Genomic DNA, 70,845 nt, shown 5'->3' on the forward strand with positions numbered 1-70,845 from the left:
ACTATCACAGTGCAGGTGCATTTATACGGAGACTTGATTACACACAGGTGGATTGTATTTATCATCATTAGTCATTTAGGTCAACATTGGATCATTCAGAGATCCTCACTGAACTTCTGGAGAGAGTTTGCTGCACTGAAAGTAAAGGGGCTGAATAATTTTGCACGCCCAATTTTTCAGTTTTTGATTTGTTAAAAAAAGTTTGAAATATCCAATAAATGTCGTTCCACTTCATGATTGTGTCCCACTTGTTGTTGATTCTTCACAAAAAAAATACAGTTTTATATATTTATGTTTGAAGCCTGAAATGTGGCAAAAGGTCGCAAAGTTCAAGGGGGCCGAATACTTTCGCAACGCACTATATATATATACACAAACATATACATAAACACACACATATATACAGTGGGGAGAACAAGTATTTGATACACTGCCGATTTTGCAGATTTTCCTACTTACAAAGCATGTAGAGGTCTGTAATTTTTTATCATAGGTACACTTCAACTGTGAGAGATGGAATCTAATACGAAAATCCCATTGTATGATTAAGTAATTAATTTGCATTTTATTGCATGACATAAGTATTTGATACATCAGAAAAGCAGAACTTAATATTTGATACAGAAACCTTTGTTTCCAACGTTCTTTGGTACGAAAAGTGCCAATAAATCCAAGAACAACAGAAAATGACCTTGCGAAGATGCTGGGGGAAACAGGTACATAAGTATCTATATCCACAGTAAAACAAGTCCTATCGACATAAACTTAAAGGCCGCTCAGCAAGGAAGAAGCCACTGCTCCAAACCCACCTTTAAAAAAAGCCAGACTATGGTTTTCAACTGCACGTGGGGACAAAGACCGTACTTTTTGGCGAAATGTCCTCTGGTCTGATGAAACAAAAATAACTGTTTGGCCATAACGACCATTGTTATGTTTGGAGGAAAAAGGGGGAGGCTTGCAAGACGAAAAACATCATCCCAACTGTGAAGCACGGGGGTGGCAGCATCATGTTGTGGGGGTGATTTGCTGCAGGAAGGACTGGTGCACTTCACAAAATAGATGGCATCATGAGGTAGGAAAATGATGTGGATATTTTGTAGCAACATCAAGACATCAGTCAGGAAGTTAAAGCTTGGTCGCAAATGGGTATTCCAAATGGACAATGACCCCAAGCATACTTCCAAAAATGTGGCAAAGTGGCTTAAGGACAAAGTCAAGGTATTGGAGTGGCCATCACAAAGCCCTGACCTCAATCCTATAGAACATTTGTGGGCAGAACTGAAAAAGCGTGTGCGAGCCAGGAGGCCTACAAACCTGACTCAGTTACACCAGCTCTGTCAGGGGGAATGGGCCAAAATTCACCAAACTTATTGTGGGAAGCTTGTGGAAGGCTATCCAAAACATTTGACCCAAGTTAAAATTTAAAGGCAATGCTACCAATTACTAATTGAGTGTATGTAAACTTCTGATCCACTGGGAATGTGATGAAAGAAATAAATAAAAGCTGAAATAAATCATTCTTTACAATTATTCTGACCTTTCACATTCTTAAAATAAAGTGGTGATCCTAACTGACCTAAGACAGGGAATTTTTACTAAGATGAAATGTCAGGAATAATGAAAAACAGTTAAAAAATATTTGGCTTAGGCGTTTGTAAACTTCAAAATGTACACTTTTACATTTAAAATAAAGTTATCAGCAAACTTTAGGTGGCCAAATAAAATCAGCCACGGGTCGCCAGTTGATGACCCCTGTAGTGGAATAGGCTTACCAATGGACTTTCACAACATGAATGAATACTGTTAATAAAACTATGGTTTGCGTTACATTTTTATTCAAATAATGAGCATACTGAAAGCATAACATGAAAGTATGCAGCCGCTACAAAAAAAAAGATTTACAATACTTCTTACAGTCATACTTTTGCATAGAATAACTTTTTTTAAACGATACACGTGGAGCAGTCTGACAAGTCTCGATGAGAAGGATGGGATAGGTTATATCTCTCCAAGTGCTCACTTAGGCTTTCAGGCATTAAACATTATAAAACACTGTATGAAAACTATTCAATACAAACATTGATGTAATAATAATAATAATAATAATCTTAGCAATAAAACATGAACAAATGATACTGAAGGACATTTGTACAGGTGACAAAACATGCAGAACTGAGCTGACATTGACAGTGATACTGAAGGACATTTGTACAGGTGACAAAACATGCAGAACTGAGCTGACATTGACAGTGGGACCTGAACACAACAGTGTGTTCCAGTATGCTGCTATCCATCATGACTAGAGAGAACACACTGCTGAGACAGGCCCATTTTGGTTAAGGGGCAAAGGAGGATTCATCACTGCACATGATTTCTTTATACATCCTGGGTCTACTTTGCCCAACTGACCGTTTCAGAGTGACACTTTAAAGCCACAGGCTGATTTTTTTTTCTTGAGTGTCTGGTTGGGGGGCCTGAACTTACTTACAAATAATGTTTAGACTGCAAGTTGACCGCAAGAAGCTCAAACAGATATAATATTTGACTAAAACATAATTTAAAACCTTACATTTGTATACGATCACAGGTCTCTATTATGCGTGAGAATACTTGGGAACAGATATGTGAAATGTTTATCAATTGGTGCTGATTTCATGCTGTTTTTACAGTCTTATGTCCAACAACAAAAATTATAATAATAACAAATAAAAAAATACTTGGGGGGCCAAAATAACCGCCAGTTGGGGAACCCTGCTGTAACGTAAAACAGTCAAACTGAAGCAGTCACTTAGTGCAAGCATTTTACTGTTACTATTGCTCTGCAGTGCAGTAGGAGGTTGGCATCAGGTGTTACAGTGTATGCACTACATATAATCCTGGGATGAAGTGCTGTGATTGCAATGAATCATTTCTCACCTAAGGCCTTGACATAAGGCAGGGATTCCCAAACTCGGTCCTCGGTCCTGGGCCCGTTTCGGTTTTTGCCCTAGCACTACACAGCGGATTCAAATAATCAAATGGTTATTTGAATTAGCTGCGTCGTGCTCGGGTAAAAAAAAAAAAACGTGCACCCGGGGGGGGGCCTAGGACAGAGTTTGGGAGTTTGGAAATCCCTGACATAAGGCACCAAAGCCCGAATCCACACTGAATTGTTATAATACCCTTACCTCTCCCCATGAACATCTAACCAGTGCCATCAAACGCACTGAAATGTGAAAACATGACAAAAACCAACCTGGCCAATTTGCTAGAAAACCCATTTAATCCCTGTCACTTAATTTATCCCTCCTCGTAAAGTGGATCAGGAGGCACTTGCTCACTTCTTCTCCTACACTACTCACACTGACTCACTCTATACACTCTCCAACAACACAATCAAAGTGGGGAGATCTTTCCCTCTGCCTGGATTAGTTCCAATATGGGAAGGAAGCATAATAATGACTATGAGACGAGGGACGGTATTCCTAAAGGGTCTGAGAATAGAAGTGCTGATCTAGGATCCTTTATTCCTTTTTAGACCATAATTAAAAGTGATCATATGGACAGGAGGGGCTTGATTATAGATCAGCACTCCTACTCTATGATGCTTTGTGAATACAGGCCCAGAACACTGATGTTAAATGTAATGACACTTTCTTGGAATTTATACCAAACTCAAAATGTGGGACATAGCCTACTACATACAAATAAGAATGTTTCTGTTGTACCAAATACTAAAAATTAAACTGAGTTGTTTTGTCTTCCCCAATGGACAATGTCCAATAAATAAGACCACTTAAAAACTTTTCCCCCTTAGCACCAGAACAAGATTAACATTCTGTAGAGGTGGTTTCCTGCAGTGCGGGTTGGATTGAATTCCAGCCCAGTTTAAAAAAAGGCAGAAACCCATAACGACCGCCCCAAGTGGGTTCCCAGTACCATATACATACACTTTTCTACACAATTAAATGTTTTAATGGAAAATAAATAAGCAATATATATTATTTAACCCCAGAATAAAGCAAAGCTATGAATTATTAGTACATGTATTGAATTGTTATTTGTATATTGTCTCGGTAAGAAAGTATGTGTGTATTCTATACACAATACACTTTTAAGAAATAAGGCACGAGGGGATGGGGTGTATGGCCAATATACCATGGCTAATAGCTGTTCTTAGCTACGACGCAATGCGGAGTGCCTGGATACAGCCCTTAGCCGTTGTATATTGGCCATATACCACAAACCCCAAATGTGCCTTATTGCTATTATAAACTGACTACCAACGTAATTAGAGCAGTAAAAATAAATGTTCTCATACCCGTGATATACGGTCTGATATACCACGGCTGTCAGCCAATCAGCACTTCAGGGCTCGGACCACCCAGTTTATAAATATCTATATCCCTGATAGCTTTGGACTATATATTGATTAGCATGTCTAATGCGTAATACTATCTTAGAAACACTGTACACCCATGCAGATTGTAAGGTACACAGTCAAGGACCTTTTTCGATAAAATTAATACCAGCTCGGAACAGTATTGAAATCCACTCTCCATGAGCTAGAAGACCGTTTTGATAGTCTATGGAAAGGTCTCACCTATCTGAAATGAAAAGCTAAAGCCTACAAAATATCTTGGAGATGCAGAGTCTCACGTCTAGAATGTGCAATCGCAAAATGCCAATCGTGTTCACTGAAGCTCGATGCAAGCTTCTCTCTTCCCCGACAAGGCCGCGGGGGTGTCCTCAACACCAAACAAACGCCAAACAATGCTGTAACAGATGTAGAGTGGGACAGATGAGCCCTAGTTATGGTGGAAGGAGTCACTCTCCCGCTGAAACAAGTGCATGCAAGAAAACACCCATTGTACCTAAAGAAGGCTTCTCGCACCCATTAGATTTCCTATTGAAATGTAGACACAGTAGTCCAGAGTGGCGATGCAGCTGGTGACACTGCAGTACTAGTTATTTATCCTTTGTCCAAAATGGTTCCATCAGAGTTGACCAATTACAGTGGCAGCAGAAGGGATGCAACCAATCAGAATTTTCGATTCTGGTTAATTCCCCTCCCATTGGTCTCAGTTAGCTTTTCCGGGTGCTTGAGTAAGACCCATGGTTATGACTTGAAAATCCTCCAACAGGGTTGGATCAGGAAGACAGATAATGAATAGTTCAGCATGTGAGGCCAAGCATCAGAACAGAGAGTTGTTCAAACCAGAGTCCAGCTAAATTAATCCAACCCTTCTGGGTTGTAGAGATGGAAGCATGGACACACTGCACACAGTCACACACTGCTCACTTACTCACTCACACACACATATGCGGGATAGGTAAATGGATAGGTGTGTGGGGTTGTTCAGTGGTCTCCATCCTCCCAGGCACAGTCGTTCTTCTGCTTGGCCAGCTTCCTGACCACTCTCTCCAGCTCCTTACGAGACTTCTGCTCATCCTCCAGACATTGCTTGATCCACTTACTCTCCTGGCGAGACACATACACAAATATCCATTGAAACTCAGCAAAGACGTGAGAACACACCTACAAGCAGAAACCCACAATCACAAAACATGTACCTGCAGATAGACAAGCACGCACCCACATAAACCACAACACCGACACTCCTGAACAAAACGGCTTGTCAGACTTTAAATGTGTCAGAGTGAGTTTTAGATCAACAGTTATTTTACCTTCTTTAATTCATGGACCTCATCCTTTAAAGCGTACACCGCATCAACCAGACTCCTGCAAGTCAAGAAACAAAAGGTTATCAGAAAAGCCGGACAATAGCATATTGTTGTCATGTTACAATATGTATAATATGATAAAGGCTTTGGAATGAGTGGTCGAAGTAGTTGAACATAACAATTTCACAAATATTAAAGTCCCAATTTTACGCTTTTCAATGTTGACCCCAATTTCTTGCTATTCAACGTTCAAGACAAAACCCCTGTTTTGCCAACGCTTCAAGGTCATCATGTAAAGACATGAACTGATAAATAAAATACTAGTGTCCTACAGTATCCGTGAAAAAGCTTCGGATTAGACGTGTTGAAACGTCCGGCTGAACGATAACTAACTGCAGATGCATGTGTATACACAGTAATGTAATGGCCTAATGAAAGTCTATTCTCCTGAGTGATGGCAGTCTTACTTCTCCTCTATGATGGTCTGACCGTTGTTCTTCATCTCTTCCACCATCATCTTCTCTTCCTCCGGCAGCAGGACCTGAGGGACAGAATCTTTCCTCACCGCTGCAGATACACACAATAACACACACGCGAGTAAGCCTTTGTTATTGCCGTGTCTATCTATGGGCCATTAAAAGGTGTGGTACACACACACATCTTGGACGTGTTGAAGAAAACAATTTGTCTATATAACACACACACACACACACACATTTATTACGCAAGCCTACCAAACTAGCTAAATGCCTTTTATGCTCGCTTCGAGGCAAGTTACTGAAACACTGAAGCATGCATGAGTGCACCAGCTGTTCTGGACGACTGTGTGATCATGCTCTACGTAGCCGATGTGAGCAAGACCTTTAAACAGGTCAACATTCACAAGGCCGCGAGGCCAGACGGATTACCAGGATGTGTAATCAGAGCATGCGCAGACCAACTGGGAAGTGTCTTCACTGACGTTTTCAACCTCTCCCTGACAGAGTCTGTAATACCTACATGTTTCAAGCAGACCTCCATAGTCCATGTGCCCAAGAAAGCGAAGGTAACCTGCCTAAATGACTAACGCCATATAGCACTCACGTCGGTAGTCATGAAGTGCTTTGAAAGGCTGGTTATGGCTCACATTAACACCATCATTCCGGAAACCCTGGACCCACTCCAATTCACATACCACCCCAACAGATCCACAGATGAAGCAATTTAAATCGCACTCCACACTGGCCTTTCCCACCTGGACAAAAGGAACACCAGGGTTGAAGAGTAACTGATTACACAATCTGTAATCTGTTACATGTAAGGGATTACAAAAAAAAAAAAAAACAGAAACCGTTACATTACCAGAAAAAAAGTTGTAATCAGATTAGATACTTTTGAAAAACTAGATTACTTTGAGGATTACTTTTAAATTCAGAAAGGATGTTTGAAAAAAAAAAATTTGACACTTCTCTGTTTTCTCAATTATATTAAAATCCTGTCTCAGCCTCCAGTATTTATGCTGCAGTAGTTTATGTGTCGGGGGGCTAGGGTCAGTTTGTTATATCTGGAGTACTTCTCCTGTCCTATTCAGTGTCCTGTGTGAATCTAAGTGTGCGCTCTCTAATTCTCTCCTTCTCTCTTTCTTTCTCTCTCTCGGAGGACCTGAGCCCTAGGACCATGCCCCAGGACTACCTGACATGATGACTCCTTGCTGTCCCCAGTCCACCTGGCCGTGCTGCTGCTCCAGTTTCAACTGTTCTGCCTTATTATTATTCGACCATGCTGGTCATTTATGAACATTTGAACATCGTGGCCATGTTCTGTTATAATCTCCACCCGGCACAGCCAGAAGAGGACTGGCCACCCCACATAGCCTGGTTCCTCTAGGTTTCTTCCTAGGTTTTGGCCTTTCTAGGGAGTTTTTCCTAGCCACCGTGCTTCTACACCTGCATTGCTTGCTGTTTGGGGTTTTAGGCTGGGTTTCTGTACAGCACTTTGAGATATCAGCTGATGTACGAAGGGCTATATAAATAATTTGATTTGATTTGATATCAACATTGAAAAAAGGCGCAAGTTTAAGTTTGTTGCACCTGAGCGTGTCTGACCACAAGTCAGAGACCACTATGATGACACACCAAATGTGTTTGATAGATCGAACTCCTTATCGTTTTACCTCAGCATAACCCAAAAACTTTGGGTAATCTATATTTCCATATTTCCAAGTTCTATTCATGAAGATCAAGGGGTATAACATTTATTGGAATGACTGGAATTCTGATAGATCTTTACATTAAAAATCAAAGTCTAACTTAATCGTATTACTATATGTAGTAGAAGGCGAAGGGTTAGAAGAAGCCTACATAACCAACCCATAAAGTAAAATTTAACATCCATATCAAATCAAATTTATTTATATAGCCCTTCGTACATCAGCTGATATCTCAAAGTGCTGTACAGAAACCCAGCCTAAAACCCCAAACAGCAAGCAATGCAGGTATAGAAGCACATATATGGCCAGCTATGTAAACTTTAACATTGTTTTATCCTGCAATAGATGTTGTTCAATTGGTAACATACATTGTCTTCTAATGCCTCAAGGGGAAAGTAAAGTAACTGAACGTAATCAGATTACGTTACTGAGTTCGGGTAATCCAAAAGTTACGTTACTGATTACAATTTTGGACAGGTAACTAGTAACGGATTACATTTAGAAAGTAACCTACCTAAACCTGAGGAACACCTATGTGAGAATGCTGTTCATTGACTACAGCTCAGTGTCCAACACCATAGTTCCCACAAAGCTCATCACTAAACTAAGGACGCTGGGACTAAACACCTCCCTCTGCAACTGGATCCTGAACTTCCATGATGGGCCGCCCCCCAGGTGACAAGGGTAGGCAACAACACATCTGCCACGCTGATCTTTAACACAGGGGCCACTTAGGGGTGCGTGCTTAGTCCCCGCCTGTACATCTATGACTGCGTGGCCAAGCACGACTCCAACACCATCATTAAGTTTGCTGACGACAGTGGTAGGCCTGATCACCGACAACGATGAAACAGCCTATAGGGAAGAGGTCAGAGACCTGGCAGTGTGGTACCAGGACAACAACCTCTCCCTCAACATGAGCAAGACAAAGGAGCTGATCGTGAAACACAGGAAAAGGAGGGCCAAACACACGCCCATTCACGTCGACGGGGCTGTAGTGGAGCAGGTCCTGTAGTGGAGCAGGTCCTTGGTGTCCATATCACCAACAAACTATCACGGTCCAAACACATCAAGACAGTCGTGAAGAGGGCCCGACAACGCCTTTTCTCCCTCAAGAGGTGATTTGGCATGGGTCCCCAGATCCTCAAAAAATGATACAGCTGCACCATCGAGAGCATTCTGACCGGTTGTATCACCGCCTGGTATGGCAACTGCTCGGCATCCAACCGTAAGGTGCTAGAGGGTAGTTCAAACGGCCCAATACATCACTGGGGCCAATCTTCCTACCATCCAGGACCTATAAACTATTGTCAAAAACTCCAGTCACCCAGGTCATAGACTTCTCTGCTACTTTACGGCAAGCGGTACCAGAGCACCAAGTCTATGTCCAAAATGCTCCTTAACAGCTTCTACCCCCAAGCTATAATACTGCTGAACAATTAATCAAATGGACCCCCAGACTATTTACATTAACGCGCCATTTGTTTTTACACAGCTGCTGCTCGCTGTTTATTATCTATGCATAGTCACGTTACCCCCTTACCTACATGTACAAATTACCTCGACTAACCTGTACCCCCAACACGTCGACTCGGTACCAAATACATTTAAATTCAGTTTAACAAATCCTGACATTTAATCGAAGTAAAAATTCCCCGTCTTAGGTCAGTTAGGATGATCACTTCATTTTAAGAATGTGAAATGTCAGAATAACAGTAGAGAGAATGATTTAATTCAGCTTTTATTTATTTCATGACATTCCCAGTGGATCAGAAGTTTACATACACTCAATTAGTAATTGGTAGCATTGTCTTCAAATTGTTTAACTTGGGTCAAATGTTTTGGGTAGCCTTCCACAAGAAGAATTTTGGCCCATTCCTCCTGACAGAGCTGGTGTAACTGTGTCAGGTTTGTTGGCCTCCTGGCTCACACAAGCTTTTTAAGTTCTGCCCACAAAATTTCTTTAGGATTGAGGTCAGGGAATTGTGATGGCCACTTCAATACCTTGACTTTGTCCATAAGCCATTTTGCCACAACTTTGGAAGTATGCTTGGGGTCATTGTCCATTTGGAAGACCCATTTGCGACCAAGCTTTAACTTACTGACTGATGTCTAGAGATGTTGCTACAATATATCCACATACATTTCCTACCTCATGATGACATCTATTTTGTGATGTGCACCAGTCCCTCCTGCAGCAAAGCACTCCGACCTAATGATGCTGCCACCCCTGTGCTTCATGGTTGGGATGGTGTTCTTTGGCTTGCAAGCCTCCCCCTTTTTCCTCCAAACATAACAATGGTCATTATGGCCAAACAGTTCTATTTGTTTCATCAGACCAGAGGACATTTCTACAAAAAGTACAATCTTTGTCCCCATGTGCAGTTTCAAACCATAGTCTGGCTTTTTTATTGCGGATTTGGAGCAGTGGCTTCTTCCTTGCTGAGCGGCCTTTCAGGTTATGTCGATATAGGACTCGTTTTACTGTGGATATAGATACTGTTGTTCTGGGATTGATTTGCACTTTTCGCACCAAAGTACGTTCATCTCTTGGAGACCGAATGAGTCTCCTTCCGGAGCGGTATGACAGCTCCATGGTCCCATGGTGTCCCATGGCCTTCATCCTTGGGAGCAATTTCCAAACGCCTGAACCAGACTTGTGGAGGTCTACAATTATTTTGGCTGATTTCTTTTGATTTTCCCATGATGTCAAGCAAAGAGGCACTGAGTTTGAAGGTAGGCCTTGAAATACATCTGCAGGTACACCTCCAATTGACTCAAATGATGTCAATTAGCCTATCAGAAGCTTCTAAAGCCATGACATCATTTTCTGGAATTTTCCAAGCTGTATAAAAGGCAGTCAACTTAGTGCATTTAAACTTCTGACCCACTGGAATTGTGATTCAGTGAATTATAAGTGAAATAATCTGTCTGTTAACAAATGTTAGAAAAATGACTTGTGTCACGCACAAAGTAGATGTCCTAACAGACTTTCCAAAACTATAGTTTGTTAACAAGAAATTTGTGGAGTGGTTGAAAAACGAGTTTTAATGACTCCAACCGAAGTGTATGTAATCTTCCAACTTCAACTATACATTTTTTTGATTGACAGGTTGAAAACAGACAATCACACATACAAACGCGGTGGCGTGTGCGCACACACACACACACACACACACACACACACACACACAATCCTTCGCCTCACCCGTGTTGTTCTGATGCAGGCTGGCCCCTGTGCAGTAGGACTCGATCACCTTCAGAATCTGTGCATCCTCCTCCAGAGCAGCTGTACCTGTCAATCAAAGGCACGCAGGGGAAAAACAATGGGTCAGGCGGCTTCTGATCCACAACAACTAACTTTATATTCAAACCTTCAACATTCCACTGACAGTCAGGTCCAACAGATTTAGCTGCAGCATCACTATGGGTTTATGCTACCGATGGTCCATTTCCCTCTCATCGTTCCATGCAATTTAAAGTAACAGTCCAGTGTTTCCAGATGTCTATGAAATATGACCTTTATTTCATTATAACATGAGCAAAATAGTTTTCCTTCCAAGAAATGGCAATTAAGAATATTATAAAGCAGCTTTTCTGTGTTGGAACGGTGTGGGCGTACCCCAACAACAGTTTTGTTAATGCCGGTCATAAAAAATATATTAATGACAACAAGTAAACAGCTGATTGGCCAGCTCAGCCAACGAACCAATGTTACGTCATGTTAAACGAGGAAAGAGAAAGCATTTTTGAAACAGTCTGTTTGAGATACAAGGTGGTGTCCCCTCCCCCCCCCCCTCTAATTTACACTTTGGCCACAAATACGAGTATAGGACGAGTCAACAACATTATTTGGGTACGAGTTCAACTTTAAACACTAATAAGATGCAGCGGGATGTGTTTGATGAGTAACTGACTCACTCTCACCTTGAGAAGGCGCACAGACTGCGAGTTACCGTCAACCACGTGAGATACACGTTTGAGCTAATATGCAGAGAATTACATTGTGTTGATTCACAGAGCTAGAAATTGGTCATTGGTTAGGCGGCGGGTGGAATTTGTCACACAGAGTGTGAATCTGTGCTTTCCTTGGTGGCAACACATTTGGACACTAGGAAATTCTACATAATAGTGTGTAATGATCAAACCTACTTTTCCGCAGGAGGAACTCATCGTCAGAAGGTTTTCGTTCCGTTTTGCGTTTCGGGAGGAACTTCTTAATGGGCCTCGGACTTTTACCGGAGTCCTGTAGGAGTCGGGGAGAAGTGTTAGCAGGGTAGAGTACACAGTGACAAACGTCGTCAAGCCAAAAAAAAACACGGTAACTGCAGGCCTACAGTAACACACATCGCCACCATGGACAAAAACAAACAAGGTCGACAAAGTCTTACAAAGTCTTGCATAAGCATGAGACGGTAATAACCAAAGAAACCTGGGTCATGTTCAGTAGGACACGCAACATGAAAAGAAAATTGTTGTTTCTTATTGAACAGGTCTAAGTAGTCACTCCCTCTCTGTCAGGTTTCTTCCCTTTGGTGGCTAATGAACATGACCCTGGTATCATTTTAAACAGTTTACTTTAAAATAAACTAAATTGTCTTCTGAGTCATAAATTATGTGATTTCCAGCACACACGTCACACACTTGGAGCAAACTGTGTGGCCTATGATGTCATCATGTCAGCTAAAATGGATATCCTTCACCATTCATGAGCCAAAGATGAAGATCCTAATTGAAACAATGAATAATTCAATGTCATCCTTTCATTTGTATTCTATTTGTAAATGATTCTATTTTAAAACCTGGAAAGGGAATGAGTGTTTCTGCACCAAATTCCACTTGTACAAGTATGGCTTTCTGTTATCTAGAAATCGGGCTTTGTTGTTACCTAGAAAACAGATAGAGATCTCAGGTAGACCGTCTGCCAGAGGTTTTGGGTGACTACGGGGGATAAAAGACAGACAAGGCAGCAGAGAACACAGGAAACCGACAGCTTACAGCAGAGGAAAACAGAGCAATGGGTTGCCACTTCAGCACAAGGGCGCACACAAGCACACACACACATATCCACACAGTAAGAGAGAGATAGATCTAGCCTTACCTTCAATATATAAGACATTCTCTATAGAAGCCAGTTTGGAGAGAGAGAGAGAGAGAGAGAATTTTCTTTGAGAATTTTGATAGAAGTAGATTAACAGTGAACATTTCAGTGCCCCCCCCCCCCCCATCCTGTAGTGTGAAGAAAACAGTGATGAAAATATAACATGGTAGGGGAGAGAGTTAAAGGGGGAGATGGATGCATTATACAAAAGGGTAGAGAAGGAGTCCCAGTTATTAGCTGCTTTAACTCTGGTGGCAGAGAGAATGGTGCGTAATTCTCAGTGATGAACTACCACACATAACCCATTTTTGGTTATTGCATGTATGTAACGTCGTTTGTCTGCTTTTTTTTAAATGGATTTCAGGACTCGCAAAACTATAGCCATTTTTAAAAAGGACTATTCTGGCAAAAAAAACAAATGGAAATGGAATGAACTAGAGAGAACATTAACACCTGATAATTCTAGCTCACCCTAATCACAATGACCACAGCTGTATCTAGTGCAGCCGACCACCAGGTCAAACACAAGTCTTTACCAGAACTAACGTGGTTACTTAACAGGAACTACATGGTCATCCTATAGCTTCCGGGAGCACCGTTTGCCTACTCATCTGCTAAGCGCTCTGCCCACACAAACAGAACTATATCCCAGAGGGTTTTTCCATAGTCCTATTAGAGTCAAGTTACTGTGAGACGTAAAGCAGTGTAAAGCAGTGTTCTGTACCCCAGCTCCTGAAGAAACTTAGCGCATGCAGGCGTTTGTCCTAGCCCAGCACAACATCCTGATTCAAGTAATCAACTATTCTTCCAGACCTTGATAAGAACAATCTAGAGGGTTAGTGCTGGGCTAGAGAGCTGCGCACGCTGCAGCTCTCCAGAATCAAGAGTGAAGAAACCAGAGATAGATGGACTATAAATCTGGGTTGGCCTACCTCCTTGTAGCCCAGTGCAGCAGAGGGCTTGAGGGGCGGGGCAGGACGCAGGCAGCTCAGGGACCAGGGTTTGGTGGTCTTGGGGGGCTCCAGTGGTCCCCGGTTGGCCTGGCTGGGGGTGATGAAGATGGGCAGGTGGGACTGGTGAGTGGGAGTGCCCACCATACTGAGCGGTTTCCCCCCCTCGTTCTATATCATCCATACACAGAGGTAAGCCACAGTCAGAAAGAGGGGATGTGTGAGGTTCAATGGAAGTTTAATGCAAGTGCCAGGCATGTGTGAAGTTCAGTGGTAGTTCATAGTTCAGTGCAATGCGAGTTCTAGCTACGTGTGGAGTGGTGTGCACGTTGTCACATCACTGGCCATGTCTAAAGGGAAATACACCATTTTGTTGAGTGCACATTCTCTACACACAACAGCACTTCCTGTAGCTTTGAAACAATAAATAATGCAGTGTATGAACGTGTGTGTGTGTGTGTGTGTGTCATGTCTTTACCCTGATTATGGTGCCCACAGGGCTTCCACCTTTGGTGTAGGTATTGAGATGGTCCAGCCAGTCCTGCAGTTCCTGGGGGTTACTGCAGATCACTGTGACACGATCAAACATGCTCCCTGCAACACACACACACACACACTTCAGTGGGTTGCACTTTGCTGGGAAGTTCCAGGCTAAGCTACCTAAAGTTAGGTACGGGTAACACTTTGTTAGTGAGCTGTTTCGTTAAAGCCCACAAGTCTGACATGAATCATAAACGCCCACCATGGCACAGTGTCGTGACTGGATGACAAACTGGATCATGGCGTCATGGTTACAAAACAAGTAAGCCTCAGTACAAAACCACTGGCAACTGAAAAATACGAGGTCAAATCATGACGTCAGCGATCTTCAGGTCGGAAAGTTAGAGCTCTTAGAAAAAGGCCCGAGTTCCAGAGTTGGAATTCCGAGTTGGAAGACCGTTCAAATCAAATTTTCCCCAGTCTGAGCTTGTTTATTTCAGAGTTCCCAGTTGTTTTGAACTCGGCATATATCATAGCATGTGTCAAGTGGCAAGTAAATAAGACAACTCTGATGAGTGGTTCTCCCAGCAGTCTTGTCATGTTAAATGATAGCATTACATAAACACTATGATTCATAGTTCACATAACTCACTTAGTATCGCTTCCTTTCCCCCCTCAGTGAATATCATAAGTCTTAAATCATTTAACCAGACATTAATCACGGTTTACACAGCCAGAGTTTGTACTGAAGGGACTGGAATAAGAATGACTGCCAAAGCAGCTTGATATTATTTTATCAAAGGAATGCTATATAAAAAAAAAAACTCCATTGGTTCACTTAAATGAGACGCAAATGGCCATTAATAGCCTACAACCCACTGATGTAACAGGAATATGATAACGGACCAGTGACCTCCAATCTACTCAACAGGACCTGTGTATGACACGGCCCTTTCAATAATTGTGCCGCAGATTATAGAGTATTCCGGTCTTTCTCCATCTCCTCTGAGATGAATTTACTGTACCTGTGATATCAAAGGCATAGTGGCCGTTCTCTGTGTCATCTGTCTGTCTGGAGACCGTGGAGCCCGTCAGTGGCAGCCTTCCCTGTTGGAAAGGAGAGAGGGGGGGGGGGGGGGTGACACACTGCCACAGATACTTGGGAAACACCTGGGACACATCTGGTGCTTGTTGGTTACCTGGTATATGAAGCCGCTCATCCGCGGACTAGCAGACAGCATGACGAGCACACTGGGAAACATCATGAGATAGCGCTCCTCTTTCTCCTATGGAGAACACACATTAACACAGATGCAGCATGAACGAATCCGACATGGCTGTGTGTCAAATACACACATTGACACCCACAGACAGAGATGAGTGTCTGAAAACTCTGGCAACGGGACGTGAAAATCAGTTGCGTCGATGATATTTGGGGAGCAATATCGTAGATTATGAATCCACAAATCATAATATTTCAGCTAAGTTAAAGATGCACTATAAAGAAATTGCTCTGCCATTTCCCGGTTGCTAAAATTCTAAATAATTCGCCAAATTTCAGTTTATGTGACAGAGCAAGTGAATATAGTGTAGAAAATCATTGTACCATCTAAACCGCTGTGAAATACAGTATTTTGCCCACAATCAAAAATATTGTATTTTCAGCTGTTTGAAGCTAGTTTACAAAACCGAAAGTAAGATACAAAAACTAAACATTAAAAAAGGGAAGCCTATAAAAAGCGCACATAGAACAGATCTACCACTTCTTAGAATTGCTTTCAATGAGAATGAAAGATTTGTAACTCACATTTCTATGTGAATATTGTCAGGTCTCCCAAAAAGTTACATATTGCAGCTTTAAAAAGGTAAAGAAAACAGGTTCTGTTTGAAAGGTGTTAGATAGATGTTGGTTGGTGCTTCAATAAGACCAAAACAAAGCCAGACATTTGTTCCCCTCAGCCCTCAGATCCTCATATTCGACCCCTACACAGAAACCACACTACAGGGGGGGGATGACTTTTCACTCTACAGTCTGTGGTTTCTGATTCATAATGAATTCAAATATTTGAATAACATTGGCTTAATGTGGGAGAGGCGGTGGCGATCACAATACAGGACTCATATTCAGAACGTGTTGGACGGAAACAAACTGATCTGCTCTGAATAAAGTCGTCAGGTGCTGAAATATTACAATTCTGAAAGGGGAAATAAGTCCTTGGATCGATTCGAAGCCTGTGAGTGAACAAACAAGCAACAATTTTACTTCCTGTTTGTCAAGCATAAAAAGTAACTGGTCCACCTCACTTTTCCCGTTATTTGCTTTGCCTAAGCACACATGCATGCTGCTCAAAACATTAATATCCATTCAACCACATGGCTGTGAAAGGAGCCATTGGAGTCGTTCATTTGAACTTTGACCTTCTCGGAGGTTACCTGTAGCGCTCCGTCTGGATAGTTGCCGATACACACAGATCTATGATTAGGTTACCGCCCCAATCCTAACATTAACCATTGGTAGACTCATCTTAGTTCAGCATATAAGGACACCCGTATCTGTTGCTCTCACCTCATTGGTCCCATTCTGCATGTGCACCTGAGACATGTAGGCCACGTGACCCAGAGACTTAATTCCGTCTCCCTCCCAGCCTCTCACTGGCTCTGACAGGATCTGTAGTTCCAGGTTCTTACGCTTCCGCAGGTCCTGACACTGGGTCTGAAATGAGAGGGAGAGGTGCCAATTAATGTATAGTGCATATGAGACACTGTTAGTGTGTGGTGGAAACAGACAGACAATAAGACAGCCATTTTAAGCCTGGGTTAATATAATATAAAATGTCCATGATACGGCATTACTGCAACAGGTATAACGAGTTACAGAGAACAGTTTACGGGACCAGAAGGGTGATTCCCCCTCTCACAAAGACAAAATGACAAAGCAACATCCACCAAGTTCTGACTCAGAAATAAAGAGCAGGAGCGTATGTAAATAGGCCTGGCGGACCCAAAAGAACAAGTTAACCTTTGGGAAGCACAAACACACGCCCTCAGCACACATCTCACACACAGACACCTCAAGAGACTACAGTACTCTCAGCCACAGTGGAAACTGCCTCTCAAACCATTTCTCCAACAGACACCTTGTATTGACTCTCATCTAACGCTCGTCTTCAAAATCTGTGCTGCTATTTCAGTAGCAACCCACCGTAGGAAAAAACTTTTCACTGAGGACATATTACACAGGAAGCAATATATTTTATCTATTAAAAAACTGCTGAGATGGGCGTATCAATGCCCTTTCACACAGGTTAATATAAGCACCCCCTATTTGACCTTTTTTATGTGATGCTCCTCCCGCTCAGTTTGGCAACATAAGAACTAGATACAGAAAACATTGACCCATCTTCAGATAAGCCTTTATTAATTTCATACAATGAAAATGTGCTTTCATGAAGACACTGAGCGCGGTTATTTGCACACAATAATGCGATTATTGTGGATAGTAAGGTTAATATAATAGTTTGTTTAAAACTTGCACATGCTTGGGAAGAAGAACGATTTCCATAATAATCCTGTTTACATGGACACATCTGAAATCAGGCTACCTGATGGGACTTTTGGTAAATGCAGAAAATCGCCAATCAAAATAAAACCTGCCACAGTGACCATGTTATTTTTACGAAAGCTTTTTGATTTGGAGTTCAGACATATAACGTTTGTATGTGAAAACTATTTATAAGAAGCATATTTTCAGAACTCACTTCACTCGCGCGCGTTAGAGGAAGGCTCTGACCTACTGGTCCTGGCACATGCACAGATCAAATACACCGCTGGAGTGCTGATCAAGCTGTTTACATGTCCTAATCATTCAAAAGATTGCGCAGAAACCCAGGCGTTTTAAATCGGCATGTGCTTTATTCGATTTTGACCTTACGCCGATTAGGATAAACATTGTACCCTGTTTACATGACTATTTCATAATTTGCCTACAGCCATAATCAGTTTAATATTAAAGGACTATTGTATGTAAATGTACTCACTGATAGTTTTCAGTGACTTGTCTTTCTCTCTGTAGTGTGTTAGTAATATAGAATAGATGACGCTACTATAGACTAGTAAGATTCTACAATGCACAGGGGTTCTGTACCTACCACCAAGCTCTTGAAGGCCACCGTTGCCTTCAAGATGTCACTGTAGTCCGGGTGGGCCTCCTGCAAGACAGTCAACAACAACACCAAAAACCTGTTAAATAACTTAGATTTTATACACACCACCTTATAAAAAGGCAGGGTTGAAAGTAAGCCGGTAGAGTCAATGGAAAATAATAAGTGGGTTACATAGTGGTTTGATGAGAACACTTCCAGTTTGCCAAGGCGGAGACGAGTTGCCGAGGCGGAGACGAGTGGCCGAGGCGGAGACGAGTGGCCGAGGCGGAGACGAGTGGCCGAGGCGGAGACGAGTGGCCGAGGCGGAGACGAGTGGCCGAGGCGGAGACGAGTGGCCAAGGCGGAGACGAGTGGCCAAGGCGGAGACGAGTGGCCAAGGCGGAGACGAGTGGCCAAGGCGGAGACGAGTGGCCAAGGCGGAGACGAGTGGCCAAGGCGGAGACGAGTGGCCGAGGCGGAGACGAGTGGCCGAGACAGAGACGAGTGGCCGAGACAGAGACGAGTGGCCGAAACAGAGACGAGTGGCCGAGACAGAGACGAGTGGCCGAGACAGAGACGAGTGGCCGAGACAGAGACGAGTGGCCGAGACAGAGACGAGTGGCCGAGACAGAGACGAGTGGCCGAGACAGAGACGAGTGGCCGAGACAGAGACGAGTGGCCGAGACAGAGACGAGTGGCCGAGACAGAGACGAGTGGCCGAGACAGAGACGAGTGGCCGAGACAGAGACGAGTGGCCGAGACAGAGACGAGTGGCCGAGACAGAGACGAGTGGCCGAGACAGAGACGAGTGGCCGAGACAGAGACGAGTGGCCGAGACAGAGACGAGTGGCCGAGACAGAGACGAGTGGCCGAGACAGAGACGAGTGGCCGAGAGAGAGACGAGTGGCCGAGACAGAGACGAGTGGCAGAGACAGAGACGTGCGCAGACAGCAGTGGACGCATCCATCGTGTGGTCTAATGACCATCGCAGAATGTAGTTACAATACACGTTTAGGGGTTTCGTAACTGAAGGCCGTTTCCATTCATCAAATGGTGGGCGCACAGAGCAATGTTCGGACGCTGGAATTATTTTGTGAGTGGACGAACGTGCACACACGGGTAGCTTACAGGAGAACCTTTTTCAAGTGATTGTTCGACAATCAGATGAAGACATCATGACTGGTTGTGTTAATGCCACATTGAAATGTAATACATGCCAAATGTTGTGACAATTCATTACTAAGCCTACAGAGATCATAAGAAATTAATAGGGATTCTATATGTAATTCTATGATTACACCTAGGCTATTACACGCACACACGGAGTACCGTACCAGTAAGAAATTAAATATACTTTCACCCCTGAATAAAGGTGGACGTAAAAAAAATAAAATGTAAATAATCCAACTACATTAAGATGTTTGGGAGGGATATCAAAACATGGTATAGCAATGGTATTTGAGCATTGAAGCGGAGTGCCATCTGGGACAGCAGAGGCGAGTTAAATTTCAGTTGCATATGGTTCTATAGATGGGCCTATAGAGAGTTAAGCAACTGCCCTCCATGTTGGCTCTAGATGAGGCCTACTGTACCTCCACGTGTCTCTCCAGCTCCTGCAGCAGGACAGGGTACTTGTCCAGCCTCATGAAGGGTTTACTCAGGCTGGTGGTCAGGGTCAGGATGCCTGGCGTACTGGCCCCCTGGCTCTCCATAAACGTACCCAGCTCCTCACTACAAAACAAACACACCCCCACACACACACACACACACACACACACCAGGCTTACGATGTAAAGAGATAAAGGGGAAAGATTCTACCAAGATTCCCCCCAAAAAAGACTTTGATTTTGGAGTGAACAATCAATTAAGTCAATGTTGAATTTGTTTGATAGTGAAAGGACAAAACTTAAAAAGATCCCACAGTATGAAAGATGCTAATTAGTTTAGTGTGAAATCGAAAGTGCCTCATCTGTCTCGAACAACAACCACAACTATAGATATCCTGTGTGCAGCTTCCTGTACGTGTGTGTTCTTTTCTCTGCAGTGCATCTTTTCACATTAACTGTGCAGCAAGAGACGAGGGAAATAAACAATTGTTGCAAAATAGCATACATGATTAATTTGCTAAACTAACATAATAATTACACAACCGCTTGATTCATTTCTTGGTTTTAATTACCACTACCGTGTGTGAAGGACCGCAGAGGATCCATTAAGAGGTGCACAGAGGCTCCGGGCTGATTGCAGTGAATGACACAGTGAGGATATGATGACGGTTGGCTACACACTGAAGGTCACTCATTCATAGTTACAACTGATAAGCGAGAAACCCCTCTGTCGTGTCCAATAATGTATATAAACCCTGGATTTGTAACGATATGCATTGGCCATTGAGAGGCATTGAAGCCACTGGTCGGCCATTTTGGCACTCCCAAGTAGGAGTCCTCCATAGGAATGAATGAAATTCTACAGTATTTAAATTAAAATGTTTCAAGGACAAAATATAAGTATTTTTTGTTGTTGTACTGGGGACAGTAACATTAGCACGCACAAAAAAATACTTTAAAAGGAAAATGTTTATATATATTTTTTTTCTTCTTTTTATGTTTAGCTCAGATATAATTTAAAGTATGCATTAAGGAGTCTGTAATAGAAAAACAAATGCAGACGCATTTATTAGTATCTCCATAACTTCCAAAATCTTTTTTTTTTTTTTTTACAACACAGGAGGAGTACCAAGATGGCTGCGAGGTGGCTTCAACACAAGCCCCCTCCCTCCCTGTCAGTCATCCAGGGTTTATATATACACATCATTGGTTACACCTCTACATTTAGAGAGAGAAAGTATGACACCTAGTGGGTGAAAGAGAAACACCAACTAATTCCAAAGTTATCCACAAAAACATGCCATTTTCCTTGCATTGTTATACTGACTGTTGAATTCAATGAAATGTGAATAAAATTTAGATTAATGTAATGCAGAACTGAGACGCCAATAAGGCCTGACCTGTGGTCAGTGAGTACGCAGACAGCTGAAGGGTGACTGGAGCAGTAGGACAGGTACAGCATCCTGATCTGGCCAATCAGGTTGAGGTAGCAGGCAGCCACTCGCTGCTGGCTCTCTGGAACCCTGCAACACACACAGAGAGAAGTGGGTGAGTTAGTTGGTAGGACAACAGTTGGGTTGTTCCTGTATCTTTGGTTTCAGATATCGGTCACTAGGGGGTGCACGTCGTCCGAGGCCATCCAATCTAGATCAACATCTCAACAGAATAGCTGGTAGAAACAGTCCGGCATGTAAAAAGTCTAGTGGCAGATTTGACATGCGGTTAGGGTAATGTGGTTTGATTCAGTTGCCTCAAATTAGCAGTGCCTCCACCACAGCCATTAACACTCTCAGACGCTTACTTGGTACACTCCTCCAGAGCCAGAACCAGGCCCTGCTGGAAGGTGAGGATCTCCTCCAGGTTAGCACCCAGAATGCCACTGTCTGTAACACTCAGCCTGGACACCACACAACAGAGAACATAGAATTATAATGAGTAGAATGAATACTCATTAACAAAATATGTTAAACAAGGTACATACAGTGGGACAAAAAAGTATTTAGTCAGCCACCAATTGTGCAAGTTCTCCCACTTAAAAAGATGAGAGGCCTGTAATTTTCATCATAGGTACACTTCAACTATGACAGACAAAATGAGGAAAAAAAATCCAGAAAATCACATTGTAGGATTTTTTATGAATTTTTTTATATATATATATTTTGTCTGTCTTAGTTGAAGTGTACCTATGATGAAAATTACAGGCCTCTCATCATTTTAAGTGGGAGAACTTGCACAATTGGTGGCTGACTAAATACTTTTTTGCCCCACTCTAGGTCATTCTAAGAGAGATTCACAATGACAAAGTTCTTAAGTAATTGGTATTTTAAGATGAATAAACATCTGAATGAATCCTCCATCCTTGTTCTTGAAGCTTACTTGTCGCTTGCCAGTAGAGGTCGTAGGTAAGAGCTCAAGACTGTCTGCAGCTCCTTGACAAACTCCCGCTCATGCTCCTGGATGTCTTGCACCACCTGAGAAAGATAATTGAAATAAGCCACATCCCACATCCATGGTGTTACAGCCTATACAGTTCCCCTAAGCAAAGCTGTCATGGCCCAGCGCATACGGAGCTGTAGAAAAGGGAGATCCAATGGGAGAGGGCCCACTCACCACACTGTAGTAGTTCTTGGTAAGTTGAGTGGCTTTAGGAGACACAGGCTTATCTGCAGGGCATAAAGGAATTAGAACCCGAGTTTTGGAGCAGCAAGTGACATGCAAAATTATCTAGTCTAAATCCATTCCAGGTACTACATAGACTCGTCCCCAACCCGACCCACCGCAGGGCTTGACCTCGCGGACATAGTTGCTGGGGAACCAGCCCGTCTTGCCGTTGAGCGTGCCCTCCCACCAGCCGCCCTCCTCCTGGCGCGACACACCGATCAGGTCTCCCTTGTTGAAGGACAGCTCATCCTCGTTATTCTGCTTGAATTGGAAGCGCGCCTTCACCAGCAGCAGCCCGCCCCCGCCGTTCTCCGACATCTCCTGGTTGGGTAGAATGCGTGTCAGTTTACTGAGTGGTAAACAACCGCAACGACCAGTATTGGGGTCCATTCCATTTCAATGCAGCCAATTCAGGACATAAAAAAAGACATTCTTGAGATGGAATTGACATGAACTCTGTGAGCTGTGCGTGTGTTTGTGTGACCCTACCACTGGTTTGGATGGTCTGCGCAGGGACTTGGATGAGGATAGTGTGTGGGAAGAGGTGGACTGACTAGGAGCGGATGTGCCGGACTGGGGACATGACCTCTCAGTGCCACAGTCTGTGGAGCAAAAACACAGACCGAGACTTTTGAATATTTCATTATGATCCACAAAAAAAAAAGACATTGTGAGTGCAAGGACTCAAATAACTTAGGTTATATAGATGTTTGTCAGTCAGTCGTGAATACAACAACTTACATCATTCTTATAATCAAGTACAAAAATCCCTGTCACATTTATACAATTACTCATAACAGATGAGATGACACAAACATCTCGCTCTCTCATACACGTCAGTGCTGCTTCAGTAGTTAGGTTAAACAGCATTGGGCTGTGTACTGCACAGTGGTAGCAGCTTGTTGATGAGAAGGTGTTTCAGTGCAGGCTGTTGGCTCTGCTGCGCTTGACAGAATCACCTCAACTCTGCTAGCTAGAATTGATCCCCGGCCAGCTCAGAGCAGCCATCTAACACAGACAAGCCCAGAGACCTTGTTGTACATTATCAATGACAAACATCAGAGGGCAAAGGCCTAATGATTCATACCTCTAATGTGCTTACACTCATATTTATTTGGATGTTGAAGCTAAAACATTTATTTCGGTTCTACAACATTTTGGATTAGTTGTGTTTTATATGACGCGACAGTACAGAATGTACTTATTTGAGGGTATTTTCATACATACAGTATCAGTCAAACGTTTGGACACACCTACTCAATCAAGGGTTTTTCTTTATTTTTACTATTTTCTACATTGTAGAATAATAGTGAAGACATCAAAACTATAATATAAACACATATAGAATCGTGTAGTAACCCCCAAAAAGTGTTAAACAAAATCTAAATGTATTTGAGATTCTTCAGAAGCCAACCTTTGCCTTGATGAGAGCTTTGCACACTCTTGGCATTCTCTCATCCAGCTTGATGAGGTACCTGGAATGTATTTCAATTAACAGGTGTGCCTTGCTAAAAGTTAATCTGTGGAATTTCTTTCCTTCTTAGTGTGTTTGTGCCAATCACTTGTGTTGTGTGACAAGGTAGGGGTGGTATACAGAAGATAGCCCTATTTGGTAAAAGACCAAGTCCATATTATTATGGCAAGAACATATCAAATAAGCAAAGAGAAACGACAGTCCATCATTACTTTAACACATGGTCAGTCAATCCGACAAATGTCAAGAACTTTGAAAGTCTCTTCAAGTACAGTAGCAAAAACCATCAAGAGCTATGATGAAACTGGCTCTCATGAGAACCGCCACAGGAAAGGAAGACCCAGAGTTACCTCTGCTGCGGAGGATAAGTTCATTAGAGTTAACTGCACCTCAGATTGCAACCCAAATAAATGCTTCAGAGAAAGCTACAAAGAAACCACTAAAGGACACAAACAAGAAGAAGAGGAGGAGACTTGCTTGGGCCAAGAAACACGAGCAATGGACATTAGACTGGTGGAAATCTATCCTTTGGTCTGATTAGTCCAAATTTGACATTTTTGGTTCCAATCGGCATGTCTGTGAGACGCAGAGTAGGTGAACGGATTATCTCTGCATATGTGGTTCCCACCGTGAAGCATGGAGGAGGTGTGATGGTGCTTTGCTGGTGACACGGTCTGTGATATATTTAGAATTCAAAGCACACTTAACCAGCATGGCTACCTCAGCATTCTGCAGCAATACGGCATCCCATCTGGTTTGTGATTAGTGGGACTATCAGTTGTTTTTCCACAGGACAATGACCCAAAACACATCTCCAGGCTGTGTAAGTGCTATTTGACAAAGAAGGAGAGTGATGGAGTGCTGCATCAGATGACCTGGCCTCCACAATCACCCAACCTCAACCCAACTGAGATGGTTTGCAATGAGTTGGACCGCAGAGTGAAGGAAAAGCAGCCAACAAGTGTTCAGTATTAGAGGTCAACCGATTATGATTTTTCAACACCGACCAAAAAAAGCCGATACCGATTAAATAATGACAATTATAACAATACTGAATAAACACTTATTTTAACTTAATAAAATACATTTAGTCTCACATAAATAATGAAACATGTTCAATTTGGTTGAAATATTACAAAAACAAACTGTTGGAGAAGAAAGTAAAAGTGCAATATTTGCCATGTAAAAAAGCTAACTTAATATGAAAGCTGGTGGTTCCTTTTAACATGAGTCTTCAATGTTCCCAGGTATGACGTTTTAGGTTGTAGTTATCCTGTTGGAACTAGGGGGCAGTATTATCATTTTTGGAAAAAAAACGTTCCCGTTTTAAACGGGATATTTTGTCAGGACAAGATGCTAGAATATGCATATAATTGACAGCTTTGGATAGAAAACACTAACGTTTCCAAAACTGTAAAGATATTGTCTGTGAGTATTACAGAACTGATGTTGCAGGCGAAAGCCTGAGAAAAATCCAATCCGGAAGTGCCCCAGGTTTTGGAAAGTGCTGCGTTCCAATGAGTCCCTATTGAGCTGTGAATGTGCCATCAACGAGCTTACGCTTTCTACTTATTCCCCAAGGTGTCTACAGCCTTGTGACGTAGTTTTACGCATTTATGTTGAAGAATAGCCGTAGGCGGCCACATTGCGTAAGTGGTCACATGATGGCTCCGAGAGAGATTATTGCGTAAAATACAGAGGTAGCCATTACTCCAATCGGTCCTACTGAAAAACGAATTGTCCCGATGGATATATTATCGAATAGATATTAGAAAAAAACCTTGAGGATTGATTATAAACAACGTTAGCCATGTTTCTGTCAATATTATGGAGCTAATTTGGAATATTTTTCGCAGTTTTCATGACTGCAATTTCCGGGCGATTTCTCAGCCAAACGTGAAGAACAAACAGAGCTATTTCGCCTACAAAAATAATATTTTGGGAAAAAAATTAACTTTGGCTATTTACCTGGGAGTCTCGTGAGTGAAAACATCCGAAGTTCAAAGGTAAACGATTTAATTTGATGGCTTTTCTGATTTGTGACAAGGTTGCCTGCTGCTAGCAAGACATAATGCTATGCTAGGCTATCGATAAACTTACACAAATGCTTGTCTAGCTTTGGCTGTAAAGCATTTTTTGAAAATCTGAGATGACAGGGTGATTAACAAAAGGCTAAGCTGTGTCTCAATATATTTCATTTGTGATTTTCATGAATAGGATTTTTTTCTAGGGATATTTATGTCCGTTGCGTTATGCTAATTAGTTTCAGCCGATGATTACGCTCCCGCATGCGGGTTTGGGAGTCACAAGAAGATAAGGAATTATAGGACTATTTCTCTATACATTTGTATTTCATATACCTTTGACTATTGGATGTTCTTATAGGCACTATAGTATTTACAGCCTAATCTCTTTCAGTGAAATACGGAACCGTTCCGTATTTTATCTAATGGGTGGCATCACTAAGTGTAAATATTGCTGTTACATTGCACAACCTTCAATGTTATGTCATAATTATGTACAATTCTGGCAAATTAATTACGGTCTTTGTTAGGAAGAAATGGTCTTCACACAGTTCACAACGAGCCAGGCAGCCTAACTGCTGCATATTTCCTGACTCATCTTGCATAGAACGCAAGAGAACTTACACAATTTCCCTAGTTAAAAGAAATTCATGTTAGCAGGCAATTTTAACTAAATATGCAGGTTTAAAAATATATACTTGTGTATTGATTTTAAGAAAGGCATTGATGTTTATGGTTAGGTACACATTGGTGCAACGACAGTGCTTTTTTCACGAATGCGCTTGTTAAATCACACGTTTGGCGAAGTAGGCTGTGATTCGGTGATAAATTAACAGGCACCGCATCGATTATATGCAATACAGGACAAGCTAGATAAACTAGCAATATCATCAACCATGTGTAGTTAACTAGTGATTATGTTAAGATTTATTATTTTTCATAAGTTTAATGCTAGCTAGCAACTTACCGTGGCTCCTTGCTGCACTCACATAACAGGTAGTCAAGCCTGCCACGGTGTCCTCGTGGAGTGCAATGTAATCAGCCATAATTGATGTCCAAAAATGCAGATTTTCAAGTTTTCATAACAATCGGCACTAATTAATCGGTCGACCTCTACTCATTATATGTGGGAACTCCTTCAAGACTGTTGGAAAAGCATTCCAGATGACTACCCCATGAAGCTGGTTGAGAAAATGCAAAGCTGTCATCAAGGCAAAGGGTGGCTGCTGTAGTAGGATGTCCCTTGGGGGCATCCGTACCTAGGTAGGACATGCAAGGGTTAGGTTAATAAACAGGCTGAAGCTAGAACCTCGTTGTCGCGCAGTATCGTCTGCTGTCTTTTTACTGTCCCACTCTGCCTAACCTGGTTTACAGCTTTGGACAAGGTAAGCTGGGAATCCAACTGTAATTTTTCAGAAAGTGATATATTCCTTATTCCGACTACAATCCGATCTCGGATCAGCTCTTCCCTGAGCGCGCCAAACTGACAATGTTCTGCTAGTTTGTGAACAGCTGTGATAAAACTGTCGGTGGTTTCACCCTGCTCCTGTTTGCGCATATTAAACCTAGCTCTCTCAAAAATAATGTTAAAAATATGTGTTATTTCATAATTTCAATGTCGTCACTATTATTTTACAATGTAGAAAAATTGTAAAAATAAACTTGACTGGTACTCTCTGTTTAGAAATTAAAGCACTTTATGCATCTAGTACCTCCATTTGAAGGCATCATCATTATTTGAACAAATTCACTTATAGTGTATTAAAGTAGTCAAAAGTATCATATTTGGTCCCATATTCCTACAAACTTGTTGGATGCATTTGCAGTTTGTTTTGGTTGCGTTTCAGATTATGTTGTGCCCAATAGAAATGAATAGTAAATCATGTATTGTAGGTTGATTTGGACATTAACAAAATCATCTTCAAAGAGCTGACTAACAAACTCTCCGCATTCTCAGACAGGAGGAAAACCTTGTAGGACTACCAGACTAATACTGGAAAACACCTGGCAGCCATCATGTGAGAGGATTCCCTTGAAGGAGCAGTGATGCATCAGCTCTTTATGATTCACATAGAGATAAGACAAACAGCCATCCAGCCGCAGCAGTACCAACAGACCTGGGCATGTCTCTGCCACAGCCACACTCTTTCCCAATGCAAGCTGCTAAAACAAAGCCAAATATAGACCCATAGCCATCCTTTACAACTTAGCCAACACAGTATTATATCTATACTTGTATCGGTGTCGGGAAGTGACAGCAAATCCTCTTTTAATGAGCTAACACATGACTTTACATGATACATGTGCATCCTTGTTGGCTGGTAAGGAGTCTAAATCCACTTTCCAAGGAGGGACAGTGTCCCGGAGTAACACCTTTGTCTAATCTCCTTTCATTATAGGAGTGTATCATCGCTAAGCTATTTAGACATGTTTTGATAGAGAGCCAACCATCTGGAAGACAGGATTAGCCAGATATCCTCTTAGCTATACAGACGGAGACCATTGTAATGAGAATTTATAAAGAGAGATTGGCAAAGCCGGTATCTCTGACACTGATCAGTGAGTCATGTTATTTACCATATTGCTACAGTCTGGACATGACTCTGGAGGGAAAAACAGCCCGATCATGTTTTTATTCAACCTTTTGGACCTGATAAAAACAAATCCATTGGAGACCTGGCCATGTATGCTACAGGAAAGACCCATCCAGGTATCAAACTACAAAAGGTGCCTCCGGGGTTCTGAGTTCCCCTTTTACAATTGAGGGCACTCCCATCAGCATTAGGCCTACGTACTGTATATCCATGTTGGTTCAGCCAACAATTTCTAGGGCACCGCCAAGAGTCAAAGCCAATCTTGACCTCACTCCCATTCCTCATCATTTTGCAGCTGCAGATGGGCCAAAAGAGCAAAAACAACAGGCCAGTATAGTAGAAGTTGTTGTGTTTCTCTTAGTGCTGTGTGTGTGTGTGTGTGTGTGTGTGTGTGTGTGTGTGTGTGTGTGTGTGTGTGTGTGGGGAGGGGGGTTATCACACGGATTCCACATGCCTCAGCACATGCAGTGAGACGCCCAGACAAGCCCTGTAGTCAGCAGCCCCCTCCTTGTGGCCTGGCAACCACTGCTTCTTGCAGCTGCACTGTCAGATTGTGCACACAAGCACACAGAGAGACAGCGACAGAGAGAGGACACTGTGCGGAGGGAGGCTTGCCAGAAAATCACAGGCAGCAGAAACACAGAGAGATGCCTCTTCTTGATCACATTAAAGCGCATGTGACTAATTCAGCCCAAATGAACAGCACTAGATGTTTTGAAGATTGGCAAATAGCTTCTGGTCCTCTCAGACGCCATTAGATGATTTGCATATCAAGCTGATCACATCACTGAGAGGAGAGAGGGCAGAGCGAGAGCTTTTGGTCCAGTTTTCATGCTGTGGCCTGTACTATCCATGCTCTCTGATGAGGACTGGCGCTAAGACAACTTCAAACTGATAACGAGACTGTAACAGATACAGTGAACTGATGGCTTTGAAGACATTGAAAGCTTTTAGACTTCGCAGCAATAGCTTCGCACTAGCAAAAAAGACAAACACTGGTTCGATTGGAGTGACAGTATCGGGCTGCACCGTTGCTTTGACTTAAAATACAATTTCCTCATATTGACAATGAAACACTGTATCCACCAAGTAAATTCCACTCATACCACTGAACTTGCTGCAACGAATAAAGCCTTATTCAAGCTCAGCCAGGTGTCTTACGAATGCAATGTGACAGAAAAGAGCCAGGCGTGTTCAGTAGGACGAGAGCCAAAGACACGGTAGTCATCATAGTAAATATGGTACTCTGCAGGAGGCCCATAAAAACAGCGAGACACAGCGATGCTAGCTGCCTGTGAACAAGACACCTTTCATGATTCACCAGGCCTTCTGGGACCAATCCAGGCAACAAAACAAAAACATGACAAGCATGTTTACACCCTCACAGACATGGCAGAGTGCGTTAGAAACGACAACGCTACACGTGGTCATTAGGAGTCTCGGCAGTGCACACGCTAACAAGTAGCTGTAAAATGATTCACTCCACTTGGCTCCTCTTTTAGAGAGGGCAGATTAGTCATGTGGCATACATGTGTATTATCTTTAGTAGCATACACATCAATGATTACAACGTTACTTTGCATGACAATGAAGGCGAGTATATATTATTTCAGTCTCAGCCTTAAAAAAAAAACATTATGGTCTTTATTCAGTGGGGTGCAAAGTTTACAACCTTGAAGATAGAAGTATAAGCTAGTTGTATAGAGTGAGAATCATGCCCGTTTTACACAGTGCATTTCTATCTGAATGTGTTGTAGCTTTGCATCCTCCCGAATAAGGCCCAGAGCAGATCAATACAGTCATCAGACTGACCTTGGGTGGCAAAGTTGACTCCCAGCAGAGTGGTCAGCACTTTGTTAAAGTTCTCCCCAGTGTACAGGCACTCTGGTTCAAATCCCTGGCAGGAGAGGAGAAAAGACACAAAGAAGACACTTTCAATTCAGAAGCAAAATGCCTAGCTGCTCATATGACGGACTAAAAACAGCAGAGGAAGAGAAGTAGGTCAAAAATCATTAGCATCAGAGAGGCTTTTCACTGATAACAAAGAAGTAGGAGATGCTGCCTTGCTAACTATCACACTGAGAAGCCTGACTGCAGCCCAGCAACAACACACAATGGAATACGACTTGCACACAACAAGACAGAGACATGTTGAATGTGAACCATATTTTTAGTGGCATAGCGGTTTTGGTAACGAAACAGGCGGTTCCCTCCTCATTTGCCATTCGATGCACACTAAGCACTTGCTCGCTCTCTGTCTCCCGGCCTCACAGACAGTCAGCTATCCACTTTCCTCTAGCAGCTATAGTTTCACATTTTAAATAAAACATCTTAGATATAGAGTTTGGGTAGCAGGGCATGAGGAATCGGTTGACTATCTAGCCCTTCAGAGCCAAAGCTACTGTGACTCAGTGGTAGTGCATAAGCCACGCTTCAGCTTTGGTAAGACTATCACAACACATTTGGCTCACTGTTAACCATGTCAAGGTGAAAGACTACTGGGGCAGCTTGTAATACTGACATATGTTAATCTGTTGCTTGTTCATTTTTGACAACATCCACAGAGAACCGAAGCATGGATCAAAACACAGTTACTTAAAAGCTAAACAATCTGGCATCGGAGGCTAAAATATGACATATGAAACTCACTTGTCCGTCTTTGTCAAAAAGCCTTGAGCAGGGGCTGGGTAGTATGTGACTCACATATGTTATAACTGTATATTACTGTAGATGTCTATGAAAAAAAAGATACTGCAGGCTCAGGCTGTATATATATATATTCAACTATACTGTAGTCGACTAGAACTGGTCAAGTTGGCCCTCAATCCGTTGCTGCTGCTTCCCCTTTCTGCATCTCTGCGCAGAAAGGAAAAGTTGAGAGAGTGACTGCTCGCTTTCTCTCGTCACATGACAGCCCCACGTGCCTAGTTTGTCTGTGGTTAAGAAAAAGAGAGAGGGTTTCAGCATCACATCACTGACCAGAGCAAGGGAAGGGCCGAACTGCAATGGTCCGAAAAAAAAAAAAAAGTCAAGATGACATTTTACTGGGACTCTCCAAATCCTTACGGTTGTGAGCTACTGCACTGCCGCAAAGGCTCTAATTATGGAGGAGAAGTGGGATCGCTGCATGAAAGCAGAAGGGACCTCCCAAAACAAAAACAGGCCAGCCAGCATTTCTCTTCCTCAACCACTTGACTTGCAGCAGCGAGCCTGGCTGATTCAATTACTTTTTTTTTAACAAACCAACTTATGTGGTTCAAGACCAGAAAGGACTATTTATAAAAGGTTGAGGAGTGAGAGGCACGACTGTCCAACACGGCAGTCCCTATACTGCATAGGGAAGGAAAGGACTTCCACCACCCTCATATTATCTGCATCACCATTCATTGTGCTGGAAATATGTTAGGCCTGAGGGAGAGACTAGTTTAGTGCGGATTCTGCTGAATATGCTACATGCAGACATAAATATCAATGTGACTTCTTATTGTGGCTAAAGGGGGGGAGGGTGGGGGGTCATTTTCACTTGAAAGGTAGAGAGTACAGCTAGATTTCTGTTGAATTGCATTGTTGCTCAATGTACACTGCTCAAACAGTGGACAGTGGAGCCTTATTCAAGACAGAAGTAGTCTCAGTTGAGACCCATCAACAAGCCGCTGTCTGTCTGTTCTGTGGGAGTGACTGAAAGCATGCCTACTTAAGAGGGTAGCCCCATTCCACAAGGCAAGCAAGAGACATGTGCCAAAAACATTCTACATGCAGAAGAAAACAACCTGTGCTGAAATAACAGAAAACCAGTTCTAGGCAAGTTAAGACTGTAACCTGTGTTGAATATATTGCCACAGTCATGCAGTATTCTTTTCTAACCATGGCTTCACATTTCTCAGCTATGACACCAATCCTCAAATAAGTTTGTAGTTAACCATTTACTGGAGAATAGAAACAAGAATTCGGCAACCAACTCAAGTCAAAATGTCCAACAAAAACAAACACATTATCATATAAGATGTGTTCGAAAAGCATTTCACTACACCCCCGCGAAATATGTGTATGCGACCATTAAAATGTGATAGAAGAAAGCAAAACATTGCAACATAAAATAGATTAAACAACCACCACAAACAAAAGATATTTGAAATGACTTACCTCTACTTTCAAGGATGTACATCCTCTCAAAAACTCCTTGATATTAGCGATGCAGTCGGCTTCGTTTCTCGGATCCTGACAGTACTAAAAAGAGACACGAAACAAATATATAAAAACATAGCCTACCTTGGAGATAAAGATAACGGGTTAATTTGGTTTAATTATAGGCGTTGACGCAAATGACAACTCAAGATGGGAAAAGAAACAAAGTAACAATCCACTGTATCCTTTAGAATGTTGGTATATCTTACAGTTTACAAAGTAACTGTGGATTCTTCCTACGCCTGTCTCATTCATGTATACATAAACCCACCAGGTCATAAACCCACCTCTCGCTCAAACTCGCTCAAGGGGGCAGTCGCATCAGGAAGCGAGCCTTTGAGGAGGAAGTGACGTGCAGATGACCTCTCACTTCTCCGCTGCGTTGCGTCTTATTTTTTTGTCTAGTCAGTGACAATCATCCGTTTAAATAGGATGAAATTAATTTATTAGAGTGCCTACAGCCGATGTATGCTAAATGAATCATGTATGTTTTCCTTTGTTTTACGGACTGCATTCAGTTGGCCTGTACAAAATACATTACAGTGAATGTCTGGTACCCCATAAAATCAACCTGCTAAAAGTGCAACGCTGCATATCGATATGCGTGCATGTTGATTGTTTGTCATTCTGTCTCGGAGCCTACTTTTTGTATCACAAAATGCACGTGGAACTACTATACATTCATAAGACCACAATTAATAAAAGTGATATATTCTAAGTTTAACTTGTAGCCATCACATCATTCTAAAATTGTACCCTAGATAGTCTTTCATGTGATATGACTTCAACATAAACAACAGATGCAAATGCATCTAGCACAGGTGGGAAAAAGCATTGGATAGCAGAATGTGCATCAGTTTGAATATATAAGGATATTTGGTGACTTAATGTGTTTTGGAACGTTATAGTTACTTTTAAGACTAAACCACAGAACAATAACTAAACTCTTTCCGAGTCGTTAGTGAACTTCAGAATGCGGAACACTTTTTTCACTTCACAGGAAGTCAGCAAGTTATCCTATACAAATGTAACAATATTTTACATTATTGATATATGGCTCATCGTAAAGTTGCATGTGGCACATTCATTTATTCCAAATGTTTTAACTAAGACATGTTACATTACATTTCTCGAATGGAGATGAGCAATTTGATCATTCTACCCCTCCCTTCCTCTCCAGAGACGCTGCCAGTGTTTTTTTCCCCTCGCATTTGAAAAGCGTTATGACTTTGTAAATGACTTTTCCCGTTATCACTCACTGTTATGTTGCACTTATAACAGTGCATTTACAATGCTGCGCTTACCTTTGGAACAGAGCCGGGCACGAGCCGCTCGATAAGTTTGCACAGGACGACCCCATCTTTCAGAGATGTTTTCAGAAATTCCTCTGGGTCAGCTATGTTCTTCTTGGGTGAATTAAGTACCCCTAAAGATATCAGCCACGTAACCGTCTGCTCTTCTGGGTTCATATCTCCAATTTACCCTCCTTATTATGCATCCCCAACGAAGGCGCAAAGTTCCAGAACTCTGTATCAAAATGTTGTTACCCACATCCGTATCACACTTCTGCTTGTAAAAACTCCGTTAGCACTAGTATGGGGGTAGCCCTACTGGTTAATAACAAGCACTGTACAAAGACATATAGCCATTAACCCTTGTGTGGCGTTTGGGTCTAAGGGATCCATTTTCAATGTTTACCTTAAAAAAAATGATACAATTAATTATTTTTTCAACTTTTTTTTAACTTATTGGCCTTGGCTAATTTTCTGTGAAAAACATGTAAAAGAACACATTTTCATTTATATTATGTACAGTACCAGTCAAAAGTTTGGACACACCTACTCAATCAAGGGGTTTTCTTATTTTAAAAAAAACGCATTTCTACATTGTAGTGAAGACATCAAAACTATGAAATAACACATGTAGTAACCAAAAAAGTGTTTTATATTTTACATTTGAGATTCTTCAAAGGAGCCACCCTTTGCCTTGATGACAGCTTTGCACACTCGTGGCATTCTTTCAACCAGATTCATGAGGTAGTCACCTGGAATGCATTTCAATTAACAGGTGTGCCTTGTTAAAAGTTTATTTTTTGGAATTTCTCTCTCCTTCTTCACACGTTTGAGCCAATCAGTTGTGTTGTGACAAGATGTGTGTCGGGGGGTAATCTGGAAAATGTCTAGAACTTTGAAAGTTTCTTCATGTTCAGTCGCACAAACCATCAACATCAAAACTAGCTCTCATGGGGACCGCCACAGGAAAGGAAGACCCAGAGTTACCACTGCTGCAGAGGATAAGTTCATTAGAGTTAACTGCACCTTAGATTGCAACCCAAATACATGCTTCACAGAGTTAAAGTAACAGACACATCTCAACATCAACTGTTCAGAGGATACTGTGTGAATCAGGCCTTCATGGTCAAATTTCTGCAAAGAAACCACTACTAAAGGACATCACAAGAAGAAGGGACTTGCTTGGGCCAAGAAACATGAGCAATGGACATTAAACAAGTGGAAATCTGTCCTTTGGTTTGATGAGTCCAAATTTCAGATTTTTGGTTCCAACCGCCGTGTCTTTGTGAGACACAGAGCAGGTGAACGGATGATCTCCGCATGTGTGGTTCCCACCGTGAAGCATGGAGTAGGAGGTGTGATGGTGTTTTGCTCGTGACACTGTCTGTGATTGATTTAGAATTCAAGGCACACTTAACCAGCATGGCTAACACACCATTCTGCAGTGATAGACCATCCCATCTGGTTTGCACTTAGTGAGACAATCACTTGTTTTTCATCAGCACAATGACCCAACACACCTCCAGGCTGTGTAAGGGCTATTTGACCAAGAAGGAGTGTTGGAGTGCTGCATCAAATTAAATGGCCTCCACAAACACCCAACCTCAACCCAATTGAGGTGGTTTGGAATGAGTTGGACCGCAGAGTGAAGGAAAAGCAGCAGACAAGTGCTCAGAAAATGTGGGAACTCCTTCAAGACTGTTGGAAAAGCATTCCAAGTGAAGCTGGTTGAGATAATGCCAAGAGTGTGCAAAGCTGGCATCAAGGCAAAGGGTGGCTACTTTGAAGAATTTCAAATATAAAATATATTTTGATTTAACACTTTTTCGTTACTACATGATTCCACGTGTTATTTAAGTTTTGAAGTCTTCACTATTATTCTACAATGTAGAAAATAGTAAAAATTAAGAAAAACCCTTGAATGAGTAGGTGTGTCCAAACTTTTGACTTGTCCTGCTGTTCCAACATAGCACCAAGAACCTCCCTGTTTCCCGGTTTTCTTGCACTCTTTAGCCTTTATATTGTGTGAAACTACACAATGTCTTGTGGGAACCTGCACAATGCTATTACAATACATTACTTTAATACATCAGTATTTTCCCACACTCTACCCCAGCCAGGTGCAAATTGGGGGAGGGACACAACAAATAAATAGCTTTGCATGTGTGGCTCCTTACCACAATCAATCAATATGACAAAAATAATCTCTGCTCAGAGGGCCTTAGAAATTATTTTTGTCTCTGTCAATTCGGAGTCTGACAGTGAGTTGGAAGAAGAGGATAAGTTTGACCCTCAGCCAGCCACAGGAAAAGCCCGTCAGCAACCAGCTCATCAGCAACCTGCAAGAGGAGAAATATGGATGTCCAATTTTTGTTGGGATTGAATGGTCTTCTTGCCCTAGGAATGAGCCACCTCGCTTGGATCCCAATGTGATAAGGATGCAACCAGGGCCGACTTGGATGGCGGTTACTCATGTGCAGGACATAAAGTCTTCTTTTGAACTGTTCCTCCCAGACACCACCCAGAAAATCATTCTGGACTGCACTAATTTGTAGGGTGTTTTGGGAGAGAGATGGAAGTAGATGGACCAAACTAATTTACATGCATACTTTGGTGTTCTTATCCTTGCTGGTGTTTTCAGATCCAATGGGGAGTCCACAGAATTCCTGTAGGATACAGAAACTGGCAGAGAACTTTTCTGTGTACCAATGTCTCTGGAAATCTTCCACATTCTTTCCAGTATTATCTGCCTCGGTAACCGAGACACCAGACCAGCTCTGCAGCAGAGTCAAGCTAGCTGCAATCAGGTCAGTGTGGGACTAATGGGTGGACCGCCTTCCCGTTTTCCAACCCTGGGCCCAATGTTACTGTTGATGAGCAGCTTATGCCATTTAGGGGCCGCTGCCCCTTCAGGCAGTACATACCGTTTAAACCCGCAAAATATGGAATCAAGATCTGGGCTACCTATGACACTGCTTCATCATATGCGTGGAACTTACAAGGGGAAGCCAGAAGAAGCCCCTGAGAAGAACCAAGGGAGGCAGGTCGTCCTGGACAAGACACAGGGACTCCTTGGCCACATCACATGCAATAACTTTTTTTTTTTACTTCGGACAAGCTCAAGACAAAGCTGACAATGGTAGGAACAGTACAAAAAAAAAAAAACAAGCCAGAGCTCCCACCTCAGCTTTTGACTACACAGAACAGACCAATAGATTCTGCTAAGTTTGTGTTCATGGCCAACACATCCCTAGTCTCCTAAGTGCCAAAGAAAGGCAAAAATGTGTCCAGGAACATCAAAAAAACAATTAATAATGGATTACAATGCCACAAAAGGAGGGGTGGATAATTTAAACAAGCTGGTGCATGGCTCCAGCTGTAAAATAACCCTACACTGGCCACTTGTGACATTCTTCAACATTTTGGCATACAACGCATTTGTCATCTGGAGCAGAGGGAAGCTCCAGAAGAGATGGCTCTTTCTCAAGGAGCTGGGTAAGACCTTAAATCCAGAGGCAAGATATCCCAAGGTCCCCAGGTTCTGTAGCCATCATGAGGATTCAGGAGGATGCTGGCACCAACAACTCCACTACCAGAAGAGTAAGTGATGTTGTAACTAACTATATGTTATAACTATAGCACTAAGAATCTGCGCTGCGGTGTGTGTGGACACAAGGACAGGAAGACACAGTACAGATGCATCAAGTGCAAGAAATACATTTGCAACACACACACAGTAAAATTGTCCCTCTTGGTGTGCAGACCAGCTTTAATTACTTATGTTCAGTGGGGCTCATTTATCATTTCTGTAAAATACTGTATGTAAAATGTGTCCTTCCAATTTGTTCAGGTCAAAGCAATAAACATCAATAGTGATAAAAACCTTGTTTCACTTATATTTGTTCAAGATAAACATGATTTATTCCACCAATGTCTTGGTTATAGATTTTTGGTTTGCAAAAAAATCACAGAAAACAAATAGCGGTTTTATTGATAAATGTGATGTAGCAGAGGTAAATAACAATTATTAACCATGTATGCCGTCTATATTTTGTGTAATTGATTCAACATCTATTGTTATGGCTGTATTGTTTTAACCCAACAATGTTGTGAGTCCATCAGACCCACGGACATTGGGTGAATAACAAGAACACTACACAGGGGTTAATTGGGCTTTCGATTCTTTGTAATAACTGTTCTTCTGTCCACACCTGGGAGAGACTGGAGAATTCTAAGCAATGGTTGTGTGCTTCCAATTCCACTGCAATATCAGGAAACAGACAATTGTGTTATCTGATGGGCTCCACCATAACTGGCAAGGAAACATTCTATAATCTAGATGTCTGTAAGAGATGCCTATCACAAATGTGGCTCAGCAAACCAAACAATCTGCATTCCAATTCTAGTGTACCATCATAATGAAGTTGCTTAACTCCAGCAATGAATGGTTGTGCTTTTGGGAACAGTATAATTTTCGCTGTTCGAAGGTTATTTTTTGAGACCAGGCATTAGAATGACCTTCCTTTTGGAGTCTCATTTCTCTACCTGGTTTGGGTAAATGATGTTGGTTGTTTCCATGCAGGCACCTGCCACTATTAGATGTAATTGGGAGCAGTGCCAGCACAGGTACCTGAAACAGTGAAGAAAAGATGGTCTTTCACAAAGTTAACATGGGGCATGTAGCTGTCCACAGGTATTCTTCAAATGTGTTTAAGGGTTATTAAAACTGTTCTTTGATCACTGAATTGGCGCTGAACATACCTGTTCGGTTCTCTGTGCGATGGTCCAACATCAACCAACAGGAAGGCTTGAATCAGCAATAGTTCCAGAAGATTGCTCCATTAGAGCTCACCCTGAAACAAGAAAATATAAATGAGTGTCCTGCCATTTCTTTGATTTTGTATTACAGAAAGTTGATAACCCAACCCGCCAGTTTCCCTTGAAAATAAGTCAATGGTCCGATGTGATTTTCTCGCTCCCATTCACTTCCCAGTTTGGTTGTTAGGACATGGCTGGTCTTCCGAGTTGTCTCCATTTGTGAGTTGGCATGCTTGTGACAAGATGAGCTGACTACACCACTTACTAAAAAAAGAAAATTAAATCCACGGTACACAAAAACAAAGACACCTTATGAATATTGCACCTTAGTAAAATAAACTAATTTGCCATACTTAAGTTGGAGAGAAAAAAAAAAAAAAGTCTCCGGCAAATGTGATCTCGTGATTCTGCACATTGTTGACAAGTTACATGTTGAACCATAACCTAGGTTTAGTGGCAAAGTCATCATTTATCAAGCGAAATATAACTCCTTGTTGCTGATATCAATTTGGTTGACGAAATATGACAATTTAAATTGAACGCCATTGTTTAATTTCATTTCCTGGTGCACCCAGTGGCTCGCACACCAACCATTTGAGCAGACTAATTTACGGGCATGAAATTAATTTCACAGACGAGAAACAAAAATGTTTGCTTTGCTTACCAGCTGTTGACACTATCAGTCGTGTTGAAAAGACTCTTGCGTTTGGTTGTTGGGGTCTTTCTTTGGTTAGGTCGTTGCAAGCCACCATTGTTTGGCTCTATGGTGAAGGAGCCATATCCAGAGAAAACTACACCGATGAAGAGTTTGGAAAGTGACATTTGCTTTGTCCTCAGACAACCGGTTGGTTGACTGAAAGTACAGGACTGTTAAGTGTAATCTACAAGCTTCAGTTACCTGCATCTCAACTGATCTCTAGTGGACAGAACTTGTAGATGTGCGCTGGGATATGGGTGTACATTCATGTCAGTTTCTGGTCTCTTTCTGAACATCCATTTGCGTTGCGAAAGTTCTTTGGTTAAAAACTTTATTAGTGTATGAAAGCCATATCCAAGACTATAGCAGGACATAACAGCACTAAATGTACAAAAAATAAACACTCATCACTTGGCAATGGTATCACATGGGCCGGGGAAATATAAAACAAGTAATTTTAACACTTAAAACAAAAAGAAATTGACAGGCTGAGGATAAACAGCTCAAAACCTAAGCTTGTCCATGGAATTTGACATCCCTAGTTTTTTCCCCTCACTATACAAGTAGTGAATGAGCAGGCATTGTGTAACGATCGCTCTGATGTCATATCCATCTCAGTATCTGCTGCGGGCAATTCCTCTATCGACTCTGCTGCCTCCGCGGCCACCACGGGGCGCCCCGCGACTTGAGCCACTGTATGCTTCACGGGGATAGCCTCTCTCGATTGGGGGTGCTGGCCCCCGCTCCTGCTTGCCCATTCGCTCACCACGGCTAGGAGGGTATGGTTCACTCCGACTGCTGGGGTAACTTTCACGACTGCCATAGCCATCCCGGGAACTGCTTCCATAGTCGTCATAGCGACTGCTTCCGCCACTGCCATTGTAGGATGGTTGGGGGCCCCTTGAGGGTGGGGCGCTGCGTGAGTTACCTGCAGGGTCAATGGGTCAGGTAATTGGCAAGTTTCACTTCACACACTTTGTTGAATTGTTATGAGCCAATCTTTTCCGTGAGTATTTCTTAATGACAATCAATAGCAACTACACGTTTAAATCTCCAATATGCTAGGGATCTGAACAAAAATGTACACTGAACATTTAGGTGCTTTGGCAGATTATTTATCCAAGCTTGGCAGAACATAAAATACGCAATGAAACCCCTTTCAGCATGCCATGTTTTGTTGAGTAGCTGTTTTTTTCCTTTTAGAATTCCAGTTGTTCGAGTTGCACATTGGTCACACGTTTTTTTTCAGTGAGGTCTTGGTGGTTTTGTGAGGGTCGTTTTACCCCCAAAAAACAGACTTGTGTGCATGACTCCTTGAGGGATTACTTTGCGACACTGTTGAACGAACAACGATTGGTCAAGAAGCTTTGTTGGGCGTTTCCATGGACTCGTGATGCGTATACGGTCACCACATCCCAGGGCCACATTGAGCAGGTTGCGAGACTAGAGCAACTTGTTGCCATTACACTTAAGTGGTCAATCTTACCGTAACCATCGTAGGGCTCTCGATAAGAGGCTGCACTAGGGCGCTCCATATAGCTTTTGGGTTCCCGGCCTCCACCATAACCATCACTGGTGAAAGAAATGGTGTAACATTACTTCACTTTGATGCCAACGGAAACCTACACAATCTTTAGACTCACAAGTCAACCATACCTGTAGCCCCTTGACATTGACCCATATTCTTCGCGGGAACTGGATTGGGGATAATCCCTTGGCGGATAGTCCCGTGGCGTTGGTGCGTAGTCCCGTGTATCCCTGGAACTCACATATTCCCGGCTAGAATAGCTGTCAAATGGGAAAACATGCCAGATGTGTAAATAAGCAATGTGAAATTTCTAAAGAAGTTTCATTCAGAATGTGGAACCAACCACAAATGGGTAGTGAGAGATTTTTTGCACGGGAACACCCACCTGTCCTTTGTGCTGTAATATTCATCTCTTGGTGATGGGTAATCATCCCTTCTGGACATTGAGTCCCTGCGGGGAGGGGGTGGGCCATAGGGGTCCCTGTCCCTAGACATGGAAGCTAAAGAAAACAAGATCCCATGTAATCATCATGTCTTTGTGGCACTACATGCTTAGTCAGTCCTCATAGTGATAAAGTCGAGAGGTCCTCACACGTACGTCTGCCCATCGGAGAAGGAGCATGTCTCTTGGGTGGGGGGCCTCCATTACGAATCGGAGGTCCCCTTTTCAGTGGTGGAGGGCCTCTGGACGAAATCCCTTTGAAAAAGGGTTCTACAATCCCTACGTTATCATAGTAGTCTTTCGGCAGACAAGAAATGCAAATATTAATGGCAAGCTCAGAACTTATACTTTGCATAAATGCCCAATACCACAACCCATGTGAGTACTTCTGTAAAGGTACCTCTGGATGGTGGACCCCTCATTGGTGCTCCTCTAGATCCTCTAGGACCTCTAGGGGGACCGCGGCCACGCATGGGGGGTGGGCCACGTCTGCCCGCTGACTCAAACTGAGGTTTTGTTGCTTGTTCAACCTTTATTGGCTTACCATCAAGTGACTGAGAAGTAAATAGATTCTAACGTTAAAATGATAAATGTATACAATCTACATAAGTTAGGGGTCATTTAAAAAATTTAAATAAAAAAACAATGCAATTGTTTACCTTCCCATTCATCTCGCGCGCAGCATCCTTTGCATCTGCCGGACTCTCAAAGGTCACAAAAGCAAAACCTCTTGATTTGTTTGTTTCACGGTCTTTCATCAACAGAACTGGAAAGGAAAAATATCTACTTAGTGCTCACACAGGAACTGTACTAGGTTACAAAATATTAATCCGAACTGATACTCAGAACTTTTTAGGGGTATTGTGCGTTTCTTTCAAAACTATTGCTGATCAAAACAATTTGGTTATTAACTTACTTTCTCACACTTTGCTTAATCATACGTTTATCCATTAAAGGAATCAAGACTGCAGCTTGGTACTGCTGAATCTGTCCACATACATAAGTATTAGCCATGCATGGGCAATCCATTTTAAATGATTGAGTTAAAGCATTTATTTTTACCTTCTACTATTCTGCCATATTTGCTGAAGTACTTCTCAAGGGCCTTCTCGTTAGTTTCAGTGTCCAGGCCACCGATGAAGAGCTTCCCTGGTCGGTCAGCCTCTGCCATATTTGGGTCGGTTTAAGCTATTAAGAGAATAGTCGTTATTTCATGGAGACACCAGATCAACGTTTGAGAAAAACAAAATGAGCATGTTTGGACTAGGGCATATTTGATTAAACAACTTGTCCCGAACTCGGTTTCGAAACATGCAGCTAGCTAGCCATCCTGGCTAGCATAATATTAGATTCAAATATACGGTGGCTAACGTTAGTTGTTGGAAGTATGCCACGTTTACCAACAACAGCATTGTCCACTAGAATGGTACGTTTTAACAGCACAAAATGGCGTCAAAGGGGGAATGAATGACAAGCTAACTAGCATTTCCAAACATTTGTGGCTACTCCTTCCAGTTAAAATAGCTTCCAAACAAGTAAGCCACGTTACAAACTAGCTAGTTAGTTTACAATAAAATAACCACGTGGGGGCATTGTCAGTTCAAATGCATTATTAGTAAATTAACAAGAAAATAAAAAGAGGACGAAACTGTGGATTCATTCAACAAAGCTCAAAATGGCGACTGGTTGGCTAGCTGTTGGTCGATAAAACAAACGTGCGTGCATAAATGTATCGTTCAACGGATTTTTATAAAACATTAAAGTGTGTTGGCCGTTTAATATCTGTAAAACAGACAAGGCATTGTGCACAAATGTGAGCAGTGTCTAACCTACCTTTTAAAATTTCACGACACGCTCGAAGCCTCCTCCAGGAAAATACGAAACGACGAAGGTAAACGTATACTGATCACGTGGTATCACGCACCCGGAAGTAGTTGCCAACCTTTTCATTTGTTAAATTATTCTAAAATATTAAAAAATGTTCACAATCAAATTGGCACTTTTTACATACAAAAAACACTTGTTCTAATTACCAGACCGAGCAACTAGAAAAAATCACGAATAAATAATACAACATAAAATGAAACAAAGAAGTAAACAAAACAAAGACCAAGTTTTCTAATCAGGGATCATATTAAATTGTATTTGTCACATGCGCCGAATAGAACAGATGTGGAGGCTTTCTTAAGCCCTTACCAGCAATGCTTTAATACGTTTAAGAAAAAAAAGTGTTAAGTAAAAAATAGAAAATAAAAGGAAACAAATAATTAAACAGCAGCAGTCAAATAACAACAGCGAGGCTATATACAGGGGGCACCGGTATAGAGTCAATGTGCGTGGGCACCGGTTAGTTGAGGTAAGTGAGGTAATTATGTACATGTAGGTAGAGTTAAAGTGGCTATGCGTAGATTACAAACAGAGAGTAGCAGCAGCGTAAAATAGGGGTCTGGGTAGCCCTTTGATTAGCTGCTCAGGGGTCTTATGGCTTGGGGTTAGAGCTGTTAAGATGGCTTGGGGGTAGATCTGTTAAGAAGTCTCACTCTGGTACCGCTTGCCGTGCGGCAGCATCAGAATACAAAAGTTACTATAAAGACATAGGGCTTGTTTAGAATGGACTAAATTCAAAGACTTCATGTAACCTCATTTAAAAATACTACAAACTGAGGGGTAGATTTTAAGAAACAACATTTGTGTTTGAAATATGTTTCCATAATAATAAAATTATTGTAAATAAATGCATAATTTCTATCCTACATTAGGAAACCAAATCTGGCACTGTTATAAATTAAAGTGGGTTTAATAAGATTATTATATGTAAACCATATTGAAATGCATCCCAAAAGGTTTTAGTGAGTTGACATGTGAAGAAAACATGTTCTGATGTTTTTCGTGTGGCTCAGTTGGCATGTCGCTTGCCAAAATTCGCTTGCAACGCCAGAATTGTGGATTCGAGTCCCACGGGGGTCTACTACAGAGAAGAAGAAAAAAGTATGACATGTATGCGCTCACTACTGCAAGTCAATCTGGATAAGAGCGTCTGCTGAATGACGACAATGTAGAATAGCAGAGTTACAAAAAAAGACAGTGGTCAAGTTTAAATATGTGTCTTAAGAAATCATTACATGGGCAAATGTCATTCACTGTTTTGAGATTAACATAATTGATTTAGCTTTAGGTGATAAAGGAAAAGAAAGGTATCTGGTTCTTATTATTGTGAAATCTTGTCGTATATATTTCCGTTTCAAAGTTGAAGAGAAACACTCAGAAGTAAGAGTAGTTCTTAAGAATTTGCTATTGCATTTTATCTAAGAATTGACATCCATCTATAATTTGTGGAATTGCCTTAACTTCACCCCACTTCGATACAGTTCAGACCAGAAGTGATTTTCGTAGCAGGCTAGGATAGCATTTTCGATAACCTCCTAGCCCTTTTCCTAACGATAACAATTTTAAATGTCAACTTCAATGTGGTAATACCGCCCCAAGGACCCCAGATAGTAAGGATCCAGATGGTTTTGTGTTTTTCTTATGTACATGTCATGTTTTCCTAATGTAATGGGATATTCAGCATACTTTCTAAATAAGACATACAAATATAGAACATTGAAAGCATGGAAGAATAAGAATTTAGGTAGTTTGCTAAATTTCAAATTACATGATGTTACCGAGAAGACCAATGATGTATAAAATAACAGAGAAGACAAGAGTCTGGAAGAACATGCACTGAGGGCTGAGTGTCATCAGCAGGATCCAGGCATGCTACATGTGAAGAAAGTGGACTGTGTTACTTTTATAGCAATGATGGTAAACAGCACAGCGCAAAATGTAAAATATGTCAAGAAAGATTGACATCATTGTTTCTGCAGCTGAGGTATTTCTATGATTAGAAGATGTAACATCTGAGGCGCTACATGGATTAATGAATCGTGCGGTCCCACCCTCTCAGGTCCCACCCTGTACATTTTCTCTTCCCTGTAGTGGAATTAACTTTTCTAGTGATTTTTTTTCTTCACCGCCGTCCAGTTGGTGACGATAATACACGTTTTGCGTGTAGTTCGCCAATAAAACCAAAGAAGAAGATTCTGACAGACCGACCAATCAAACGTATCGCCCCTCCCTCTTCCTCACGACAATCACACAAACGACGTGTTGGACGCTAACTAGCTACCCATCTAAACTCAACTGGCCGTCTTCGTAGTGGCTGACAAGTTGGCTAGCTAACGTTACTTCTCCTTGCATAATTAAAAACGTAACTACACATCGAGTGAATTTAAGTTAGCAACAAAACCGGGACAATGAAGACGCGGATAGACATGGATTTTGTACTTGTGTTCACGTTAGTTGCCTTCAGTACTTGTTCAGGATTCTACCTTCCGGGTTTAGCACCAGTGAGCTTTTGTGAAGAAGGTAAAGGAGGTGATGATTGTCAGGTAAATTAACACGGATGGTGGTGTTCTTTGAAATATTCATGTTTTCAGATTGAAGTTTATAAATGTTCCATTTGTGCTTTATCTCCTTCCTGCTAGCTAGCTCGTTGCTGACGTTAGCTACATGTTAACTAGTCAAGTGACACCAGGAGTAAGTTATTATTGTAACTAACGTTAGCTGAGAATTCAACTCCACGATACAATGGAGTTAAGTGGTGATGAGTTGGAAGTACTACGGAGAGCAGCATCCCAAAAAATAACGCATTTGCACAGGACAAACATAGTTAGGTACAACAAGGAATGCATTAAAGAATGTACATGTTTACCGTCTCGATGTAAGTTAGTCGGAGGTACACTCGGACAAAACGCATCGCCACACAGATGTGGCGTTATCAGCTATTATTATTGCTTTTCACAAGCTAAACTATCAAAACGTTGACGTAACAAGTGGGGTACGTGCTCAACCCACTTCTGTACTCCCTGTGCACCCATGAATGCGTGGCCATTCACGTCGCCAACTCGATCAAGTTTGCGGATGACACAGTGCTAGGCCTGATTACCACCACCAGAGTGGTGCCAGGAAAATAACCTCTCCCTAAACATCAACCAAATGAAGGTGCTGATAGTGAACTACAGTAGACAGCAAAGAGCGCACGCCCCCATCCACAAAGAGAGCATGGAGAGGGTCAACCGCCTCAAGTTCCTCATTATGCACATCACTTACAATGATGTTCCCTTCACACAGACAGCGTGGTGAAGGTGCAACAGCTCCTTTTCAACCTTAGAAGGCTGAAGAAATATGGCTTGGCCCTTAAAGACCCTCTGAACTTCTACAGATGCACCATTGAGGGCATCCTGTCGGACTGTATCGCCGCCTGGCATGGCAATTGCACCGCCCACAACTGCAGGGCTCTCCAGAGGGTGGTGCGGTCACACATCACCGGGGGCAAACTGCCTGCCCTTTAGGACATCTACAGCACCCAGTGTCACAGGAAGATCAAGAAGATCATCAAGGACCTCAGCCACCCAAGCCACTGCCTGTTCATCCCGCTACCATCTAGGAGATGATACAGTTGCATCTAAGCTGGGAGAGACTGAGAAACCGCTTCAATCTCCAGGCCATCAGACGGTCACCACTAGCCGGCCTCAGCCCAGTAGCCTGCCCTGAACCTCAGTCACTGTTCTAGCCGGCTAACACCCGGTACTCTACCCTGCTGCCCTATGTACATAGTAATAACACTGGTCACTTTAATAGTTTTTACATGCCGGTTTAACCACTTTATATGTATATACTGTATTCTAGTCATGGCTCATCCTATATAACTACTGCTGTACACACCTTTTCTATTCATGTATCTTTACACACCCAATTATTGTTCACTAGTTAGAGAACTAGACTTGATTTTTAGTTAGCCAAGATCATTAACTCGTTAACTCTCTAGCAGCTTATGCCCCACGGCTGGCTGGCTGCTCAGTGGCTGGCTACCTAGCTAGAAAAACATGAGTCATGCAATGCTTATCTTTTCATAAGGTTGACGAACAAGTCTGTTCAGATTGGTAATCCGTGCCTGGTTGTAAGTTACGCTATAGCTAACTAGTAAAGTTTGTAGCTAGAATAAGGATTGGAAAACATATTGTAATTTCTTTAAGTAGAAATGTTAGGCCCCTGTGTGTGTAAAGATACAGATTGAAATGGCTAGAAACAATACCAATACTGACAACCCAATAATTATCCATGTCTTCCCTTTACATTGTACTGTCGCCTGCCTATTTACAGACCCTCTCTCCTTCCTTACAGACTCTCATCCAGCTATTTGTGAATCGCTTGGACTCAGTGGAATCAGTTCTGCCATATGAATATGATGTGTAAGTAGTTGCTCTGACTGGCACATACGTCTTTACTTTCTCTTATTTTTGTTGGATCATTGCTCAGTCATTGTCATCTCTTTTTTTCACAGCTTTGATTTCTGCAAAGATGATAACGAGAGGAGACCGTCTGAGAACCTGGGCCAAGTGCTATTTGGCGAGAGAATTGAGACGTCACCATACAAGGTGGAACTCAATCATAATATGTCTTCCTTTGGGGGGGGGGGGTGTAGTAGATCACTTTTAAATATTGCAGATATATTTTGGGTTCTATTAATTGTTTGAGTACGTTCTAATCCCCGCTTGATTGAAGTCAACTAACAGCACCTCCCGAGTGGCGCAGCGGTCTAAGGCACTGCATCACTGTGCTTGGGGCGTCACTACAGACCTGGGTTCGATCCCGAGCTGTGTGTGGGAGACGCATGAGGCGGTGCACAATTGCCTAAGCGTCGTCCGGGTTAGGGGAGGGTTTAGCCGGCCGGGATTTCATTTCCCATTGCGCTCTGGCAACTCCTCGTGGAGGGCTGGGTGCCTGCAAGCTGACTTCAATCGCCAGCTGGACGGTGTTTCCTCTGTCACATTGGCTTCCGGGTTAATTGAGCAGTGTGTCAAGAAGCAGTGCGACTTGGCAGGGTCGTGTTTCGGAGGTCACATGGCTCTCAACCTTCGCCTCTCCTGAGTCCGTAGGGGAGTTGCAGGAATGGGGAGAAAACGTGGTTAAAATAATACTTACAGCAATACTGCTACTTGGAGCTATTTTCACTCACATGTAGTTAACTAATTAGGCTACACATATATTCCTAATTTCCTCTTTCTGCAATTGCTGGATTTCCACCCACAGGCAGCCAATCCACCATTTTCATTCTAACCTTATCTCCATTGTGCCGATGTCCACAGATCCATCTTTCCCAGTATTATACAATTTTGCTATTTCCTTTTGCAATACAAAGGATGTATGTTCACTACAGTGAACCTCCCTATTTGTAGCATTTCTACTGATAGTGCTCTAAAAATAAACAATTTACCTAAGAGTATAATGATATTTCCCGTCATTGATTTGTGGTTTTTCAGATCCCCTAACAATGCAGTTTGCAGGTCCATCTGCAAACAGCGACTCTTCCTTGCAGGTTTCATTCATAGTCTGATCTACCACTGGGCTTTAATTACCCTAAAGGTCTTCTGGGCTCAGCTTTCAGGTATTGGATTGCATTGTTTTGTGTTGTCAAATCACTCCTGGAAAGACCGGCTATTCACGCTATCTTGTCTGCCCTGTTCTTCCTGTTATACCCAGTAGGTCTTACAAAGTTATTTTTTTTTCTCTCTTCTCCATTTTCCCTCAGTTCTCATTCAAAAAAGATGTGAAATGCCAGGAATTGTGCACCAAAGTCTATACGAAGGGAAAACCCGAGGATAAGAACATGCTGGACTTCCTTAAGCGAGGAATGCAGTTGAACTACCAGCACCATTGGTGAGCTAATCTTTCTCATGAATAAGTTGAGATAATTGTACGTAATTTTACAGAAAGCATTCCACTTACCCCAAGCATAGTAGGGCCTCTTAGCATGACACTAATCCTATACAACGGGTTAAGACTGTGTTTTTTTGCACAGCTTTTGGTTAGACCGAGATCGATGAACAGGAGACAGATTTGTTTAAACTAAAAACCCTGCAAGTGACCCCCCCCCCCAGTGTATTTAGAGTATTTTAATTGGATTTAACAAAAAATGTGTGTGTTTTCAGGATTGTTGACAACATGCCAGTCACCTGGTGCTATGATGTGGAAGACAGCCAGAAATACTGCAATCCTGGATTCCCCATTGGCTGCCTCGTCACCACCGATGGCCGGGCTAAAGATGCCTGTGTCATCAATGTGAGCCATACTGTTACGTTGTCTCGCATACAGGATGGTTGCCCAATATCAATCTGATAATGCCAGAGATTTGAAGCTATGGCAATTGTAGTTCAAGCCAGGCTGTGTTGTTATAGTAATATAATAACACCATCATACGTTTGGACCTTGACTGAGACATGCTGTTTTTTGAATAGCTCTAATGATGACCTGTTTTGTACGTGGTTGTGTTTAGTATACGTATGCACTATGGAATCTGGTGGTAATTGACTGGCATCTTTATCGCTTTCAGTCGGAGTTCAACAAGAAGAATACGTTTTACATCTTCAACCACGTGGCCATCAAAATCACCTACCACAATGGGGAGGGGGAGGGGTGGAGAGGAGCTCGTCTGGTGGCTGCCACACTGGAGCCCAAGAGGTAAGAACTTCAGAAAGACCCAGACAGAGGAAATTGTGTGTGTGTGTAAGCAGATGTATTCATTTTTCAATAGCAGCTCTTGAACTTATTGTCTCCGACGCTTCAGTAGGTGTCTATGAATATGCACTGTCCTATACTCATTGAAAAACTGTTTGCCACACGTTTGTTTGATTTGATTGTTGATCAGTGTCATTTCCACATATCACAAGAGGAGGCCGAAACACCTACTTTAAATAAAAATAAATAAAATCTATATATTTTTTCCACTGCTGTATCTGGCAGGCGTAAATTCACCATGTATCATTAGGTAAATTAATTGGCAGTTCTATTGTTATGGCATGATTTCCAAATGTCCAAACCTAATTATATAAACCATTAAACCATATTCATGAATATGTGTGCTTGAATTAAGTTTTAGCAATCGTCTGTATACACATGAAACTCTGCATATGAAGCACTGAAAGCACCCTCCTTTTATAATACTTTTTAAAGGGTTTTGTCTTGTAGCTGGTTATAAATACAATGCACTAGGTTACAACAGTGCCGGCCCCAAATAAATAAATAAAAAGGGTCAGGGGTCAGGGCCGGGTGATTCGGCTATGCATACTGTAGGCCTGTCGTATGGACTGGAATTATGTGCCTCTGTTAAACCATGAAGCTGGGAGAGAGAACACAACAATGACGGTTCCTTGATTTGTGTAGGACATGTATTTTAATAGGCTAAGTATAGAAACCGTACTAAAATAGATGAATGCGGCTGTCAACTGAGCCGCAAATTCACATGCAAATATTTGCCTCTAAAAAGGAAACCCCTATCATGTGCAGTGCGCATTAGAATGGTGTTTTCCGCTAGGCCTACTTGCATTATGGAACATTTGCGCGTATTGCCATGTGTGCATTGCTGCGCATTAGCCTACAATGTGCAGAAATAATAATGTATCAACATTTTAACAAGCACAATGTCTGTTCCATCAGTCTTGTCGTTTTTAAACTTTTGGGATTTGCAGTGGTTGTATGAACTTTGCATCTATCGTCCCAGAACTGTCCTGAAGTCTGTTTTTGATGTATAGAAGAAGAAGAATTGTGACGCCCTTAATTTCGAGCCCTGGCTAGGCATACTTGTCACAAAAGCAACTGCGACGTTGCATATCTCAGAACAACAGGACACTTTTATATAGGCCTAAGCAAAACGTTTTACAGATGTTGTAAGCCTATTCAAATGATTTAAAATAAAATATGCCGTATAAAAACTTGGATATGGCATCAATCTGTATGCCAGGTTATAACAATAGGCTATAACCACTTGATCAATCGATTCAAATTGGTATTTCAGGAAAACGGACTGCTGCCCACAAAGGTAGGACATCTGACATCTAGGTCATTAATATAAACCTTGAACATGAATTGAATGGAATTGAGACTGTGACCGCGTGCGCAACAATAAAAACAATTTAAAGCGACAATATTCGAATGATAGGCCTTTAAAAAAAAAAAAGCTGCAGCTGCAATTAAAAAAAACAACAATATTATTTAGTCTACATAATAAAAAATAGGTGACCCCCGGGAACTACCGGCTGTAGAACTAGCCATAATACGCAGTGGTCGATGGAGATGAATATACATTTATCATTCAGATATAGTAGGCCTATTACTGTAGCATATAAAGGCTATGTACCTGTCACTGAGATGGTTCATGCTTTATGAACTACGCTCCAGCCATACTGAGATGTGCTATTTTTCCCCACGTGGGATTAAGGATATGCTTTGGGAACACCTGTGCGCTCTGGTGATTTGGCTCGTGATTTTCTAGTGTCAAAGTAGGGCAAACTGATAAATATCAGATTCTTCAGAAGAATTCCAACCTACGGCCTCAAACACACACCGACATGCTCTGAATTGAATTCAAAAATAAGCGACGGCACTTAACTGTTCCGCTTGCCCAGATATACGTTTTTTTTTTATGTTTGTTTGATTGACAGTATCAAAAATGCTGATGCTGAAAAACCGACATGTGAAGGCCTTCCTATGGAGGTTCCTGGAGAGTTTGACAGTGACTTGAAGATCACATACACCTACTCTGTCACCTTCGAGGTATGTTAGACCCATAGAACGATTAACCACAGTGATTTGTTTTGCACATATAAGTACACCATTTTTGAATTTGTGTGGTCCTCAGCATAGTTAATTGAAGTATTCTCTTTTACGAATAATACTTTCTCCATTCACAGGAAAACAATGACATCAAGTGGGCCTCCAGATGGGACTACATTTTGGTCTCAATGCCTCACACCAACATCCAGTGGTTCAGGTCCGTTAGGTCTCTCAAGACAGCCCTCCTAAGATACTTTTTATTATAATTGTTAATTAGGCAAGTCAGTTAAGAACCAATTTTTATTTACAATGATGGTCTACCCCGGCCAAATCTTACAGTAGAGAAAATGTCTAACAGGCCTTCTCTGAGAAAGCCCGTATATCCTAATAGGCAGACACATGTTCTGTAAACACCAGCCCGAGAAGCTTGCAGGAAGTCAAAACAAAAGGTAGTGACTTTGTTTGCTGCTACAAAATCAGTGTTTCACACAATACAATAAGAATCAGTAAGTCCTCTGTCCTTGTACCTCCAGTCTGACGTCAATCACTATCAATAGATATCAGTTTAATCCATAACACGCAGCATCAAGTTTAGTGACCATCAACCCACATCTTAAATGTCACAAACAGAACACTGGAACTCATATGTCTAACAGAAACTCTAAATATGCTAAACATGTTGTTGCTCGCTCTAAATGTGATAGGAACTTTAGTCACGTTAAATATTCCCATACCAGTGCTGTTATACAGTAGATTAGAATATGGTGCTCCTCTGCTGCTGTTAGCCATGTTAATTGTGTATGACCTGTGTTCTTTCCAGCATTATGAACTCTCTGGTCATCGTGCTCTTCCTGTCTGGCATGGTGGCTATGATAATGCTAAGGACCCTGCACAAGGACATCGCCAGGTATAACCAGGTGGACCAGGTAAACCAGATTATTCAATTGTATTCTATTGTACGCAAATGAATCCATCAAGAGTGAATGGGTGAGACGGACATGGCAGAGGATTTGTCTGCCAAAAGTTCATGTGTGTTCTGCTTCTTACCGACCCACAAGAATGAAACCCTTGTAACATTTCACATTCACAGGGAGACTTGATAAAGGTTCCATCACTACAAGGAAAATCCATATCCTATGTAAGCTTATCGAAAGCCATTTGAGCACAAACTGGGGATTGGTGTTGTGATTTCTGGGAGCCATCTCTTGAGGCGTCATAAAACTTCAACCTTTTAAAATATGGTGTAGTGCAGGCCATCATTTTACAGCCGCCAAGTCATTTGAGTAAAAAAAAAAAAAAAGATTCCATCAATGTTTGTCTGCTTTTCGGCTAAGCTGAGAGTTCATGTCTACACCATATTTTACAGCCATTTACTAATGTGGCAATGTCATGTGTCTTGATGTGGTTTTTTTTGCTGCACTGGCATGTGTTAGACAAGCTGGAAGATAGGCTAATGACTCACTCTTGGTGATTTGGCTGATCCGTAACAAAGCAATTTATATGTGCATAACTTTGACCGTTCTGATTGGTTGTGATTCACTCTAACCCAATAGGAGGATGCCCAGGAGGAGTCTGGGTGGAAGCAGGTGCACGGGGATGTGTTCCGGCCTCCCAGGAAGGGCATGCTGCTTTCTGTGTTCCTCGGCCAGGGAACCCAGATCTTCATCATGACCTTCATCACCCTCTGTAAGTAACTCTTCCTCAGATTTAATAAGCAATGTGCACTCCCAATGCATTACAGCGTCTTCAGAATGGTTTTTCTTTAGTGTAATAGTTATTACCGTCTCTTATTTGACTTGAGTAATAGTGGTTGTATAACTGTAGTATGAGTTTTCTGTGTAGTGATGTAGGTTTGTCTCCTCTAGTCCTGGCCTGCTTGGGGTTCCTGTCTCCAGCTAACCGAGGGGCTCTGATGACCTGTTCTGTGGTGCTGTGGGTTCTTCTCGGGACCCCTGCAGGATACGTGTCGTCACGCCTCTACAAGAGTAAGCCTCGTTGACACACACACACACACACACACATCAGCGTACCACACGTGAATGAACAAATTGAGATTTGCGTTTTTAGAAAGGTCCGATATAAATGCTAAAGCCAGGTCATTATCAGTTCAGGACCATGACGTTCCATCCAACCATTCAGTTAGATATGTATTTCTGTTCTGCCTGAACAGTCTCTGTATTCTGTATGCCCTGTTTACAGCTTCTAATTTGAACCCTTGTTTTCCTGTGTGTCCTCAGCTTTCGGTGGTGAGAAATGGAAGACCAATGTCCTGTTGACAGCACTGTTGTGTCCAGGGTAGGTCGGCTGTTCTCATTTTTTTTAAATAAAGTAATTTAACTAGGCAAGTCGGTTAAGAACAAATTCTTATTTACAATGACGGACTCGTACTGTAGAATCCATAGCTGCATTCATTTGACACCCTCTCCTCCTTTTAACAGGGAGATGTGTACAGAAGGTTAACATCTCTCCTTTCTTTCTCTCGACCCCGCCCCAGGATTGTATTTGCAGACTTCTTCCTGATGAACTTGATCCTGTGGGTGGAGGGATCGTCGGCTGCCATCCCCTTCGGCACGCTAGTGGCTATCTTAGCTCTGTGGTTTGGCATCTCCGTGCCCCTCACCTTCGTCGGCGCCTACTTCGGCTTCAAGAAACCTGTGAGTCCAAAATCAGACCTCCCCCTCTGTCCATGTAATCTCAATTACAAAACGGATCCTAGATCAGCAGTCCTACTTTAAGATGGATTATTAATACGTTCCATAGGAGAAAAAAAATGGTATTGCGTACAACTTTCCATGTCTTGGTGAGTGATCACACCTCTCTGTCTTGCTCCATTTTACAGGCCATTGAGCAGCCAGTGAGAACCAACCAGATCCCCAGACAGATCCCAGAACAGTCCTTCTTCACCAAGCCTGTCCCCGGCATCGTCATGGGGGGCATCCTGCCCTTCGGCTGCATCTTCATCCAGCTCTTCTTCATCCTCAACAGCATCTGGTAGGGGGAAAAAAAACTAATACAATTGTGTGTCTGTCATCTGTCCGACCATGTGTGTCTTATCTTTGTGGTTGAAGCAACTCACCTGCTTAGCTGGGAGTCTTGTTTGACTGATTGATGTAATAAAGTTTTTTTTATTTTTATGTAATCTTCTGTTCCAGGTCTCACCAGATGTACTACATGTTTGGTTTCCTCTTCCTGGTCTTCATCATCCTCCTCATCACCTGCTCTGAGGCCACCATCCTGCTGTGCTACTTCCACTTGTGTGCAGAGGTGAGAGGAAACTACTGTTCACGGGTCTTTCTCTCAGAGTAACGGTCTACTGAAACATTTAGGTGTTAAGTTACTGAGATGTGGATTGTGGTGTACTACGAAATAACATTACGAACATTTTCCAGGGTAGAGTTTCCTGGGACTTCCCAGTGGGCGAAATGGGTGGAAATGACATCACAATGACTTCATTTCGACTGCTGGCTTACTACTTACCTAATGATAATGTGTTTGACTGTTTACAGTCAGACTGCCACTGTCTGTAGCCTAACCTAAGCCCTGTTTCCTGCAGGACTACCACTGGTGGTGGCGCTCCTTCCTGACCAGCGGCTTCACGGCCGTCTACCTGTTTGTCTACGCCGTCCACTACTTCTTCTCCAAGCTGCAGATCGTAGGAGCCGCCAGCACCATCCTCTACTTTGGCTACACCTCTATCATGGTGCTCATATTCTTCCTCTTCACAGGTGAGTGAACTGGGAAGACTGCGTAAGCCAGGTTTTGATTGTGATACTGAAACAGGTTGGCGTCACCTCAATGAAACATTTACCATGTGTAAGTTGCAAAGACCCGTCCTATTGTTTGTTCACGGACTATGGTTAAGAGGCATAAACTCGGCCATCCTTCAACACCAACTACTTGGGTGTCAGAGTGCTGCTGCTTGCAGTTTTATGAATGACAGTGACAGGTCCTCTGTAGTAGCTATCTGTGTGTTCTCTGTCCCGGTACCTCCAGTTCACATCATTCACTATCAACAGATGAGAACAGTCCATCCAACAGCCAGCTCCAAATTTAGTGACCATCAACCTGCATATTGACAGGTCACAAACAGAACACTGTAAAACATGTGTATAACAGAAAGGGTCAAATGTATAAATAGGCTAAACGTGTTAATTACTCTAAACTGAATATGAACTTTATTGATCTTATGTTTCTGCATGGGGAATGGGAATTGGTTAGTTTCTGAAGAATCCCAGTAGGTTAACGTCAGAAGGGGCAGCTCGGCCCATTCCTGTACACATTTACAAGGATGCAGGAACTCGTATCCTGTTCCAGTGACGGCATAAACCTAGGAATGCACTAGTGTTGCGCCACTTTTGTTGGTTCAACCCCCCCCCCCCTCCCCCGTGACAGGTGTCACTCCTCTGGTTTTACTGGCAGTACAGCTCAGTTGAGGCTCCTCAGAGGAAGAAGGAGCGAACATCCTCAGTGAATTTCAGAAACATTTTAAATAGTGAGACATTAAAGTTATCCTTTTTAGAGAACTATACTAAACTTTCAGCATGAACTGACATGTTGTCCACCCAATCACAGGATCGGAGAATTAATCTAGTACTGAAAGCATAAGGTATTACTAGCATGGGAGGATTTAGTTGACAGTTTTTAACATTAATTTCTTAAATGGAGGAGCTAGCTATATTTGTATATATTTGTTTTCAGTTACTTAGCTAATGAATGCAGCTAGTTTAGCCTACTCAGAGGGATGCTATCTATGTTAGCTAGCTGGCTATGGCTATCAAACACTGGAACTCTTCCAAGTCAAGGTAAGCTTTTGGTTTTATTAATTTATTGCCACTGGGGCCCCTTGGTGTAACTGCTCTTGTAGTTATGTTGACTATGACATTGGCTAATGTGGGGAAAACGATGTAGGCTGTGTGTAGAGGCTAGCAGTTATGATATGAAGGTCATTTTTTTTTTTTGCCTGGTCAGACACCTGATGTGTTGCGTCCACCATTGTTCCTGTAACCAAGAAAGCATAGATAACTAAATATAGCATTCACATCTGTCAGCATGAAGTGCTTTGAGAGACTAGTCAAGGCTCATATCAACTCTACCTTACCTGACACCCTAGACCCACTTCAATTTGCTTACCACCCCCAGTAGATCCACAGACGATGCAATCGCCATCGCACTGCACTCCGCCCTATCCCATCTAGACGAGGAATACCTATGTAAGAATGCTGTTCATTGACTATAGCTCAGCATTCAACACCGTAGTACCCTCCAAGCTCATCATTAAGCTCAGAGTCTGAACCTCGCCCTGTGCAACTGGGTCCTGGACTTCCTGACGGGCCATCCCCAAGTGGTGAAGGTAGGAAACAACACCGCCACTTCGCTGATCCTCAACACAGGGGCCTCACAAGGGTGCATGCTCAGCCCCCTCCTGTACTCCCTTTTCCCCCATGCGTGCGTGGCCACGCTGTCGTGTAGACACGAGAAGGAATTATACAACGATCAAAGGGATCATGCTGTTTGTATGTGGATGCTATGAAAATGAACTGTGATCAGGGGTGTATTAATTCTGCCGATTCTGTTAAACATTTATTAAATGGAAGCAAACTGAATGAGACGGGGATAAACATACCTAAATTTGTGCAATAGAAACTCTTGTTTGCAACAGTTGGGCTAATGATTACACCCAAGATCAGCTAGATGCAGGCAATAGTGTGCAAAGCGGTATTGTGTCACTGTAACCTTGATTACTAAACATTTTTTTTCTATCGACCTGTGCACCTACGTTGTAAACTTTTCATAGGCTAGGTTGTAGCAACCTCATGATGGGTATAGGGACATTTTGAGTTATGTAGTAGCCTAAATATATCGATGTTACATTGAACTGGGTGAATGGAATATGAATGACAGTCATCCAATATGCTGTAATAGAAATGAGGCCATGGTACAGCTACACTGTGCTAAATGTAACCTTTTAAAACTTTTACTGCAGATGTCTCTGATTTCCAGCAACGTCTTTAAGTTGTCTTTGATGCTGGAGTGGATCCTTGAAACAGACTAAATAAAGGACATTTTTATGGTTGATCATAATGTTAAAGGAATAGTGTGTAGTATAAATGTGGTAATTTATACTGCAGAGAAACAGATCAGTGTTTTGAATCGGTTATATTTAGTGACTTTGCCTCTTCCTGGTTCCTGTGCCAAGTCTGGCACTGAGCAGCTCATGCATATGCTGAGAGAAGGGAGGTGACATGACAAGGCTGCCCTCTGTCAGGTCTAGAAAGGCCAGACTGACTGTTCTACACATAAACCCCTCTCACTCAACCGTATGGGGGGGAACTGGTCAGAGGAGCTGTGGCGTAACAGCACTCAGCCCTGCTCTCTGGTCACCTCCATGTTCCTGCTCGTGCATTATACAGTGCATTCGGAAAGTATTCAGTTCCCTTGACATTTCCCCCTCATCAATCTACATACACTACCCCATAATGACAAAGCAAAAACAGGTTTTTAGAAATGTTTGCAAATGCATTAAAAATAAAAAACAAATCCAAATGTATGTAAGTATTTAGACCCTTTACTCAGTACTCTGTTGAAGCACCTTAGGCAGCGATTACAGCCTTGTCTTGGGTATGACGCTACAAGCTTGGCACATCTGTATTTGGGGAATTTCTCCCATTCATCTCTGCAGATCCTCTCGAGCTCTGTCAGGTTGGATTGGGAGCGTCGCTGCACAGCTATTTTCAGGTCTCTCCAGAGATGTTCGATCAGGTTCAAGTCTGGGCTGTGTCCTTGAGTGGCCCAGCCATTCAGTGACTTGTTCCACTCCTGCGTTGTCTTGGCTGTGTGCTCCGGGTCGTTGGAATGCGAACCTTCGCCCCAGTCTGAGGTCCTGAGCGCTCTGGAGCAGGTTTTCATCAACGATCTCTCTGTACTTTAGTCCGTTCATCTTTCCCACAATCCTGACTAGTCTCCCAGTCCATGCCGCTGAAAAACATCCCCACAGCATGATGCTGCCACCACCATGCTTCACCGTAGGGGTGGTGCCAGGTGTCCTCCAGACGTGACGCTTGGCTTTCAGGCCATAGAGTTCAATCTTGGTGTCATCAGCCCAGAGAATCTTGTTTCTCGTGGTCTGAGAGTCCTTTAGGTGCCTTTTGGCAAACTCCAAGCTGACCACCGTGTGCTTTTTACTGAGGAGTGGCTTCTGTCTGGCCACTCTACCATAAAGGCCTGATTTGGTGGAATGCTGCAGAGATGGTTGTCCATCTGGAATGTCTCTGAATGTCCTTGAGTTGCCCAGCCAGAGCCCAGTTTTGAACCCGATCTAACATCTCTGGTGAGACCTGAAAATTGTTGTGCAGCAACACTCCCCATCCAACTTATGTAAATGTGATATTTCCATAAATATATTTTTTTTTTATAGAGGGGGGGACAATTTAATCAATTTAAGAATAAGGGTGTAACAAAATGTGGAAAAATTAAAGGGTTCTGAATACTTTCCGAACGTACAGTATGTGCACATATAGTGTTCATCAGACCTGACATGTTAGCCAAGATCAACAGGCCCTCCCCTGATCTCCTCAGTGAGACATTTGACTGGACTTTAGCTTTTATCAGCACTGTTAAAACGGTGCACACGCCTCTTTTTTTTTTTTTTTTTTAGGTCATCAGCAAACAAGTAACGGACGTATTAGGCATTGCTGCTTGTAGTACTTGATCTGTGGTTAATCATCCTAAAGGTATTCATTTTAGAGATGGCGACTTTCGTCTCCTAGAAATTGATGTGAGGCAGCGCCCAATTTACCAGTTGCCATGGATTCTCCCTGACTACGGCTGTTATGGCAACTTCCCCGCGCTGGCACTCAAAATATATAGCTGTGTACCATGAGAGCAATGTGGGCGTTTACTTCGTGTCCACACACAACAATGCTGTGATGAACAGAGCTGCCTCCCTCAGTCCTTACTGTGGTGTGGAACAGTTAGAAATGGACAAAGGGTTGACATGGTAACAGCCCTCTTTGGCGCCTTGTCTTACACACCCAATACAGTGGGGCAAAAAAGTATTTAGCCAGCCACCATTTGTGCAAGTTCTCACACTTAAAAAGATGAGAGAGGCCTGTAATTTTCATCATAGGTACACTTCAACTATGACAGACAAAATGAGGGAAAAAATCCAGAAAATCACATTGTAGGATTTTTAATGAATTTATTTGCAAATAAAACCAAAGTAACAAAGCCTACCATCAGTAACACACTACGCCGCCAGGGACTCAAATCCTGCAGTGCCAGACGTGTCCCCCTGCTTAAGCCAGTACATGTCCAGGCCCGTCTGAAGTTTGCTAGAGAGCATTTGGATGATCCAGAAGAAGATTGGGAGAATGTCATATGGTCAGATGAAACCAAAATATAACTTTTTGGTAAAAACTCAACTCGTCGTATTTGGAGGACAAAGAACACCATACCTACTGTGAAGCATGGGGTGGAAACATCATGCTTTGGGGCTGTTTTTCTGCAAAGGGACCAGGACGACTGATCCGTGTAAAGGAAAGAATGAATGGGGCCATGTATCGTGAGATTTTGAGTGAAAACCTCCTTCCATCAGCAAGGGCAATGAAGATGAAACGTGGCTGGGTCTTTCAGCATGACAATGATCCCAAACACACCGCCCGGGCAACGGTGGCTTCGTAAGAAGCATTTCAAGGTCCTGGAGTGGCCTAGCCAGTCTCCAGATCTCAACCCCATAGAAAATCTTTGGAGGGAGTTGAAAGTCCTTCTTGCCCAGCAATAGCCCCAAAACATCACTGCTCTAGAGGAGATTTGCATGGAGGAATCGGCCAAAATACCAGCAACAGTGTGTGAAAACCTTGTGAAGACTTACAGAAAACGTTTGACCTCTGTCATTGCCAACAAAGGGTATATAACAAAGTATTGATAAACTTTTGTTATTGACCAAATACTTATTTTCCACCATAATTTGCAAATAAATTCATAAAAAAATCCTACAATGTGATTTTCTGGATTTTTTTTCTCATTTTCTCTGTCATAGTTGAAGTGTACCTATGATCAAAATGACAGGCCTCTCTCATCTTTTAAAGTGTGAGAACTTGCACAATTGGTGGCTGACTAAATACTTTTTTGCCCCACTGTATGTGAAATAGGACACCATGTAAGGAAAGTCGATACAAAACTACTACTGAAGCCATTCGTTTTTTTTTTCCATAGTCGGCCTGTGGTTTTATGATGACATCCTCATAGGAACTTGGCATTTTAAGGCCAAATAAGTAGCCTGTATTGCTGGAGCAGTGTCAGACCCCATCTTAAGACTGGGATAATCAGTATTGGAAAGGGCTGATCATCGCTACCGAAAATAAATCAAATAAAAAGATCTTCATTCCCCGGCCGCTCAGGGTCTTCATCTGAATAATCCTAATCTGCCCTATTTCTAATTGCCTTTTTTTTAAAGAAAAGACGTTTCTTATTTATTTTTACTTCCTCTAAACTTTGATCAAAACTAAAGCCGGGAGTTTCTTGTACGGCCCCCATTGAGATGTCAGATACAGGCTTTGAGTTTGACGAATTCTTCATCTCCTGGGATTTTGCCCAATTAACATTTTATCTACTGAGTTCTCTCCAGAGAGGAGCTGAAACAAACTGAGCTATCTCTTGATTTCTTTCTGCCAAACGGAATGCTGGTTGGTGCCTACTGCCTTGGCAGACTTGTGGCTTTATCTTCTTTTTTCCAGCCACCTCTTTCAGTCGGAATTGATCAGTCTTTTAAAGGAGGAGAATTTGGTGGTGCTGAGTGGGATAGCGAGCCGGGCGGCTACAAGATGTGACGCCAGGGTTATTTTGGGAGCATATGCTCCTAAAGTGCCACGCCCTGAGAGCTTTCATTAGTTTTGTGTTTTTATTCATTCGTTTCTGCTCCCCTCCTCCCTGCGCTCCACGGCGCCCCACGTCTCACTGCTAAAATCATCCCTGTGTCGATGAAACCGCATCCCATTCAAAAGCCACACGCGCCTTACCTCCCTGCCTTACCCAGGTGTTTCAATAGGCTGATGTGGGTTCTGGCAAGATTACAAATTCAATGTTTTTCTTTTCAAGTTCGGTGTCCTAACGTGACCCTTTGTATGTATTATGTTGCGTGTATTGTACACTGTGTAATTTGTATACAGCAGTAATGTGTGTCTTAAGACAATTTTTCCCCTCTAGAAATTAAACCCTGTCCTTTCTTCGCAGGTACCATTGGCTTCTTTGCCTGCTTCTGGTTTGTAAATAAAATCTACAGTGTGGTCAAGGTGGACTAAAGGAAGGAGGCCAGGCCTCCCTGCTCTCCCAGTGCAGCGCTTTTACAGTGGACCGTTATGAGGAAAGGAAGCCCTTTGAATACACTCTGACTTGAAACCATCCCATATCTCAGAAAAGACCTGAAGAAGGCCTTCCTTTGTTTTAAGCTTGGAAACTTGATATGTCGCTGTCGTTGTTTTTTGCTTTTACCGTCTGCCTAAGATGAAGTGATGTTTGATTTGACTTGTGCCGTGATCCTCCAGGTTAGTTCCAAACATCTAATTGAACGGGCGACTACATAGGCGTGGGTGGTGAAGGATGAGCTGGAATGCTTTTATTTTCCCTTTCTAAATTAAATCAAATACGTACTTTTATTTTGCTTTTATATTCTCAGAACCCCAAACATCTATTTACGTGTTTTGTTTTTCAAAAACTCTGCTGTAATGAGAATATATAAATGTTGATACTTTAAAAATGTGACCTATATGGAACTGTCCTTTTTAAAAAATAAAATGTTGAATGTTTGTTTTATATCTGTTTGGACAGGTGTTGATTGGGGCTATAGAATCCTAACCATTAATGGCCTGTATTATAGTTTACCGTATAAATGACCATGCCATGATATAATCTGTTTGTTCTCTTATTATTTTGGTTTATATGAAAATAAGAATAAATAGCAACCGTGGTTATGAAGCACGTGGTAGATTAATTTGCTATAACAGTGGAAATGTAAGCCCAAGCGTATGACTCATCTACATATATATATATATTTTTTTTGAAATATCTCACACGGCACAGGAGGAAGCAAGTTGGTAGTTTACGCAAATGCATTACAGTATTTCTTATTAGGTAACTTACTGTAACTAATATGTATAAAACTACTGCAGCTCTTTCTTTTTAGCAGTGTGGAGTCATCGCCTAAGGTGATAATGTTTTTACAAATAATAAATACATTTGATTCATTGGCAAGAGCTACTGCATTTTCACTTTCTCTATACTCAGATGGAATTGGTGATGTCATTTGAACATTTTCCCACCTTTTTAAAGAGGCAACCCGGGATTGGTACATACATTCTTTTTTTTTTACTTAAATGAATGATATACAGGCATATATTCTTCAAGAATCAAACACTTGACTGGGTTGCCTCTTTGTTTTTCAAATGCCGGATTGCCTCTTTAAAGGAAAAGCATCACTCTTACTGACATTGCATTAAAGGAGTTCTGTTCAGCGTTGTCAACTCACATTTTATTAATTTTTATAAATGAACACATCCTCGGACCATGTTGAAAATTCTGAACTATAAAAAAAAAAGCACAATAGAAATCCACACATCTCTAGTTTTTAAATAAGGACTGCATATAAAACATGTTTACTTTAGTTTCACTATGACATATTCAACAGGAAACATATCACACAGTACTTTTTACAATAGTGTCTATTGTCAACTCTCTCCAAGTCAACTACCTTTTAAACAAAATAGCTGAAAATTGAGGTTCTCAGCACTCGAGTCTATTTCACTCATACGTAACACTTCAGCCTCTCAACATGCATACAGATTACACTTGCTGAAGGGCTTCCACTCAGAACAGAGAAGAACCAATGCTGAAAAGAACTACTGTAACACAATATCAGCACCATGCTCCAGTTTGGTAACCAACAGGTCTGTGACGAGCTTGCTTTAGATTGAACAATTTCACTTGAGGTACTATGAAAACCAACCGTTATGGTTCCTCAAGACCATGGTCAGAGACTGATCTCTACATATACTGTACATTCATCATGGCTTTGAGCAATACATTTCCGAATCAATATGCACACATTTGTATGAGTTATGTACATTTTACCGTATTGAATATTTTAACCAATATTTTGAGGTCGACACATGAATAAAATCCCTGGTAATGGTTTACAGTACATTGCAACCTGTTTCATATCGACGGATACTTAATGCACTATGCTCTGATAAAGTGCAAAGATAAAGTAACACCAATACTGACATGGTATACTAATACTATCTACGCTTTACAGAAGCTGCAAAGTGGGCAAATATGGAGTCAGTGGAGCCCTACCATGACGCATGGCCGCATTCAGGCAAGATGGGGATTTTGTTAGAGCTCTCAGCCGGCCTCCTTTGAACCTCTGAGATGAGAGAGCCAAACTGGCTAAGGCAAACATGAACAGTGTACCTCTCAGAAGGCTGTCTAGAGCAGTTCCCTTGGTAGTGGATGGGAACAGTCAATGAGACACTGCACAGCTCAGTAACAAGAGGTGCTTTGAAAGGGAACCAGACGGTACAGGGGCAGAGAGAGTGGTGTTCACAGGCTCAAGAGGCTTCAAGGACATGCATGGGCACTCCACAGTCCCCATAACACCCTGAGTTTATTGGCAACACTGGCAGGCTGCTTAATCTTACTGAGTAATGGGGCACAGGCATAATCTTACTGAGTAATGGGGCACAGAGATAATCTTACTGAGTAATGGGGCACAGGGATAATCTTACTGAGTAATGGGGCACAGGGATAATCTTACTGAGTAATGGGGCACAGGGATAATCTTTCTGAGTAATGGGGCACAGAGATAATCTTACTGAGTAATGGGGCACAGGGATAATCAGAGAATCTTACTGAGTAATGGGGCACAGTGATAATCAGAGATAATTTTACTGAGTAATGGGGCACAGAGATAATCTTACTGAGTAATGGGGCACAGGGATAATCAGAGATAATCTTACTGAGTAATGGGGCACAGGGATAATCAGAGATAATCTTACTGAGTAATGGGGCACAGAGATAATCTTACTGAGTAATGGGGAACAGAGATAATCTTACTGAGTAATGGGGCACAGAGATAATCTTACTGAGTAATGGGGCACAGGGATAATCAGAGATAATTTTACTGAGTAATGGGGCACAGAGATAATCTTACTGAGTAATGGGGCACAGGGATAATCAGAGATAATCTTACTGAGTAATGGGGCACATAGATAATCTTACTGAGTAATGGGGCAAAGGGATAATCAGAGATAATTTTACTGAGTAATGGGGCACAGAGATAATCTTACTGAGTAATGGGGCACAGAGATAATCTTACTGAGTAATGGGGCACAGGGATAATCAGAGATAATTTTACTGAGTAATGGGGCACAGAGATAATCTTACTGAGTAATGGGGCACAGGGATAATCAGATAATCTTACTGAGTAATGGGGCACAGGGATAATCAGAGATAATCTTTCTGAGTAATGGGGCACAGAGAATCTTACTGAGTAATGGGGCACAGGGATAATCTTACTGAGTAATGGGGCACAGGGATAATCAGAGATAATCTTACTGAGTAATGGGGCACAGGGATAATCAGAGAATTTTACTGAGTAATGGGGCACAGAGATAATCTTACTGAGTAATGGGGCACAGGGATAATCAGAGATAATCTTTCTGAGTAATGGGGCACAGAGAATCTTACTGAGTAATGGGGCACAGAGATAATCTTACTGAGTAATGGGGCACAGGGATAATCTTACTGAGTAATGGGGCACAGGGATAATCATGGATAATCTTACTGAGTAATGGTGCACAGAGATAATCTTACTGAGTAATGGGGCACAGAGATAATCTTACTGAGTAATGGGGCACAGGGATAATTTTACTGAGTAATGAGGCACAGAGAATCTTACTGCTGAGTAATGGGGCACAGAGATAATCTTACTGAGTAATGGGGCACAGAGATAAATGGGGATAGTAGATGAGATTCTGGAAATGCAGAAGGACAACTGTGCATATGATAGGTAGCTAGTTGTGATAATTCTGCTGCTAAACTAGTGAATCAGATTCATGAATTACATGAATCACCTGTCATTTAGGTCCCTCTCAGCCATCTCTTCCTTGACATCATGTGTTATATTATACAGTACAGTTACAATATTATTGCACTACAGGCAGGGTGAGTAGTAATACTCCTCACAGGAGACAAACATAATTAGCTGTCACCATGAGGAGTTTGTGGTCTGTAACAACGGTTAGAACAGTCAAATACATTTGCGGCATGTTCTTTCAATTTGATATGATAGTACTGATCTGTTTCGTGGATGTTTGACATAGATTTTTCTCTGAGGGTAGAAAACACTCAAAATTACGCATCAACCATAACTGAACAGTAGGAGAACTAACAATGGCTTTTCAAGGAAAACACTGCAGGACAGGTCTCATTGTGATGTGTAATGGAAACGGCAGATATAGGAGACATTTTCTTCAGATCGACAACCTTTTTATCCATTCAACAGGGGTGGAGTTTTCTTTTGTCAAACTTTCTTTATTGCAAAAAATGATGATAGAAACTGTGTTTTTCTGAAAAATGTATTGCCAAATACTTTTGATTTCAACACGCACTATGAAGCGCCTCTCCACATTTGAATTCTAAATGCCTACAGCCTGCTAAATCAATGTTTTAACTATAAAAAAATTGTTTCTTTGCAGGATCCTTGGCCCGACTTTCAAGAATGGCTGAATTGCTTCACATAGATTTTCTGGTTGGCTGGATGCAAGTGTCACCACCCAATTATTCTAGGCTGTCGACAATTTATTAATGCGCAATTTGCCTAAACGGGTCATGGAAGCACTTCAACCACTTCATTTTTATTCGACACTATAGGTTTTTCCCGAAAACGTGTTTTATTCGTTGTGACGTCATTACGTACAGCTGTTTTTATCGACATAAGTTTGTTTTAAATGGAAACTCACTATGCAAACTTTCTAAACGTCAACAAAAAAAATTACTGGACAAGTTCATGGAAACATAGCTATTGTCAGAATGGAAAACCCTGTAGACCAGAAGGCAAATCTGCTCAAGTTTAGCCATGCTGAATAACCATGTCTTCACTGGAGGGGAAAACTGCCACACGAAAAACAGTTCAACCCATCTCCCAGGCTGTTTCGCTGTAGACTTGTCTACTACGTGGTGGTGTGGACGGTGAGCTCTCTCTCAGAGCTCAGGCTGGTGGAGGTGGTGTCTTTGCGGCTGTCCCTGGACCTCCTATCCATGGTGGAGGAGGTAGCCTCCGTGGTGGTGCCCTCCTCCCAGGTGCGGAGGTGGCAGACGCGGGCAGCCAGGCTGGGCAGATGGGGCTGCGTGGATCGTCCGTCGGTCACGGTGAAGCAGCTGTCCTGTGCAGAGGTGTGGAAGAGAAGGCCCTGCCTGCAGAGTGGACCACACAGTAGGGCCAGGAACTCCTTCCTCACACTGCGGTGCATGTAGCCGTAGATGTAGGGGTGGAGGCAGCACTGCAAGAAGAAGAGCACCAGGGCTAGGGAGGCCAGCCATGGAGGCACAGCAGCACTGGAGCGAATGGACATCGTGTTGAGAACACTGTAAGGTCCCATGCTCAGGATGTACGATGCCATGATAACAAACACCACCCGGGCTGCCTTGCAGTGGTAATGGAAACGTCTGTGCCTGCCCCGAATGGGGTACCCCCCGGCTGAGAAGGAGTCCAAGGGTGGGGGTGGCTGTTGGGGCAGGCGCTGAGGGCTGCCGATGCAGGGGGCCTGGGGGTCCGGAGGCTGGTTAGTTTGGGACTTAGAGTGGGTCTGGATGGGGTGCACCAGGGCGTTCTGCCTCCTTGCTGCCCTGAACACCATCCAGTAACAGCCCAGCATGATGAGCACAGGCAGCCAGAAGGAGAACGTGGCAACCAGGGCTGAGTAGGACAGGCTAGAGGACCACACCACAGAACACACGTTATGCCTGCGGTCAAAGTCTATGGCCCCCCAGCCGTAGAGGGGTGGCGTGCTCTGGAGCAGGCTGAGCACCCAGGTGCATGCGATGAGGTTGGTGCCCAGATGAGGGGTCATACGGGTGGGGTAGGACAGTGGGTGGATGATAGCCAGGTAACGGTCCACCGACACCACGATGATGGTGTTGACCCCGGCAAAGGCAAACAGGTGCATGAGCACCACCAGGGCCTGGCAGAGGCGGGCGTCCAGGGGCCACACGCCGGGCATAGTGGCAGCGATGGCGAAGGGCATGACCAGCACGGTCTGGAGCAGGTCTGCCAGGAGGAGGTTGAGCACGAAGCGGTTGGCCACGTGGAGGAGCTGAGGCTTCCTCTGGAACACCAACAACACCACCACGTTACCAAACAGAGACACACACACAATGGCTGAGATCAGCACCATCTTCACTATGCTGTTGGCCACCGACGGCCAATCTGTGGGGCCAGGAGGACCAGAGGAACCAGGGTCCCAGGGCACGGTGCTGGAGTTACTGCCCACACTGGGCGCCTCGGAAGTGGGCATGCTGAGGCTGGTGGGGTGAGGGAGACAGCATGTGTGGCTGTAGCTCCGACAGGGTCCCCAGTTTCCACCCGACGTCTCACAGGTCCTTTTTATCTGTCAGTCGAATTTCCATCTTGAAGGAGAGGATGACAGAGAAGAGAAAAGCACAAGCTCAAACGGGCTTTCAAACATCATAACATGTCACACTCTAATTCTAAAGGACTACACTGTTGAGGCGGATTCATTTCACACTGAATTCATTCATTTAGCTGCAAGACCATTGCACACATGCAGTGGCTTGTGAAAGTATTCACCCCCCTTGGCATTTTTCCTATTTTGTTACAACCTGGAATTAATATTGATTTTTTGGGTGGTTTGTATAATTTGTTTTATGGCAATTGTTCTTTGTAACTGCTGCATTAGACATGTAAAGAGAGTATCACAATGAGTTTGCCTGTGCCAATTTGAGACGCAATCACCAGACACATTAGGCTACTGATCTCACGGACCAAAATCCACAATTTCACGAGACACAGTATTAATACATACGCCACTTTAAATGCAAATAAATATATATTTTAAACATAGGCGAATTGAAATGAAGAAGGTAAAGGATTCAAACAACCCCCTCCGAATTTCCATTGTTCCTCCTTGCTCACTGATGTCCCCATACAATCAATTGTAGACATGCAATTGATAGTGTATCTTCTGCTCTTCATTGTTTCCAAACAGCAACAAAAATATCACTGAGAATATACGTTTTACCTTGAAATGGCCATCTTTGTTATGTGTCGGATTCTGTTGAGATGCTGTAGGCTGGTGTTTTGGTCGGTGATGATGCTCCGTTCTCCTCAGCACCAGATCGCTGGTTCCCCCATTGATACGGTTCGATTGTCATTGCTTCGCCGCGCTCCCATTTTAGTCAGTCACTGCTGTATCGTCAATGTCAGCAGCCTCCCCACGGCTTGTCATCACTCACTCAGCGGGGGCATCTTATTTTCACAAGCATATAACCTCCACTGCTCTTTACTGTTAATTTTCATGACAGATCAAACCTAACGGACTAGAAATACTGCGCTTACCCATTGATAGTGGGTTAGCCCTATACACAGTCGATTCGAGCTTGTCATAAAACAACGACACCTGCCTTGTGAGACTGATAGCTGCTCATCTGTAATCAGCTACATTAGCCCCATTTTCTCTTTGTGCAAAATGCAAAGGATCTTTGGTTAATCCCCGCATGGTTAACTTCCCCCATGCATTCAAATTTCAATCCTGATTTAGATCGATGTACACTACATTACCAAAAGTATATGGACACCTGCTCATCAAACCTCTCATTCCAAAATCATGGGAATTAATATGGAGTTGGTTTTCCCTTTGCTGCTATTACAGCCTGCATTCTTCTGGGAAGACTTTCCACTACATTTTGAAAAATTGCTGCGGGGACTTGCTTCCATTCAGCCACAAGAGCATTAGTTAGGCCTGGCATGCAGTCAACGTTCCAATTAATCTCAAATGTGTTCAAGAGGGTGTTGAGGTCAGGGCTCTGTGCAGGCCAGTCAAGTTCTTCCACACTGATCTCGATAAACCATTTCTGTATGGACCTCGCTTTGTGCACGGGGGCATTGTCATGCTGAAACAGGAAAGGGCCTTCCCCAAACTGTTGCCACAAAGCTGTAAGAACAGAATCGTCTAGGATATCTTTGTATGCTGTAGCGTTAAGATTTCCCTTCACTGGAACTAAGGGGCCAGGCCCGAACCATGAAAACCAGCCCCAGACCATTATTCCTCCTCC

At 42.5% G+C, this 70,845-nt stretch overlaps 4 protein-coding genes across 26 annotated transcripts; 1 reads left to right on the forward strand and 3 right to left on the reverse strand.

The window, feature by feature from the left end:
• Nucleotides 1-1,818: 1,818 nt before the first annotated feature.
• Nucleotides 1,819-34,729, reverse strand: LOC110488746 (rho guanine nucleotide exchange factor 6). 8 transcript variants are annotated; one of them, XM_036942891.2, is made up of 22 exons: nucleotides 34,375-34,729; nucleotides 33,029-33,112; nucleotides 30,698-30,782; nucleotides 23,283-23,395; nucleotides 22,910-23,114; nucleotides 22,743-22,795; nucleotides 22,509-22,603; nucleotides 21,934-22,029; nucleotides 21,533-21,655; nucleotides 20,118-20,256; nucleotides 18,532-18,591; nucleotides 16,950-17,096; nucleotides 15,583-15,669; nucleotides 15,409-15,490; nucleotides 14,382-14,497; nucleotides 13,886-14,074; nucleotides 12,954-12,974; nucleotides 12,005-12,098; nucleotides 11,061-11,147; nucleotides 6,132-6,231; nucleotides 5,668-5,722; nucleotides 1,819-5,461 (listed from the first exon to the last, which is right to left on the reverse strand). In XM_036942891.2, exons 1-22 carry the CDS (start codon nucleotides 34,537-34,539, stop codon nucleotides 5,339-5,341), a joined length of 2,319 nt encoding a protein of 772 aa, XP_036798786.1. In that variant the 5' UTR covers nucleotides 34,540-34,729; the 3' UTR covers nucleotides 1,819-5,338. The 8 variants fall into 8 exon arrangements, with proteins under 8 accessions (XP_036798786.1, XP_036798787.1, XP_036798788.1 ...); XM_036942892.2 differs by lacking the exon at nucleotides 34,375-34,729 and adding an exon at nucleotides 33,358-33,471; XM_036942893.2 differs by lacking the exon at nucleotides 34,375-34,729 and adding an exon at nucleotides 33,280-33,390.
• Nucleotides 34,730-38,113: 3,384 nt separating this feature from the next.
• LOC110488748 (RNA-binding motif protein, X chromosome) lies at nucleotides 38,114-43,810 on the reverse strand. Of its 13 annotated transcripts, none has more exons than XR_016486273.1 (11): nucleotides 43,681-43,779; nucleotides 42,910-43,035; nucleotides 42,507-42,613; nucleotides 42,248-42,401; nucleotides 42,004-42,117; nucleotides 41,791-41,905; nucleotides 41,534-41,665; nucleotides 41,364-41,449; nucleotides 39,124-39,215; nucleotides 38,908-38,992; nucleotides 38,114-38,623 (listed from the first exon to the last, which is right to left on the reverse strand). XR_016486273.1 is itself a non-coding variant. In XM_021561091.3 (9 exons), exons 2-9 carry the CDS (start codon nucleotides 43,016-43,018, stop codon nucleotides 40,492-40,494), a joined length of 1,131 nt encoding a protein of 376 aa, XP_021416766.1. In that variant the 5' UTR covers nucleotides 43,019-43,035; nucleotides 43,681-43,810; the 3' UTR covers nucleotides 40,195-40,491. The 13 variants fall into 13 exon arrangements, 5 of the variants coding, with proteins under 5 accessions (XP_021416766.1, XP_021416763.1, XP_021416764.1 ...); XR_016486270.1 differs by having other exon boundaries at nucleotides 42,004-42,144; XR_016486269.1 differs by having other exon boundaries at nucleotides 41,998-42,144.
• Nucleotides 43,811-43,946: 136 nt separating this feature from the next.
• LOC110488749 (transmembrane 9 superfamily member 2) lies at nucleotides 43,947-63,747 on the forward strand. 4 transcript variants are annotated; one of them, XM_090198333.1, is made up of 18 exons: nucleotides 43,989-44,203; nucleotides 48,073-48,140; nucleotides 48,233-48,326; nucleotides 49,481-49,608; nucleotides 49,881-50,010; nucleotides 50,282-50,409; nucleotides 52,389-52,500; nucleotides 52,638-52,717; nucleotides 53,321-53,426; nucleotides 53,591-53,638; nucleotides 54,054-54,186; nucleotides 54,366-54,485; nucleotides 54,738-54,795; nucleotides 54,995-55,154; nucleotides 55,340-55,491; nucleotides 55,653-55,764; nucleotides 56,054-56,225; nucleotides 62,731-63,747. In XM_090198333.1, exons 4-18 carry the CDS (start codon nucleotides 49,559-49,561, stop codon nucleotides 62,796-62,798), a joined length of 1,629 nt encoding a protein of 542 aa, XP_090054459.1. In that variant the 5' UTR covers nucleotides 43,989-44,203; nucleotides 48,073-48,140; nucleotides 48,233-48,326; nucleotides 49,481-49,558; the 3' UTR covers nucleotides 62,799-63,747. The 4 variants fall into 4 exon arrangements, with proteins under 4 accessions (XP_090054460.1, XP_090054459.1, XP_021416769.1 ...); XM_021561093.3 differs by lacking the exon at nucleotides 43,989-44,203 and adding an exon at nucleotides 45,937-46,277; XM_090198334.1 differs by lacking the exon at nucleotides 53,591-53,638 and having other exon boundaries at nucleotides 43,947-44,203.
• Nucleotides 63,748-67,065: 3,318 nt separating this feature from the next.
• On the reverse strand, nucleotides 67,066-70,199 carry gpr101 (G protein-coupled receptor 101). Its single transcript, XM_021561096.3, has 2 exons — nucleotides 69,813-70,199; nucleotides 67,066-69,180 (listed from the first exon to the last, which is right to left on the reverse strand). Exon 2 carries the CDS (start codon nucleotides 69,066-69,068, stop codon nucleotides 67,725-67,727), a length of 1,344 nt encoding a protein of 447 aa, XP_021416771.1. The 5' UTR covers nucleotides 69,069-69,180; nucleotides 69,813-70,199; the 3' UTR covers nucleotides 67,066-67,724.
• Nucleotides 70,200-70,845: the final 646 nt, after the last annotated feature.

Source organism: Oncorhynchus mykiss, chromosome 14 (assembly GCF_057628025.1).
Source record: "Oncorhynchus mykiss isolate SJ-2025 chromosome 14, ASM5762802v1, whole genome shotgun sequence".
NCBI lineage: Eukaryota > Metazoa > Chordata > Actinopteri > Salmoniformes > Salmonidae > Oncorhynchus > Oncorhynchus mykiss.

What these genes read in the sequence shown, in the direction of transcription:
- LOC110488746 (XM_036942891.2), bottom strand. Translation starts at nt 34,539, where the DNA reads ATGAACCCAGAAGAGCAGACGGTTACGTGGCTGATATCTTTAGGGGTA. An exon ending in TGCCCGGCTCTGTTCCAAAG is followed by an intron (nt 33,113 to 34,374) that starts GTAAGCGCAGCA and finishes GTCTCTTTTTAG; the next exon opens with TACTGTCAGGATCCGAGAAA. An exon ending in GAATGTCTTATATATTGAAG is followed by an intron (nt 12,099 to 12,953) that starts GTAAGGCTAGAT and finishes CGACTCCTACAG; the next exon opens with GACTCCGGTAAAAGTCCGAG.
- gpr101 (XM_021561096.3), bottom strand. Translation starts at nt 69,068, where the DNA reads ATGCCCACTTCCGAGGCGCCCAGTGTGGGCAGTAACTCCAGCACCGTG.
- LOC110488748 (XM_021561087.3), bottom strand. Translation starts at nt 43,018, where the DNA reads ATGGCAGAGGCTGACCGACCAGGGAAGCTCTTCATCGGTGGCCTGGAC. An exon ending in TCCGATGGGCAGACGTACGT is followed by an intron (nt 41,906 to 41,997) that starts GTGAGGACCTCT and finishes TGTTTTCTTTAG; the next exon opens with CTTCCATGTCTAGGGACAGG. An exon ending in AGAGCCCTACGATGGTTACG is followed by an intron (nt 40,806 to 41,363) that starts GTAAGATTGACC and finishes TTGACCCTGCAG; the next exon opens with GTAACTCACGCAGCGCCCCA.
- LOC110488749 (XM_021561093.3), top strand. Translation starts at nt 46,143, where the DNA reads ATGAAGACGCGGATAGACATGGATTTTGTACTTGTGTTCACGTTAGTT. An exon ending in AAGGAGGTGATGATTGTCAG is followed by an intron (nt 46,278 to 48,072) that starts GTAAATTAACAC and finishes CCTTCCTTACAG; the next exon opens with ACTCTCATCCAGCTATTTGT. An exon ending in AAGGAAAATCCATATCCTAT is followed by an intron (nt 53,639 to 54,053) that starts GTAAGCTTATCG and finishes CTAACCCAATAG; the next exon opens with GAGGATGCCCAGGAGGAGTC.